Raw genomic sequence first — 72,089 nt, 5'->3', positions numbered from 1 at the left:
ACTTCTTAAAATTATATGTTTGATTAAGGATCTGCCCGAAAAGCTATGCGTGCTAGTGGCTTTACAAGAATTTAAAACTTCAAATTTCTGTACTCTCATTAACCCAATGTACCGTCTTGTGTATGTATGTATGTATGTATGTATGTATGTATGTATGTATGTGTGTATATATATATATATATATATATATATATATATATATATATATATATATATATATATATATATATATATATAAATAAATAAATATGTAAAATAGGTACTGTTAAAAGATTTGGCGGGTCGTATTCCGGGGAACATAGGATTAAGGACTTTCCCGAAACGCTATGCGTGTTAGTGGCTGTACAAGAATGTAAGAACTAATGTATATATGAAAAAAATAAACATAAATATATAAAACTTACCAATGTTTCAAGTTTTGTTAAAATCCGGATACTCGACTCGCGAGTCAAAAACAATGCGGATTCGCGCCAAAATAGAATCAGCTGATGGAGGAACATTTGTTGTTCCCGCGAAATTTTAGTAAACAGAAGGTGTTCTCTCCTACTAGCCAGCTGGTGCTCCAGAGACCTTGGTAAACTAGGAGAGTTCTCTCTGCAACACTAGGTAGCTTTATTGTGTTGCGAGGAACGGAAGAACTAGGATTATTTTGATGCCAGGAGGCAATACCAGAAAGGTATAATGTTAATGGCTCATTCCCCGTTGTGTAATTAAAGATTTGTTGCTTGATCTTTTAATCCAGTGATATTTTATCTTTGCCTATGTTAATTATGGAGCGTTTGAGCATAAATTGAATAGGCAAGTTGTACTTCTCTCAGTTTTGCTTCAGTATTTGTAAGTGACACTTCTCCAGTTATAGTTAAATGGAAGCTGGAAGTTATGACTAGAGCGGAAGTGTTAATGAACAATACATGATTCAGTCAGTTGATTTAGCGTAACAAAACCTGGTGCAGTATTGTGTTGTAACATTATTGAGGACAGGAACCTCTTTTTGAGGCCACCCTCCCCCCCCTCTAGCCAAGGGCAAGGCTGTACAAAAAATCCATAAACGTACCCATAATTTTGCCCAACCATTTGGGGTGGACGGTAGAGCGACGGTCTCGCTTCATGCAGGTCGGCGTTCAATCCCCGACCGTCCACAAGTGGTTGGGGCACCATTCCTTTCCCTCCGTCCCATCCCAAATCCTTATCCTGACCCCTTCCCAGTGCTATATAGTCATAATGGCTTGGCACGTTCCCCTGATAGTTCCCTTCCCTTACCCACAATTAAATCGGGTGTCATAGTGACATCACACACCTTACATGTGCTATATATAAAACCCAACTTTATCTATTATTTTTGTTGGGTTTGGATCGATTGCTAAGATAGGTTGTATTTAGGTTTGCTTAAAAGAGTAGAATGATATTGCTGTGCATACCTTTTGGCAGTTCTATGACCCCCACTCAGGGTGTCTTCTCATTCATTCTATCCGATTATTGGCGAGTCCCAGTGGTGCTTAACCTCGCTGGTACACCAGAATTCCATGAGATTTTTCACGTTAATATAGATCGGCTAGTCTTGAATTCATGTGTATGTCAAACATTTAAGCCAGCAGTTGTCAAGGTACAGTTAAGGCATACACGTGTTAACATTTCTGATTGTCAAAACCTAGTACTGTATTATCATGGGGTTAGACTGTATTAGTTTAGGTTAAGCTGTTAGTTTCAGTGGGGTTAGGTTAGGTTGGGTTAGATTAGGTTAGGTTAGGTTGGGTTAGATTAGGTTAGGTTAGGTTAGGTTGGGTTAGATTAGGTAAGTTTTAAAATCCATTAGTGTACCTTTTTGCATATGATGTAACTTGTATCCAAATTGTCTCTCATCGTTGGTGTTCACAACTGTCTTAGAGGGGCAGGATAAACTCCAACCCCAAAACATTCCATCCCATCTAAGAAAGACGATTTCCCCTGCTGTACCTGCTCCTAGCTGATATCTCGGCTTTAATTAAGCTTCCTTAGCTTAGCTTTGTATGAACAAGTCCATGTGAGGACAAAACTCATTCAACACTGGAAGAGGAAGTTACTGCTGAGGGAATTTTTTTTTTTTCCAGAACGTATATCACTGTTTTTAGCATTTGAGGAAGTGTGTATGTATGTGTCACAGTGTGACATACTGTGTCACAGTGTGACATACTGTGTCACAGTGTGACATACTGTGTCACAGTGTGACATACTGTGTCACAGTGTGACATACTGTGTCACAGTGTGACATACTGTGTCACAGTGTGACATACTGTGTCACAGTGTGACATACTGTGTCACAGTGTGACATACTGTGTCACAGTGTGACATACTGTGTCACAGTGTGACATACTGTGTCACAGCTTCAGTGAGTTTAAATACCTGGAAAGGTGGCACTTTTGCTTGGAGCTTCGTTATGATGGGAAATGTTTCTGTTAGGCATTTTGGAATGATTTTGTTGGGTGAATAGTAACCCTTAATATGGCTCCAATCATGTTTTTATTGTACAAATCCACAAGGGCCGTGAGGATTCAAACCTGCGTCCGAGAGCATCCCAGACACTGCCTTAATTGAAAAATTTGTTCATTGATGCATCACGCTATTGTAATTTCTGTGTGTAATGTTTTTATTGTTTTTCATAGATGGGCACAACATTACAAGAAATAATTAAGAGCAGTGAGACTTATATTGGCAAAGACGTAGAATAAAATTAGAATGATTTGGTTGGCTTTATATATTTAAAAATTTTAATAATAAAATTATTGTAGCTAAACTGGGTAATGTTTATCTAAAATTTCACTCTACAGGTTACAAAATCAGTTAGAATAAATTAACACTCAAGCTTCACACCAACCATGGAGCTGAACGTGGAAGAGTTGTTTGGGCAGCGTGAAGCAGAAAGTGACCGAGACTCTGACTCGGGAGCTGAAGATGGTGAAGAAAGTGACGATGGGGGTCGTAATAATCCAATGGAGGAAGCTGTCGAGGTTCCCGAACCTGGTAGGTAACTTGTCGCTATTAACAACATTATGTGGCTCGGTTGATTCCAAGTCCTACCTTTTGGTGTGCATGACAAAAATTGTTTACAAAACTAATGTAAAACAAAGTCACAGTTGGCATTTTGAGAACAGGAGGTAATTGCAGATAGCGATTAGAGTTATTTAAGGGTTAATGTAGCAATTTGATATGTCCTGGATGCATATTCTACTTTCCTCTTCATAGAAAGAACTGAGCATATGTTTCTAGAGTTAACTCTCACACAAAATCGGTATAGATGCTGCCTTTTTATTTTCCATACCAAGCCAGCAGCTAACTGTTGACTGTTGATCTAGGTTTACCTCCCAGTGCAAACTGTTGACTGTGGGTTTAGTTTTACTTCCCAGTGCATGCTTTTGACAGTAGGTCTGGTTTACCTTCCAGTGCATGGTGCTGACTTTAAGGGAGGTTTACCGCCTTATGCTACAGTGGAATTTCATCCAACTGGGATGGGTTTAGCGGGCCAAGGATAGTCAGTTTTTTTTTTCTCGGCACCCTCTTTATGAACAAATTCACAAGGGCCTTGATGAGGGTTCGAACCTATGTGCTGGATGTTACCAGATGCGCTCCAGTCAACTGTACCACGACGTGCAGATATTTGCTCGACCCTCTTTATGTATTCCAAACCTACCTTTTGAAGTAAGGGAAATAGAAGTTTGTCTCACTTTGAAGTTTTAATTAGCTATATTCATAATTCAACTCTCGGCCTTTGTCTGCTATCCTGTTCCCTTACTTATATATCTGATAATTTTGATCTTGTTTAAAATGTTAAAAAGCAACCCTGCATGCATTTTAGCTAATGCATAATTGATTCTCGGTCTTAACCCTCTGGTTGCATATTTGGATTTGGCAGTTCATCCATGAGAGATGTAATTTTGGGGCCTGTGAACTTTGCCTGAAGTGGTCCCAATAGTAATTTCCCCAAGGTTTGGTATAGCCAAACTTGAGGACATCACATGCAGACGATAAGTCACGATAACGTGGCTGATATGTTGACCAAGCCACATACACATACGACTTGATAATGATCCTGGACGGATTGAAACATTGTCGTTTCTTCATCTTAAGGTGTGTGGTTTTGTCATCATATCTTCAGCTACATTATTGTGATTCATCGTCTGCGTAATTGCAATGTTTACATATGACTGTATCATTTATGATTGTAATTAATGGCCAGTGCTGGCTGGTTTTGATTCTGATGTTGATCACTGGCAGCCCATTATCTTGGTCGCTTCAGAGCAATCATTGGGCCAATGATGCCCAAGCTCAGATGTGTAATTAAAATTTTTGCTCTTAAAGGCCTTCAGGCTAATTTCATGCACTTGTTTTCATCATAATAACACGTATCTCTTCCCATCCATGAGACGGTTATCTTGAGGTTATCTTGAGATGATTTTGGGGCTTTTTAGTGTCCCTGTGGCCCGGTCCTCGACCAGGCCTCCACCCCCAGGAAGCAGCCCGTGACAGCTGACTAACACCCAGGTACCTATTTTACTGCTAGGTAACAGGGGCATAGGGTGAAAGAAACTCTGCCCATTGTTTCTCGCCGGCGCCCAGGATCGAACCCGGGACCACAGGGGTCACAAGTCCAGCGTGCTGTCTGCTCGACCGACTGACCGGGACAAGGAGGCATTTGCCATAATCGTTGGCATATTAGTCGCACCTTCACTAAAGACGTACCTTTATATTGCAAGGATATTTCGTGCAAGCTTTTTCTTTTAATGTTTCATCGTACATTAATTCAAAGGGATTTTAAGGTGCAGTTACCCTATTCCAATATTTTTTGTTAGCTTTGACGTCGAGCTTAAACGTAATCTTATAACAATGTATTGTACTGCCAGCAAATGTGTTTTTGGTTGAGAGAAGTTAGTGAAGATGGAAGCCCAACTTAATCTCCTACCTCTTTATAGTTGACATCTTCTTTTGAAAATTATTTAACTCTTTATTGTAGGTCAGGAGACGGCTACCCAGCAGCAGCCTATTAAGCCTAAGAAAGTGGTGAAGAATCCTCAGCCAAAACTTGATATTCACCGGTTAGTGTCTGTGATATGCTTTTCCTGTTTCTGCATTTCTGCTTGTGTGTTATGTTTGAGGGATACAGTATAATTATTGTACCATCAATTTTTGTATTTTTAGACCTCTCAAGGGGGATACAGTATTGGGATTTTTAGGCATCTTTCTGGGGTATGCAATACTGTACTGTACTCTTGTATGGTTTTGTACCCTGTTTCTGAGCTATGCCACTTGGATGCTGCAGTGAACAGGTTCAGGATCTATCTTGAGGTTATCTTGAGATGATTTCGGGGTGTAGCATCCCCGCAGCCCGGTCCTCAACCAGGCCTCCTTTTTGTTACACATCCCCAGGAAGCAGCCTGTAGCAGCTGTCTAACTCCCAGGTACCTTTTTACTGCTAGGTGAACAGAGGCATCAGGGTGAAAGAAACTCTGCCCATTTGTTACCACCTTCACCGGGGATCGAACCCGGAAACTTAGGACTACGAATCCCGAGCGCTGTCCATTCAACTGTCAGGCCCCATAAATGATGCTTATCTCTAGTGACTACAGGGTCGACTACAGGGTCTTCTCACAAGTCGAGCCTGGCCTCGGGCCGGGCTTGGGGAGTAGAAGAACTCCCAGAACCCCATCAACCAGGTATCAACCAGATATCAGGGGAGTGAGGTGGTGCCCTGCCTACTAGCCGTTTATACGTGGTGCTCTAATTACCCCCACTGACATGACAAAAGAGATGACATAATTTAAATGATAAGTGCTCATAGGCCATTGCTCCCTGCGCCTCTCAGAGGGGAACCAGATTCTAGCTCGTGGTTCCCGGTAAGCAAAGGACTCCTCTGACTGATGACCTCTAACTAATACAGCACTATATCAGTTTAGATAGATTCAGGAAGCCTCCAGGGCTCACCCAGAAAATGGTGTTTCATTACATTCAAATTTTTTTTTTTTTTGTACTTAAGTTTAATTTTTTTTTTTAATGGAAGGCAGCATTTTTATAACTACTTTTTCTGTGTAATTTCAGGTTGGCTGGTCCAAGAGGAATTGGAATTATCCAAAAATCTTTTAAAAACGTGAAGTTCCGTGGAAAAGGTCACGAAAAAGAAGATATTGATGTTCTCTTGAAGATTCTTGAGCATTGGGCACATCGTCTCTTCCCGAAGCTTCCATTTAGAGACACTTTAGAGCAAATAGAAAAATTAGGGATGAAGAAAAATGTCCAGGTAAATGGAAGACAGTACAGTAGTTAAATTTGTTTGAAATAAATTGGTGGCATTGTAAAACGTAATATAGACTTGAATACAGTAGACAGTTATACCTGAAGTATACCTGGAGAGGGTTTTGGAAGTTCTTTTACTCCCCGAGCCTAGCCTGGGGCCAGGCTCGACTTGTGACAACTTGGTGCAATGCAACAGGCTTGGAGTGGCCTGCGGGCCCACATTTCCACTACAACCCAGATGGTCCAGTACTACTCTACAAGAAATTACCAAATGCTTCTTGCACCTTTGTTTTATCAATATTTCTAATGCTTGCTGGGAGGATATTGAACAGCCTTGGACCTCTGATTGTTTAGGCAATGCTCTCTGATTGTGCCTATTGCACCTCTGCTCTTCACTAGTTCTATTCTGTATTTCCTTCCATATCTTTCGCTCTAGTATGTTGGCATTCTACTGTGCAAATTTGAGATTTGGCCTTCCAGTATCTTCCATATATATATTATTTGACACCTCATCTATCCAGAGAGTACATTTTGAGAGCTTTAAGATGGTCCCAATAATTTAGGTGTTTTATCGTGTCGATACACGCCATATATGTTTTCTGTATTCTCTCTTATTTCAGAAATCTTTCCTGCTCTGAAAGGGAAAGTAAGTTCACTACTGAGCAATACATGAGACGGGACAGCACCAGTGATTTATGAAGTATTAGCATTGCTCTGGGATTCCTAGATTTTAACGTTCTCATAATTCATCCAATCATTTTCCAGGCTGCTGCTATATTTGCTCGGTTATGTTCACTAAATGTCAGGTTGTCAAACATCGTAATTCCCAAATTATTCACATAGTGTTTTCCTTCTATGAATAAGTCTGATTGTGTCCTGTACCCTGTATTTCATTTAAGTTCCTCGTTTCTACCATACCTAAGTCCTTGGAGCTTATCACTCTTAAAATCATGTTAGTGTATTTGCTGTTGCCCAATGCACGACTTTATTAATATCTGCTTGTAGTTTTTCAGTGTCTTCTACAGAGGACACTGTCTTCTACAGTGTCTTCTTCATCTGTAGAAAATGCTGAAAAACTACAAGCCACTATTATACTATAGAATATTTAGTAAATTGAGATCATTTTGTTTTACAAATTATTTTTTCAGGTGCTCTTAAAACGTCTTCGACTAGACATGTTTACTGAAAGTGAGCTCAATGGTGTGAGTGAAGAGACAGTAAGGCGAGGCATAGATGATGAAGAGGAGCAGCAAGAAGAACCAACAATTGATGTATTCGATGAGTTGTTGGGTAATAATGGCTTCTCTGCACCTTCCCAAACTGTTCTTCCACCATCAGAATCTATCAGTCATATACCAAGTGAACTTAACAAGGTACATTTTGTTGTTTATTTTCTTCAGAGAATGTCCAAACAGTTCTTTCAGCTGAATCAATTAGTCAAAGACCAAGTCAACTTAATGAGATATATTTAGTCATCCATTTCCTCATAAAATGATGTTATTTTCCGGGTGATACCCGGCAAACACACACCGAAACTACGACGTTGGTACAACGTTCGAACAAGTTTGAACACCTCCTAACCAGTTATAACAACCAATATAGCAAGTTGTAACAACGTTCTAATATGTCATAAACACATTAAGCCAAGATGTAACAACTTTATTACAAGTTGTAACAAGCGGAAAATAGAGACAGTTACGGCTTGTGTTTCCAGGGTAGCAGTTGTCATGTTGGAGAGTTTTGTACTCACCTCTGGGAGGGGGGTTTGTTCTTTTGGTTCTAGCAGGCTATTTCTGTATCTTCATTCTTTTCCTTTTCTGGGTAAGAATGGGATGGTTCCCTTCTGGAGGGATTCTTTGGTTATTGAGTATTGATTTCTTTGTCAAGGTGTGCATCATTTGACGTTTGATTGTGAGTGTTCATCACTACCTGCACGTGGTACAGGCTGTTTCAGGAGACGATGTTGTTTGTTGATACAGTCTCCTTGGAAGCCTGTTCAATGGCTCGTTTGTCTCGAGTCATCTGAAGTGTCATAAAATCTACCCAACCTGCAGTCTCACCTTGAGTCCATGATAATTGGAAGCTTACAGATTTGACTGCTGTATTTTCTAATGTCTCAGGCTCAGGAATCTTCGAGGCTTAACAGAGTCCTGGTGGCTCATTACCTCACCAGTGTCACCAATTCCTGTCGAGCTAGTGTTGCCTTGGGTAGGGTTTTCCCTACCCAAGGCAACCAGCATTGAATGTAATAAAACTCCTTTTTGGGGGAGTATCTCTGTTGCTTTCTGGCCCCTCCCTTTTCCTCCCAACCAGTTGTCCTCTATTACAGGTTTCCCCTCTTACCATGTGTCCTCTCTCTCTCTCTCTCTTGTCTCGATATTTTAACTAGTTTGTTAAACTGGATTTACTGGACTGTATGATATGATAGCTTTGGCTTTACAAAAAAATTAAAACATTAAACATGTAGAGAATAAGTCACAGTAACATGGCCGAAACAAGTACAGTAACTCAACTCACACATCTGAAATACTCAAAATGTTCGGTAATATGTTTATTGTTTGTGATGTGTGTGTGTATATATACAGACGACCACGGGCTTTGCGAACCCCCTTGGGGACGAGCCCTGTCGGTTACCGTGTAGGTTCGTAAATGAGGAATTTTAAATCTAGGGGGAAAATCCACAGGTTCATAGCTTAAATGCAACAGTATTTTGTTTGTGCTCAGCAATAAGAGAAGTCCTGATCCACTTTTGTTGATTATTGTTGATGGAGCATAGTTATTTACATGGAAAAGGTGGTGGTGGATGTTGGTGGTGTTGGGTTGACTGAAGTGAAGATTAATGGTGATACAGTAACCTCAGATGTTGAACAATTTGGGTCAACATGTAACGAGTTGGGTGCAGGTGAGGCAATGCCAGCTTTCTTGGAAGCCTTCTCCCCTCACTGCTGCTCTCTCTCCCACCCTCACTGCCTCTCTCCCCTACCAAGAGAATCTGCTGGTAGGTGGCTAGCTCATTAGATTGCCAGCCAGAGATAGCCTGGATGGATTTAGCAGTAAATAGCCTCAGGAATTTTCATTGCTTGATGAAATTCACATGCTTTTTCCATAAGCAGCCAGCGTGCCAATGACTTCTTCGTCACCTCACGCTTCTGTTTGTACCACTCACACACTCTCCACTTTTGCTTGACTTACTACCTTTCTATTTTGTATTACCTTTTCACTTTCACTTCTAGAGAAATAGTAAATAAAAATGATAGGTTTTGCCTTAAGAAAATAAAAAAAACAGTACTTTTGCCAATGCCATATTCAGCGCTCACAACATTTCTCGGGACTCTGCTCTCCACCTTCTTAATTATTTCAACTTTCCTCTCAAATGTCATTACTGACCTCTTTTATGTATCCCACTTGTTGATGCTTTCACTGACACAATGCGTGCATTTGGAGCTGACATGGTGCACGGATGTTACTAGATTGTGCATGTATATCCAACAAAGAATGAACACTCCAGTCTTGTGACAAATCAAAACAATGGGAGCAATGGGAGGTGAATCTGTGACATCACAGAGTAGAAGGCACTAGTGGCATCCGACACAGTCAGTGGGCAAAGTAGGCCATCTCCCACCCACCACCCCAGGCCGGCGTGAGGCCTGGTGGATGCTTACACATTTTCCGAACATTTTATGAGAATCACTGTGCTGGGAGGCCTGGTCGATGACCGGGCCGCGGGGACGCTAAGACCCGGAAGCACCTCAAGGTAAGGTGCTTCTCGAACTTGAGTAACCAAACTAACCCCAATCGTGAAATTGGAACTTTTGGATAACTTAAGTTCGCAAAGCATGTGGCTGTCTGTATACATGAACATTTTGTATTGAACGAAGTGAGAATAGCTTGAGCTACCTCATTCCTTTGTATGTATTTATACCTCAATAAATTTATTTCAATTTCAAATCTGGAAAAAAAATTAAATGAGTGGGACAACTTTTCGGCTCATCCTGGACCTCTTATGAAGTCATGGGAAGGACTTTATAAGGTTCCAAGACATTACAAAACAGCACTGCTCTCATTTAATTTCAAATGTGTATATTGGGTTATTCAACATTTCATCTGAAATCTGGCTTAATGAGTTGATTAATTTTACTGCTTAGGAGTGAAATATTTTACAATTTCAAATTTTTCAATAAAAATTTTGTTCGTGTAGTTATTAATACTGTATTAATAAAACAAATTCTTGAAATACTCTCTTATTGATTTTCTTGCAGACTCTGACAGATGAGCAGAAAGAACGACTTGAACGCAATAAAAGGCTTGCAGAGGAGAAACGATTGGCCCGATTAAAAATACAAAATGAGGAGAAGGCCAGACGAATGGCATCAGTCGTCGAGGACCGGGAGACAGAAGTGGAGTCAGAGGATATTTTTGGTAATGTGTCTCAGATTCTGTTACTCATCATCATAAATAATCATCATAAATAATCATCATAAATTATCATCATTAACACATCACGAATGATCATCAACAATTATCATAAATTACTAAATTTCATTGATGGGTGGGGATTTGCGAACTAAAAAGTTGGCTCCTAAAAATCTTTTTATTAATACTTGGTATACATTTATGAGTACAGTACCATTTGCTCACTGAAAAGGCTTCATTGTGTTGCACTAAATACCATTCATAAAAAGATGTCTCGCAGGAATAAATGTAATTTTTTTTTTTTTTTTTTTTTTTTTTTTTTTTTTTTTTAGAATTCACAGGAACTCGCATTAGTTTACTGTTTAATTCCACTAATGATGTGATGGAGGTACTTGGAATGAAGATATATATATATATATATATATATATATATATATATATATATATATATATATATATATATATATATATATATATATATATATATATATATATATATATATATATATATATATATATATATATATATATATATATATATATATATATATATATATATATATATATATATATATATATATATATATATATATATATATATATATATATATATATATATATATATATATATATATATATATATATATATATATATATATATATATATATATATATATATATATATATATATATATATATATATATATATATATATATATATATATATATATATATATATATATATATATATATATATATATATATATATATATATATATATATATATATATATATATATATATATATATATATATATATATATATATATATATATATATATACATACATACATACATACATACATACAGTATATATATATAATTTTGGCCTTACTGACTGCACTTTCAAAATCTCTATTCTGTATGGATGCTTAAAGTACTGTATTGCATAAGATTCAAGTCTTGCAGGCATATGGGACTCGCATAGAATTTCTCAGGGCTCCGCTCCAGTAAACAGATGCCATTTTGAAAAAAAAATGGTGGGCAACTTTCCTGGGTGTAAAAGCCTCGGTGCCGAGTGAGTGAGTGGGAACTCACTCTGCGAGCACTCTGCTCACTCTGCAACTGCTCACTCTGTGAGCAACCAAGGCTGGCGCATGCAGCACAAGCTAATAGCACTGCTCTTTAGGCTGTGATCACAGGATCACTTCAAAATGCCGCAATATATATGTTACTGCTATTTGTAATGATAGCCTCATAAAAGAGCCTGACTGTGGTAAAGACTGTACAGTGGTCGGATATCAGTGAACATACTGCGGTTTACGAGGTTGATAGTGCTGGGCAGGCAGCCGTAGCTCTCTGCCATTGTTTGGTCATAATGTTTCGACTTGCTTAACCATCCAGCATCATAACTCTGTAATAAGTCTTATCCATCTTGAAGAAATGTTGTGGAAGCCTCCCCCCCCCCCTTTTTTTTTAATTTTTGTTTTTAGAACTTAATTTTCTCAAGCAATTTAGAAAATTTTACCACAACTTGACAGAAAAATTGATCATTATATATTTATAAATACCGTACTATAGGCTTAGCATTTTTATGACCCTATTGTCCTCACACTTATACCTATACCAGCATGTATAAATTATAAATTAAACTTTCTGTTTTTTCCATTTATTTCTCCATTCCAATTCTCGTAACTTCTTTTTCCCCTATTTTCCACTTCCACTTTTATTTTTGAATAAATCTATTTAAATAGAGAAATCCTTAGCAACATTTGAACTCTCTTACAGATAATGTGAAGAAAGTAGTGAATGTAAATGAAGCAGACAAGCCAGGAGGTGCCAGTGATGCGTCATCAGGGGAAGATGGTCGTGACGCTGGTATAGAAGACATGGAGACACAGGAAAGTGGCGAAGACCGTATAATAAGAATGACAGAAGAGGAAACGACACCACAGTTGGCAGACACGGAGAAAGGCGAGGAAACAGCAATGCAGTTAGAAGGTACGGAGAAAGAAGTAGGGGAAGTAACACCAGAACTAGCAGACAATGAAAGAGAAGAGGATAATGCCCCATCTTCCTCAAGTAGAGTGAACCCTATAGATAGTGACAACAATGAAATTAATTCTGAAATACCTCTAATTGACTCCACAGGTGATGGTATACAACCCAAGGAAATCCTAGGGATGAGAGAGGTGTCAGAAAGTATCAATAATAGCGCAGGAGAGAGTTTAGCCAAAGAAAATGGGCAAAGAGAATTGGCAGAGGCAGACAAGGATGATGCAGGCTGTTTATTTACAGAAGATGATATGCTTGATATGTTGGATCAAGAGGAAAGCTAACAGTAAGCATTTACACACCCAAACACCTCACATAACTTTTATTATAAAATATGTTTATTTATCTTCCTGTCTATTGATTTTTTTAACCAACAGGCAAAACAAGATGCCACAATTTGAAATGTAACAAAAAATTTATGTAAAAATGAGAGTAGCTCTTGATAAACTAAATATTACACAAGAGGAATGGGCTTTAAGAGAGTGTTAAATGTGTGTAAAGAACCTCTAAGAACAAAACCTGTTCATGATAAGTGAAATAAAGATGTGGAAACTCCTCCAATATAGTTCTATTTAACCACTGATATATATACTGTATATCACATTTAAATTTTTTTTTTTAAATTTTGCCCCGAGGGGCGAGTTTATTGGGCAGCGCCACTCATCTTGTGAGTGAACATACCGCCATAGCAGAATGTACAACACTCCCCAATAGGAAGAAAACCCGCTGGGTTGTTCATCCTGTCACTTGTACCCAGACACAGCTGGGACTTGCTTAAATGTCTCAAGTGAACAGCTCCTCAAACAAGAAGATTAACATTTATCAACCCTTAAAAGCTTACGTTATCTTGCGGGTGCAAAATGGGGAAATCTTTTAAGAACAGTATCAATATTTGACAAATAGTGTTTTCCTAACTCAAACAATGTGGGGTTTATTATTCTACAGTTATTCCTAATGTCTCTCAGGTGTTCACATTCACGTAGATAGTGGTCAAGGCGGTGTCCATCACTCTCACCACAGATTCTGCAACTTCGCTGATCAACTGTTGTTTCCATTCCAAATCTCCATGGATATTTGTATCCAAGACGGATTCTCGCTATTACAGATTCTCTCCCTCGTCGTCCTCCTCTTCGGCCATACAAATTGGGATTGCCAGCTGCAACCATGTTGTACCATCGTACAGATTCACTGGTTTGTGCTTCTATCCTCCTTTCCTCAGTTACCTTGTCACGGTGATGTTGCCTGATAATACCTCTAATTTGTAGTTGAGTCTTGGGTATGAAGTATTCAATATGGTCTCCTTCAGCGCCTTCAGTAGCCAGCACATCTGCTCGTTCGTTTCCACATATTCCAACATGGGAGGGGATCCACAGAAACTTGATGACTCTTCCCTGATTGGTAAGTACTCTCACAGCTCTCTTGATTTCAGCGACTATTGCAAGATTTTCTGCCTGATTTTTACTTAGGCTTTGCAGTGCTGCTTTTGAATCGGTGCAAATCACTGCACCATTAGTGTTCCGTTCAAGAAACCTTAACGCCATAACAATGGCAGTTAGCTCTGCTTGCGTTGAAGAGGCATAGTTCTCAATACGTGCTTTTTCTTCATTTCTGCGTTGGAAGGTATTATCCTTGATTACCGTGTATGCTGCACCAGCCCTGCCATTGATAGGATTAGATGACCCGTCAGTGTAGATTTGATCTAGTTCATCTCCGGCTTCTTCATAAATGTTCTCGAGATACTTGTGCCTCATTTCTTGTGGTATCATGTTGGATTTTTTCATTGCCATTTCATTGATGATGATCTTGCATGAATCATCCTCCCAGGGAGGTAACCTCTCTACAGGCAGGAGCTCACGGGCTTGCTCAAGCAGGTGAAGCTGTTCAAGGTAGCAGACTGCTCTGTGATGCCATTTTTTGCTTCTCCTGTTTCCCCCTGAAAGTAGCACAAAGCTCAGTTTTTTCTTGGCAATATCATTGTAATGGGGATCTCTGGCTATCCTAATTGCAAGCTTAGCATTCAGCTCCTGAATTCTGCTTTTAACACTGGGAAGGGACAACTCCTCTCGTAGATTAGACGTTTTGGCAGTTCTTGGGACTCCAAGAATGATTGTCATGGCTTCATTTTGAATGCTTTCAAGCCTTTTCATATCGCTTTGGGAGTAGGTGCACAGTACTGGTGCGGCATAGTCTATGACGGAGCGCACATAGGCTGTGTACATCATTTTGAGCACGGCAATAGAGGCTCCATGTCCATTCCAGGTCATAGCTTTCAGTGCCCTGAGTCGACTTTTGCATGTTACTATGAGTTGATTGAGCTCCTCTTTCTTTCCCTTGTTAGAGCCGACAATGACGCCAAGGTACCGATAGTGGTCAACTCATTCAAGTGTTACACCATTAATTTGCAGTTTTTCATTTGCTCTCCGCTTGTGATGGGAGTATGCCTTCGTCTTGTTTGTGGAGAGAGTGAAACCGAGCTCAATACATTTCCTTCCGAGGAGTTCAATGGACTGTTCAATTTTTCCCAAGGTGGGAGCTTGTATTAGGACATCATCTGCATATCCCACTTGTTGTGTTCCTTTACATGTGCACACATTTGTGTATATCACATGTGCACACATTTTCTGTATTGATTTCCAACCATACTACTAGCGTAAAAGACCAGGTATTAAATAAGAATACATGTTGCATTACACATATACAATGTGTATAAATCCAAATATTTTGTGGATTTGAATACATTGTCATGTTCTATGACTACCCCAGCTGGGCATTATGATAGTAGAGGTCTTGCTACAGAGTTTGTCACCTCTGGAATCGCTGGGAATTGTTCTGTTTTACCTGTATTATTAATCCCAGAATTTGGACCAGGGCATTTTCTTTAGTGTACACCCTCATCATGGGTGACACTGTGTGGTGAGGGAGGGCTCATGTATGCCATCCTTGGATTGATGTGGCTGGCTTTGAGCCACTCCTACTTGTTTAGATGTTGTATAGGCTAGAGTACCTATAGGGTTTACGACTCCGTAAGGGTCATTGAACAACCTGTAGGCATCGCCGATGAGGGACTGCCCTGAGTGGATGGATATGGGTTTCTGGGCTGAGGTGACAGGGGATGAGGAAGGAAGGAAGAAGAGGTGTTTGCAAAATGCAGCAGGTCGACTACTTTGAGAAAGGGAAGTGCTACTTTGGTCAAATTCCAGTGGTTTGGCAGCTTCTATCGATAATTAGTGTATTTATGTTTCCCAGTGCAGGTCCCTTAGGCCCCATGCTCAACATAGGCCTTCCCCTCTGAATTCTTATCCCTCTCCCTTACTAGATCCATTACAGCTATTATCAACGACCTTCCCAGCTGGCCTCGATATTCTTCTGAGACTGTTGCAGATATTGCTTGGAACATTACACCTGTCTTCCACTGCTGTGCTTTCAGTCGAAGCAGGGAAAAGGTAGGTGTACCTTTTCCCCGATTCGACAGGGAAGCCAGGTACACCTGGTCAAAAGCGTAAAATGAATTGTTCCCCACTCTTTCTCCCTGAATGGTAAGAATGCCTCAGTCCTTGACCTAGTCCTCTACCCTATCGTTACTGTACAAGAGTTGGCTACTGATCTCATTCTAGAGGTTGCAGATATCCTCGCTCGGGATCCCACTGTACTTAACCAGCCCTGTTTGCTTATATCCTAGTGGAGATTCTCTCTCCACTACAAATGTAAATACCAAATGTTCTGTCCTATTTTTAAGAAAAGCCATAAGATTACAGGGAACTTGGTTCTTGATGTGGTGTCTTCCCTTCATTTCTATGGTTTCATTATTGCTGAGGCGATGTTGTTCACGAATGAGTTTGGTTCTCGAAGACAAAACCACACACCAGAAGATGAGTCGAGAACAATGTTTTGGTCCATCCTGGACCATTATAAAGTCGATTGTGTCAATCAACTTGTACCCACACAATCGACTTGATAATGGTCCAGGATGGACCGAAACATCGTCGTCTCCTCATCTTCTGGTGTGTGGTTCAGTCTTCATATCATCTGCCATGTTATTGTGACTCATTGTCTGCAGTTTGGTTCATACTTCTCGAGCATTGGCTCTGGTTCTCATCTCTCTCCTGCCTTTCTTACCTGTAAGTTTAATGTTGAATTGTGCCCATTGAACTTCCAGACACCCCTTCAACTCCACTACAATGATCTTAACACCCTTTCTGAGCTAAGTCTGTTTTTTTCCTTTGTAGATCTACGGTGGCAGGCTCGGATAGTATTTGCTCTGAGATTCTCTGCTAATCTTTGTACTGTACCCCTTATAATATATGTTGTGTATATATAACCACATTTGGGAGTTTGCTTCTGTCTCTGAGGCCTGGCTCAAGGCGATTATTTTTCCCATTAAGAATCCAGGACTGCAAAGCACCTAATATTGAGGATTTTGCCTGATTATCCTGATGAGTTGCATGTGTGAGTTTTTCAAACACGTGACTAATGTACGCATGGTGTTTTTATAACTTTAGTGTCCCGTCTTCCCACTAAATTTGGGTTTTGCATGTCAGTGCAACTGATTTCCTGGTGGATTTGTAGATCCATGTTTGTGATGACCTTTCTATGAATACCCATTCTATTTTAACTGGACAAGGTTTATGACACTAACTAGAGATATATGATTGATAATATTTAAGACCAATTGCATTCTCTTGGCCTTAAGAGACAATTTACCCCCCTTTTCCTTAACCTTCAACTCTGCATGTAAAATTTAAAACTTGCAGGGACAATGGGACACTTGCACACTGCCCAAGGGCGATAGTAAACAGCCGTCACGTTGAAAACAAATCATGGGCAGGTTGCATTGGCTGGAAGGTCTCAATTTGTAATAAGCTACCATGAGTAATGCCCGCTCCTCCAGCTTACAATGCTGCTATGTGGTGTGCACCACAGTATCGCTTACTGCTGAAGATATTAGTAAGAAACTGAAACAGACCAGGAAAGTAACATAGATGGTTTTTAAATTGATAAAGACAATGCGTTGGGCTCGGATAAGTGATAAAGACTGATACTGATGTACGAATGGCCGTTTCGACGGTGAGGGATTACAACTACCACCATGGCCCAGCTCAATATTACCACTAGGACACAGGCCATCACATGGTTCTCTACCACATGTAGTTTCCAATATGCTGTGAACATGTGGAAGGTGACTTATTTTCCGGATTTAGTGACCTTGATTCTGATACTAGTTGTAGCAGTGTTGTGGCTAGTGGTAGCATGTTTCTTGGCATTATTAGGCTGAGCTTTGCTGCGTCAACAGCTTGACTTGCAAAATGATGCCATATGATGAGGCATAGGGAAATTAAGGCAAGAATGCCTTCATGTTCAACTGTTGGTACTTGCAGAATGCATAGAAGAGCTTCATCTGTTTGTGGACATAGTTTTGTCAGAGGTAGAATACATGGTGGTGGTGCTTCCGCCAGAATCACTTGTGTATTGTGGGACGATGGCATAAACTTTGCTCACAAATTCCTTCATTTGATAAAACAGGTGTAGGCATTACACCCCTTTTCCCATATACTGGTGAAGATGTATGAAATGGAGTATTTTATGGCATGCTTTGATGAGCAGCTCGTTGAATGCATTGTTCAAGAAACAAACTACCAGTTTGTGTAGTTTGTTGAACAAACTTTGCCAGGTAGACTGTCAAAGTTTTTGAAAAAGGGCATATCACCACATTCCCATTTGCAGCATTGGAAGTACACTACTGTATTTGAAATTCACGTTTTCTTGCACTCTGTATGATGAAACATTCTGTAAAAATACATCATCCAGTACTATTGGAACAGACCCTGTTGTCTCGACACTTATTTTTGAGAAATACAATACTACATATCTCACGACAGGTACCCTTTACTTCTCACGTGTATTCAGTTGATTGCATGTTTGCCAAATAATACTGTGGAAGGTGAGGCATGTCCTCAGTAAACTGAATGGAAAGTACAAAGAACTCTATTATGACCAAATCACACACTAGAAGATGAAACGACGACATTTTGGTCCAAATGCCACAGATTTGGACTCAAATTCTTCATTCTCTGATTGTGAGATAGGAATAATCTTAGACATCGTACTATATTCCGGTACTAACATGTAGATTCCCAATGACGATCCTCACCATTTTCCCGGCAGCGTAGTAAAGGTGTTGATGGCTCCACTGCTGAACAAGGACCACATTTTATACAGTATACAATTATCTTTATTTACCAGTCCGTTGCAAATTAGGTTCCTACTTGAACACTGTGGAGTGTGCATGGTTGGCACTGTGGCATGTGTATGGTTGGCACTGTGGCATGTGTATGGTTGGCACTGAGTTGTGTGCATGGTTGGCACTGAAGTGTACATGGTTGGCACTGTGTAGTGTGCATTTAAAACTGTCAAGTGGACCAAGAAAATATATTTCTAAGCTTGTTAATCTAACCATGCTTGACAGTTACGATATATATATGGTGAAATCTGTCCATAGATCAAATATGCATGTGTTTAGCTTATCATTTTGTCTTAGTTACTAATAAAGTTCAGCAAAGACATTGTTCTAACCAGAGGCATTATCACCCCATCAATGCCCCATGCTGTTCAAAATAGACTGCCTTTCAAAGACAGCCTTTCATCTACCCACAATAGAACATATGCCACCTACTGGAAAGCGTGCAAAAGAGCAACATGAGTGCATTGTTTGGGGGAACACTAAAAGGAAGCCTTTTAGGCTTTTGGCATTTTTGTGCCTTTGGCAAAGGCACAAAATAGTAGTCATGACATGATGCAGAGAGTGCAGCACTGCCTTGTATCGTGTAAACTGCTTCAGTCACTATATCACACCCAGAACTTTATTGAGTATTTTGTAATGGAGCACAAACATGTACTATATATATACATAGTGTGAGTGATAGTGTATATAGTGATATAAGTCAAAATGCATTTGTAATTTACTGTAAATAAACCATTATGGTGTACATATTAGTGACATGCATATGTATTTTTGTGAATCGATGTTCCACATGTTTTTGTACAGCTGTGTATAAGAACTTAAAATGACAACTAGTACACAATATAACAGCAAAAACATAGTGAAAAAAGCAAGTTGAAATATAAATAGTAATATATTTGCAACAACTCCCGTAACTTGAATATCCTGTGCAACCTCTCCGATGGGCTTGCTTCAGAAACGATCATGAATTGGTGAAGTCATTGCGGGATTTCATCATTGCACAACAAGCAAAGTATGCTATTTTCTTTCCTTATGATCAGGGAACACATTTTACCAAAACATTTTAAAGCATTCTTTTATTTATTTTTATCTTGCCATGAGATACCATGCACACCATGAGATTAGTATATAAAATAGCTGCATAGTGCATAGGGGGTGAAGGCTGTGTAATATGCGTTCATAATATGAAGGCATTCCCTAAGGTAGTGTTTTAAGTGCTACTATTTTTCCTGGTTGCCCTTAACAATCTTCCTTCCTCTCCTCAGGTTTTCTTCCTATCTGCTGTTGCGGCTACAGCTCCGAACTTGTGATCGATAGGGTGTTATCCTTCGTTATCACTCGTGGCTTTAAAGTTCTCTACACCTGAAACTTGTGCTATAATGGTAAGCTTGAAAGGTTGATATTTTGACACTTGTCTGACCTAGTCATCCTGTATCATTTGCCTCCAACTTGAATACTCAAAGGCCCGTATCTTTCTCAGTCTTTTTCCATGTTTCCTTGGGAGCATGCTCCTTTATTTGTACTCTTTCCTGTTGCTGTCTAAACTAGAATATAGTTGTTCTATTTATATCTTAGCTTTGCCCCTTCACCCTTCATCAACTCGACACTTTGTGTTATATGGGGTTGCGCCTCGACTCTGTTGCCTTACATTCATCGCATATCTGTAGTTTTATATGGTAAAACCAATGTAACCTCACTACAGAATCATAGCGATCAGTTCTTTGCATAGTCCTTACAACACTTCGAATCCCACTTGTGCCATACTTTTACTATGGTCCCTCTGGTGGGCCTTGTTCCACTCTTTATTTCTTCCTGCTATGATGGCCTGTTTGTTAGATTTTCTCTTGGTACACACTTGCTATGTATCCTTGTGTATTGTTCCTACACGGAGGAAACAGGAGAAATCCCCTGTGGAGGATTTAATTTGTTAAATTTTGTAAAGCTCTGACTCACATGGAGAAAGCTTTTACCCATGCACTCTACTGTAATGAAATACATTTTCTTCGAACATGTTTGTTGGTATTTATGCATTACTTCTCTGTTTATAAATGGGCCGTCATGCTGCAGAGAGTGCGACACTGCCTTGTATCGTGTAATACTGTATGCTGACTGTATTGTTTATTCCGTAGTATTTCCTGATCGAGTGCTGCCTTTCCATGGCATTGTCACGAAGGAGCTTTATGCGATTTTGTATGCACCACGTTTCTTTAGTTTTTGTGATTCTCTCTCATAGTACCCTCATAACCGTAAGAGACTTTTTAACCCTTCCCTTCCTGTGGTGATTAAAATCTGGTACTGGCTCTTTCCCATCTTTAGCAAGTCTCCGTGGTGCAGTGGTAAGACACTCGCCTGGCGTTCCGCGAGCGCTATGTCATGGGTTCGTATCCTGGCCGGGGAGGATTTACTGGGCGCAAATCCTTAACTTTAGCCTCTGTTTAACTCAACAGTAAAGTGGGTACTTGGTTGTAACAACAATTCTTCGCGGCAGGGATCGTATTCCAGGGACCTGGCCGAAACGCTACACGTACTAGTGGCTGTACAAGAATGTAACAACTCTTGTATATATCTCAAAAATAAAGTATAAGACAGTTGAATTTTGCTGGGGTCCCCAGCCATATTGTCATTACCTCTAATGATCTTGCAAATGTTACTGCTAAGGATGCCATTGGTGTCTGTCCTGTCTCCTAAAAGCAGCTTCCTTACTCTTAAATTATACCCTGTTTTTTATCCTGCAGATTGGGGGTGATTGTTGGTCAATTGTTACGAATAACAAATTTGATTGTATGTTCCACGAGTAATCAATTCCTGTGTTCTTTCTACCACCATAATAGTAGGTGGGAAATTGCTCTGACTAGGTTGTATATTTGCCACACGTGCTTGACTCATGGGCATGTAATGGAACACAAAAAGCTGCTCTTTTTGTCTTACCTGCTTTGTAGAACGTTTTGATTTTCGAGATGATAACAGATCGTACTTTCCTGATATCCCTTTCAGTAACTTGTCCTTTAGTAACATCCTTGGTGACTTAGATGCAGTACTTTTGATGTTACTAATCTTATGTCCCTTTGTTCTTCTGTTAGCCTCTAGAGTTTTTTTTACTTCTGGGCTGCAGATAGTGCTAAATAGACTTCAAGGCTTGGTGCCTTTTGATAATGACCTGATGTGATGATGTATATTTTCTCAGTTGATTTTCTATGCATCAATGTTTGTCTGTTATTGTGGTTGACTTGCAGTTCCTTTCACAACTCTTTTTCAGAGTCCTTTAACCCGTCTCGTCCTTTGGTGGTTGAAATCCACTGCTGGCAAATTTTGTACTAAGCAAGCTACAGTACTGGTAGTTGCGACTACTCGTATAGGACTACTGTCCCATACAAGGTAGGTCCTATTTATTACTACTGTCCTACATGAGGTAGGTCCTGTTTAATACTTCTGTCCCATGTGAGGTAAGTCCTGTTTATGATCGCCTTTATTTGACCTCTTAATAAGCTGATTAAAGACAATCAAATTTTGCTGGATACCCATCCAAGTGTTATCTCAAATAAACTTGTAATTACCTAAGTGTAATTACCTAAGTGTAGTTACAGGATGAGAGCTACGCTCGTGGTGTCCCGTCTTCCCAGCACTCTTTGTCATATAACGCTTTGAAACTACTGACGGTCTTGGCCTCCACCACCTTCTCACCTAACTTGTTCCAACCGTCTACCACTCTGTTTGCGAAAGTGAATTTTCTTATATTTCTTCGGCATCTGTGTTTAGCTAGTTTAAATCTATGACCTCTTGTTTTTAAAGTTCCAGGTCTCAGGAAATCTTCTCTATCGATTTTATCAATTCCTGTTACTATTTTGCATGTAGTGATTATATCACCTCTTTTTCTTCTGTCTTCTAGTTTTGGCATATTTAATGCCTCTAACCTCTCCTCGTAGCTCTTGCCCTTCAGTTCTGGGAGCCACTTAGTAGCATGTCTTGGTATATTGGCATTATGGATGCCATTCGTGCCTATTCCATCTGCCATAGAGGATAAATATTTTCAGATTTCTACCCAGTCTTCATATCGTGATCCACAACCATTGGTATGATTTGTGGTCTGCCAATACAGATAACAAACTGCATACTTGTGAAGCGACCCATCATCATGGCCTTTCACTATTGCACCTGGATTGTACCTATGTGGTGTTCTAGGAGTTTTTCTACTTCCCAAGCCCGGCCCAAGGCCAGGCTTGACTTTTGAGAGCTTGGTCCAACAGGCTGTTTCTTGGAGAGGCCCGCAGGCCCACACATCCACTACATTTCGGTTGGTCTGGCACTTCTTGCAGAAAACTGTCCAGGTTTTTCATGAAGACTTCCACTTTAGTTCTGACAATATTTTGTATACGTTGTGAGGATACTGAACAACTGTGGGCCTCTGATGTTCTAACAATGTTCTCTGATTGTGTGTATGGCACCTCTCTTTATTGGCTCTGTTCTGTATTTCCTTCCATATCATTCACTCCAGTATGTTGTTACTTTACTGTACAAATGTGGCATCTGGGCCCCCAGTATTTTCCATATATATATTATTTGATACCTCTCTCTCATCTCCTTTCTAAAGGATACATTTTGAGAGCTTTGATATGATCCCAATAGTTTAGGTGCTGTGTCATGTTTATGCTTACTGTATGTGTTCTTTGTATTCCCTCTATTTCAGCAATCTCTCCTACTCAGAAGGGGAAAGTGAGTATTGAGCAGTACTCATGATGGGACAGCACAAGTGATTTGAATAGTATGAGCATTGTGGTGAAATCCCTAGATTTGAAGCTTCACGTATTCCATCCTATTATTTTTTGTAGCTGATGCTATATGTACTTGGTTATGCTTCTTAAACGTTAGGTTGTCAGACATCATTAGTCCCTGATCCTATACATGATGCTTTCGTAATATTGGCAGATTTTACTGTGTTTTGTAGGCTATATTTTGTTTAAGATCTTCATTTTTACCATTCCTAAGTAGCTGGAATTTATCACTGTTAAACATCATGTTATATTCTGCTGCCCAATCGAAAACCTTAATAATATCAGCTTGTAGTTTTTCAATATCTGATACAAAAAAGTAATTTTCATGCTGATTTTTTTTTGTCATCTGCAAAAGATGACACGAAGCTGTGACTTGTATTTTTGTCTTGTGATTTCGTGTTGATATGAGAAAAAGAAAAAGCTGTGGTACAAGGACTGTTCCCCGAGGTACAGAGCTTTCCATGGTGCTTGGACTCTATTTTCTTTGATTGACTGTTACACTTTGCTTTCTGTTTGACAGAAAATTGAATATCCATGCCTTACTTTACCTATTAATTCTGTTGACCTTATTTTTGGGGGTATTGGTCTATAGTCACATTTATCAAATGCTTCTGCAAAGATTGTGTATACCACAATCAAGAAACAATGGGCAGAGTTTCTTTCACCCTATGCCCCTGTTACCTAGCAATAAAATAGGTACCTGGCTGTTAGTCAGCTGTCACGGGCTGCTTCCTGGGGGTGGAGGCCTGGTCGAGGACCGGGCCGCGGGGATACTAAAGCCCCGAAATCATCTCAAGATAACCTCAAGATAACCACGTCTGCATTCTGTTTTTCTTGTAATGCATCAATGATTTAGTTAAATCACGGTAAATCACGGCCATATATGTTTTGTTTGTTCTTGCCTCGCAACACCCTAGCAACTTTGAGTTGCTTGTGGTTGATCACTAGGGTGTGAGTTGCTTATAATGATCCCTAGGGTGTGAGTTGCTTATAATGATCCCTAGGGTGTGAGTTGCTTATAATGATCCCTAGAGTGTGAGTTGCTTATAATGATCCCTAGAGTGTGAGTTGCTTATAATGATCCCTAGGGTGTGAGTTGCTTATAATGATCCCTAGGGTGTGAGTTGCTTATAATGATCCCTAGAGTGTGAGTTGCTTATAATGATCCCTAGAGTGTGAGTTGCTTATAATGATCCCTAGGGTGTGAGTTGCTTATAATGATCCCTAGGGTGTGAGTTGCTTATAATGATCCCTAGGGTGTGAGTTGCTTATAATGATCCCTAGGGTGTGAGTTGCTTATAATGATCCCTAGGGTGTGAGTTGCTTATAATGATCCCTAGGGTGTGAGTTGCTTATAATGATCCCTAGAGTGTGAGTTGCTTATAATGATCCCTAGAGTGTGAGTTGCTTATAATGATCCCTAGGGTGTGAGTTGCTTATAATGATCCCTAGGGTGTGAGTTGCTTATAATGATCCCTAGGGTGTGAGTTGTTTATAATGATCCCTAGAGTGTGAGTTGCTTATAATGATCCCTAGAGTGTGAGTTGCTTATAATGATCCCTAGGGTGTGAGTTGCTTATAATGATCCCTAGGGTGTGAGTTGCTTATAATGATCCCTAGGGTGTGAGTTGCTTATAATGATCCCTAGGGTGTGAGTTGCTTATAATGATCCCTAGGGTGTGAGTTGCTTATAATGATCCCTAGGGTGTGAGTTGTTTATAATGATCCCTAGGGTGTGAGTTGCTTATAATGATCCCTAGGGTGTGAGTTGCTTATAATGATCCGTAGAGTGTGAGTTGCTTATAATGATCCGTAGAGTGTGAGTTGCTTATAATGATCCCTAGGGTGTGAGTTGCTTATAATGATCCCTAGGGTGTGAGTTGCTTATAATGATCCCTAGGGTGTGAGTTGCTTATAATGATCCCTAGGGTGTGAGTTGCTTATAATGATCCCTAGGGTGTGAGTTGCTTATAATGATCCCTAGGGTGTGAGTTGCTTATAATGATCCGTAGAGTGTGAGTTGCTTATAATGATCCGTAGAGTGTGAGTTGCTTATAATGATCCCTAGGGTGTGAGTTGCTTATAATGATCCCTAGGGTGTGAGTTGCTTATAATGATCCGTAGAGTGTGAGTTGCTTATAATGATCCCTAGGGTGTGAGTTGCTTATAATGATCCCTAGGGTGTGAGTTGCTTATAATGATCCCTAGGGTGTGAGTTGCTTATAATGATCCCTAGAGTGTGAGTTGGTTATAATGATCCCTAGAGTGTGAGTTGCTTATAATGATCCCTAGAGTGTGAGTTGCTTATAATGATCCCTAGGGTGTGAGTTGCCTGTGGTTGATCCCAGAGATGTTCAATGACTGTGGAGGCGATGAGTCACAATAACGTGGCTGAAGTATGTTGACCAGACCACACACTAGAAATTGAAGGGACGACGACGTTTCGGTCCGTCCTGGACCATTCTCAAGTCGATTGTGATCGACTTGACTTGAATGGACCACAATCGACTTGAGAATGGTCCAGGACGGACCGAAACGTCGTCGTCCCTTCAATTTCTAGTGTGTGGTCTGGTCAACATGACTGTGGAACATTTAAGATGGACCCAGCTGCTGCTGCTGGAGGTGGAGAGTTAGCTGGAGCATACCTGGAGCGGGTTCGAGGAGTCCTTCTACTCCTCGAGCCCGACCTGAGGCCAGGCTCGACTTGAGACGTCGCGTGTTATACTGTTGAGACTCCCAGGAACCTACTAAGATATCTCGCTCTTAGATCAACCATTATTTATCCAGGTCTGGCCTCAAGCCTGGCTCGGGGAGTAGAAGAACTCTCAGGAATCTCTCCAGATATCTCTAGGACAGTCTTCCCCCTCCCCTTAAGTCGTCTCTCTTCCCCCACTCCCTTAAGTCGTGCCTACCCCTCCTTCAGTCGTTCCTACCCCTCCTTCAGTCGTTCCTACCCCTCCTTCAGTCGTTCCTACCCCTCCTTCAGTCGTTCCTACCCCCCCCCTTCAGTCGTGCCTACCCCCCCCTTCAGTCGTTCCACCCCCCCCCCCCCCTCCTTCAGTCGTTCCTACCCCCCCATCAGTCGTATCTCTCCCCCCCCTACCCTTACATGACTTACAACAGTACATTGTCAAGAAAATTAACATGTACAATCTTGCAATATATGTTGAGGAAAAGTGCTTGGGACTTGCATGATGCAATTGGGGCGAGGCTACCTAGTTCCAGGTCTTCCCACCAGAGGTCACGTGAGCACAGAGTAAACAAAGAGCAGTGGAGGAATGAGAGAAAGAGGAGGGGGGGAAGGTGCAGGGGGGGATAAGGGGGCATTGGGATGGGGGGGGGCAGCTGGCCGCACCCACAACAGCCTGGTAACTCAAAGGGCGTCGAATTCCTCAACACGCACAGAAGAATTCCCTCGAGTTTGTGTTTCTTGAAGGGGAAATTTCCATGACTTGGCCGCCACTGGAAAATTAGAAGGAGAGAGCTGGAAAATGGACGCTGGAACGTGCTTCGACTGGCAAGCGTTGCCCGGGTGCCAGTCTCTTGCCGGGGGCGTGCTGTTGGTGCTGACTGATAGTGGTGGTGATGGTGGTGACTGATAGTGGTGGTGATGGTGGTGACTGATAGTGGTGGTGACTGATAGTGGTGGTGATGGTGGTGACTGATAGTGGTGGTGACTGATAGTGGTGGTGATGGTGGTGACTGCTGGTTATAGTGAATGGTAGTGACCGGGGACAAGAAGTTGTTTAAGATTCAGTACCTAGGAACAAAATGTTGCGAGCGATCCCAGCACATCCCCGGGGATGTGATAAAGTACATACACAGTACCTACGGGCTCACCATAGCCCGTGCTACTTGGAACTATTTGTTCCAAGTGGCGAATCTTTAACAACAACGATAAAGTACAGTGTGCTACTTAAGGGTAATAAACAAATCAGAATCAAAAGCGATTTAATAAAGTCAGAATCTGATGGGGAAAATGGATTCTCTATTGAGCTAATATAATCACTCCTGATAGGCTTAAGATAATGACACTTTAGGTAATCATTCTTCCAACAGCAATATAATTAGTAATTTGACCAGACCACACACTAGAAGGTGAAGGGACGACGACGTTTCGGCCCGTCCTGGACCATTCTCAAGTCAATTGTGAGAACGACGACAATCTACTTGAGAATGGTCCAGGACGGACTGAAACGTCGTCGTCCCTTCACTTTCTAGTGTGTGGTCTGGTCAACATACTTTAGCCACGTTATTGTGACTCCTCGCCTGGATAATTAGTAATCGTATTCATGATGGAAATCTTTATATATTTACGGATGAAATAGAGCGTAGTAATGCACTAAAGTCAAAATGACGCCATATATTCGAAAAAACTTTATTATTATTATTTATACACAAAGTACATTGGGGTTATAAATTTGTACATTTTTGTAAAGCCACTATGCACGCATAGCGTTTCGGGCTAATCTAACAATTTTAAGAAGGTAATTTCTAGCAAAATTGACGGTGAAGTTTTCTTATACCTGTAATTTTTCTAAGATTAGTAGGTACATTAAGGTAAAATTTGAGGCTTATCAACATGTGCATTGTAGCATAATTTGAGAATTATTTAAAGGTACAAGACAGTAAAAAATGTGTTCAATATAATTAACATGATATCAAGTCTGGATTCATGAAGCAGTTACGCAAGTACTTACGAACGTGTACATCTTTCCTCAATCTTTGACGGCTTTGGTTACATTTATTAAACAGTTTACAAGCATGAAAACTTGCCAATCAACTGTTGTTATTGTTATAAACAGCCTCCTGGTGCTTCGGAGCTCATTAACCGTTTAATAATTGTAAACAAAGCTGCCAAAGATTGAGAAAAGATGGACAGGTTCGTAAGTGTTTGCGTAACTGCTTCGTTAATCTCGGCCGTGGACACCAGAATAGTCCGATCAGATTTTAATGCTAAATTTTCATTTTCCATTCCCACTTCTGGTGGGAGATACGTACCATATTGCTATTATGTTTCAATGTCACGGATCGGCGGCGAAGATTAAGCCACCCAAAAGGTGGTACGGGCATGAATAGCCCGTAAGTGGTGGCCCTTTTGAGCCATTACCAGTATCAAGAGCTGATACTGGAGATCTGTGGAGGTGCGGCTGCACCCTGCGTGACGGGAGATGTCTCCCGTGTCACGGATCAGCTACATCCTATTTAAGGCTCCTAGTTTAATTAGAGAAATCTATTTAATACAAGTTTAGCATCTTATGATTATTCAAAAATGTTTATGTTGCTACATTACCTTCCCGGCTTTATGGCTTCTTTTGATATTATATATTTACTGAATTAACAAGTATTTTATGAAATATATATTTCAATTCGCGCCAAATTATAATATACAATAAAATATACTCTGCAAATTAAAGAAAATGGAACGTACATTGTATTACAGAAAACCAATTGGTAGGGTATACTATACTATCGCAAACAGGATAGATATAATTACATCTTATTCTAATTCTTTGTGTCTGAACATGATTCCAGAGTATTCACACACAGTAGATTTATACCAAGCCCCCTCCCCAATCAAAGGCTGAATTACTGACCTAAACTAGGATGCAACCCCATAAGCCGATTAACTAGTACGTACTCACTGCTAGGTAAACAGCGGCATAAGCTGAAAGGAAGTGTGCCCAACCATTCTTGTCCCGGAATTCTCGATTGTCTTTTCATCGTAGATACCTAGCGAGGTTACTAGGAGAGACGCCCCCTAAAAATAGTGCCACAACCAGGTTTTAAAAGTAACCCACCTACAGTGGTCTGGGATTGGTAACTGGTGTACCAACCCGTCCTCGACTCAAGTCCATTACATCCAGCGGTCGACCCCACAGACGCATTCATAAATTTTAACATGCTGTTCATTCAAAACAAGAATTTTCTCAAATATAAATTAATATTATAATATATTAGCATATTGTGCAAATATAGGCATAGGTTAGGTTAGGTGTTTAGGTTCGGTTGGCGATTATTTGCATTTGTAGTACGTGGGTGAAGCATTTATAGCGATGTGGTTCGAACAAAACTCGTCAGTGAAGCACTTGTTCCGGAAGTGTTCGAACGAAATCAGTTGTGAGTCGTGTGTAAACCGTTTTTCATTCATAAACAGGGGGTTTGGCGGGTGGATGGAATCACTTTTGGATCTTTGTTTGGAGGACGGGCTGGGTGTACATACGGTGGTTCACATATCTCTTGCATTGTTTCAATGTCTTGTTACATTGGAGTAGCAAACCATGAATCTTTTCCTTAACCGGCGAGTTAATGATTTATTAATTAAAACTTATTACCCTAGCGACACTTCAGGTCCTTGGTGGCAAATTGTGTAGACACGAAGCATTAAGAGACCTCCTGGCTAAGGTATGCAAGAAGATTATGAGCGAGTTTAAGATTTAATATTTTACAACTTTATCATCCAGGAAAGTGGGTCATTGTCTGGCACAAATCAAGGGCTGTCTTACAGATGGCAGACTTGACATGGTTAGTTAGTTTAGTTCATTTATTATGCACCCCATACCCATCTTGTGGGCGGTAGGGGAAAGGGTTACAGAGGCACATAATGGGCTCAGGGACTGAACCCCACAATTCATTTAGCTAAGTTACAATCTTGATGAGCTAGTTACAAAATTTAGTATAAGTCGTCACATCACCAATGGGTTCGAGATCGACCTCAAGTACAGGTTCTAAATTAAGCAACTGACATATGTGGAGAGCTAGTGTCACAATTTATATGTTTGTCCTGCACACCGCCCCCCATCCAGTGGGCAGCGGTGGATAGGTTACAATCACTTAGTTACAAGCAATTTGTCTTGTCACTTTATGCCGGCGTTATAAATGTTCTTCAGTACCCTGAGACAGTCCTTGTTGCCTCTCTTGTCTGACTGGTGGCCCGAGCCTGGGGATGGATGAGAAATATAATAGTTATGACAAGATTAAAGAAATCTTTTGACAAATTAAGAATAACTTTGGCAGACCTCTTTACAGCCGTTGAAGCCCTTATGAGAAACCTGTACTTAAGATATATCGAACTATGCCATGATGATTTTAGCCGTGATATTAATAAAGTAAAACAAGCCATACTGATCCTAAAGTATGGTATACATACACAAGGTATACATACAAAGTATACCTTAAAAACAACCACCAGGTGGTATTTTTTTGTCCAAATTAAGTGAATTCCACCTAATGAAACCAATTACGTAGTTTTGTAAAAATTCTTGCCCATTTACTAAATGTTAGTCCAGCAGGATTCTTCTTGAGGTTATCTTGAGATGATTTCGGGGCTTTAGTGTCCCCGCGGCCCGGTCCTCGACCAGGCCTCCACCCCCAGGAAGCAGCCCGTGACAGCTGACTAACACCCAGGTACCTATTTACTGCTAGGTAACAGGGGCATTCAGGGTGAAAGAAACTTTGCCCATTTGTTTCTGCCTCGTGCGGGAATCGAACCCGCGCCACAGAATTACGAGTCCTGCGCGCTATCCACCAGGCTACGAGGCCCCTATCAACGAGGATAACCATATTTTATGTACAATGCACATGTATGCATGCATTTCAATACTGTATAACCATGTTAAACTAGTAAGTAAACTCAGTTTTGACGATATCACTATGAAGTCGTCCTTACCCTTGTGTTATGCTTGCTAGAAGCCTCTGACAAAAGTGCAGGATTAAGTTGGCTTGTTCCCAGAAGTATTTGAAGTCACTCGTGAGAAATGTTAGTTCTTACCAGCCCTCATTTCCATGTATCTGAAACAGGTGAAAATTATTATCTAAATTTACTAATGAGCGGGGCAAAATAAGGGCCATGTTAATATCTAACTTGCATCTTGGGTACTCAAAGTACATTACTGGTTCGCTCAATGTGATTTAGAGTTTAACCAACTAGAACATTTTACTACGCTACCAGGCATTTCACAGGATGGAGTGTCTAGTTTGCTGTGGTCTTCAAGGCTTAGAGAAGCCGGAGAGCACAGGAAACTGTGGTACCCTAGATGCAGGAAGGGCTTGGAAGAATACGGGTGCCGTTTGAAGAGCTAATGCTTTAGCTACTCAGAAGGAAGTGTCCATGTAGCACGGGCTATGGTGAGCCCGTAATCGAGTTCGGTTATTTGCGATAACCTTGTTACCGTGATATTTGGGTCAAAGTTGTAAATGGAGGTGGGGATTCCTACCCCATCGTTTCTTTTTCCGCTTCTCTTTTAGTGCACTGGTTTTAGTCTTGTTTTAACAACATTATCTTTGTGGCGGATGTAGATGCAGAATGTTCACTAATGAGTCCCATTCTTTAACGGCTTTTCTAATCATTGTAGTCGCTGTGGAATGTGCATGTAATGCAGCTGCTGTCGTTGGTTTAATGTTGAGTTTGATGGTCAGGGCTTCAGTAGCTTCACATTCCAGTAAGTAGTGCAATAGTGGCGCCTCTGCTTCTGTTCCACAGATATGACACTAACTATTGGGTTTATTACCTCCCAGCAGCACTTAACCAAGTCTGAGTTTGTGTATGGCTACTGCAATGTGTGGCTATCTTTGTCAGGCTTTAAAGACTAATACCCAGTGGCTTGTTCGTACCATATCGCAGTGGATCTTCCTTCCGCTACTTTGGCGACTTTATAGTTGGGAATATTTTGTTATTTGCTCCTTAATCCGTGAAAAACTTGGAGGTATTTGAACCTGTACAACAGGTAGAGCAGTGGCAGTTTTTGCTAGCGAGTCTGCCTTTGCATCACCATCTATGCCAATGTGACTTGGTATCCAATCTAGGGTGATTGACAGCCCTAGATTATTGGTTTTTTCCTATATGTTGGATTTATGTGAGGAGTTGTATATTATCTTTGTGCTGACTGGATAACAATGTCTGGAGCGAAGATTTAGAGTCGGTATGAATGATGACATGTAAATTATTCTCAATTGTTTAGTTTATTGCCTCCTTCAGGGCATATAATTTTGTCTACAATGTTGAGCACCCACTATTCATGCTCCAGTAAGCTTCATGGTTGGTAGTGTAAACTGCTGCCCCAGCACAACCTTTTTCTTGATCAACTGATCCGTCTGTGAAGATGTGAGTCGTTGTGGGTCTTGAGATGGTTTCCATTTGTTGTTCTATGACTGTTTTGAGCCTCTGCGGGTCACATGCTGATTTTTTAAATGGTAATCCTTCAATGATTATCTTTAGACTAATCTTTCCATGGAGGAGGCTACCGAAAGTGTTGATATGGTCTATCTTCCCCTTTTGACTTAAAAAAAAACACTTTCTTTAGAATATTTACCAGAGTATCCGTCCATGCACTTACCCTATATTGAAGGTTTCTTTGAAGTAGTGTGTATGCCGTCTTCAACAGTCTTGTGGTGATTCAAACAAGTTTTGCCGTCATGGTGTCCATCCCTTTGTTTGATCGTTTCCTAATGCTAATAAGTTGGTTTCTTTTCTTAGATTCGACGCGTCCGTATGGGTGCTCCCAGCGTTGTTCTGAGAGCATTTTCAGACTTAGTTTCTCCCATTGTTGAAGAGCTAACTGGGAATAGTTTGAAACGAGTTAGTGTCTTTCAAGAACGGTAGAGACGCCAAGGAAATTTATGCAAGAAGCATTAATGCTACACCTTTGTAGAAACCGGCTGCTTCAAACTCTTAGTAAACTTACACTGAAGCAAAAGCTTAACTGTCTAATGTTGACCAGACCACACACTAGAAATTGAAGGGACGACGACGTTTCGGTCCGTCCTGGACCATTCTCAAGTCGATTGTGACTTGAGACAATCGACTTGAGAATGGTCCAGGACGGACCGAAACGTCGTCGTCCCTTCAATTTCTAGTGTGTGGTCTGGTCAACATACTTCAGCCACGTTATTGTGACTCATCGCCTTAACCGTCTAAATTTAACACAAGTGTTAACATTGTCCTCCCATGTGTAACAACCTGTCCTCTTAAGAACGTCGCTTTTGGCCGTTTGTCCGTATAGCCGAATTTGGACGTGATTTGAAAATGAAAAAAAAACGAAAATAAATTTTGGATTTTTTTTCCAACAACATTAAGTTAAGGGTCCTCTGATAGGTTAGGTGGGCAGGAAATTCTCATAAAGTTTCAAAACGTTATGAAAAACGTGAATTGAAAGTCATCTATTCTAACCTTACAGAGTCGGCCGGACGACTCAAACAGAAAACGGAACAGTACGTCACTTTTGTGAGTCGATTTCATTTCAAATTACGTCCAAATTTGAGATATATACAAGAGTTGTTACATTCTTGTACAGCCACTAGTACGCGTAGCGTTTCGGGCAAGTCCTTAATCCTATGGTCCCTGGAATACGATCCCCTGCCGCGAAGAATCGTTTTTTCATCCAAGTACACATTTTACTGTTGCGTTAAACAGAGGCTACAGTTAAGGAATTGCGCCCAGTAAATCCTCCCCGGCCAGGATACGAACCCATGACATAGCGCTCGCGGAACGCCAGGCGAGTGTCTTACCACTACACCACGGAGACTGCTATTTGGCCATAGCGCCACGCATACGAGCGAAAAGTGACGTTATTTTTAAGAGGACGGGTTGATCATTAGCGTGCGTGGCTACACTGTACATTACCAAACAAAAAGATTTTTGAACTGCTAAAGAAATCTACTTTGGGGGAAGTGTCCGGAGACTAGCATCTGACTTTAGGTGCTAGTGTCAAGTTTGACCGCCTTGTGTAGACCCTGGGGGAGGGGGGGAGGCCGTCGACAATTGCGTTACTATGAACCGGTAGTTAACTATCGTTTAGGTGCAATGGCAGGAACGAATTAGTCCGTTAACTAATAAACTAGAGAATTAGTTACACAACTACAATAGATCATGAACGATAGAAATTTACTGAAATGCCGTTCTATTTTAAGGTAATTTTACGATTAATCTCTACGACAGGAAGTTTTATAATTACCGTTGATGGTAAAAACACCAGGGATGGATATACTATCATACTATCATCTCTCCATATACTATCCATATATCATCCATATACTATCATCTCTCCATGTTTAGGAAATTTCACTAGTTACTCAATATTAGAATTACATCTTTAGCCTGCTGAATGCGAGTCATGTTATTAAAAAGTTTTAAATTTAGTTTTAAAGCCATAGTAACTATTGTACACCAACATTAATATTTAACCGAATCTGTAAGGTTGAAGGCCAGACGTTAAGGGCTAGCCTCTCACATTATACTAATAGGGTAGAGGAGAGTCAATGGCGAGTTTGAGTCAGCTATTGTACCCCACGCAGCATTATGCCCACATAACCCAATCTTCGAGTGAAGGAAAACCTGAAATAGTTCCTCCACCCCTAAGGGTGGCTTAATGGCTTAAGGGGCCTCGTAGCCTGGTGGATAGCGCGCAGGACTCTTAATTCTGTGGAGCGGATTCGATTCCCGCACGAGGCAGAAACAAATGGGCAAAGTTTCTTTCACCCTGAACGCCCCTGTTACCTAGCAGTAAAATAGGTACCTGGGTGTTAGTCAGCTGTAAGGCTGCTTCCTGGGGGTGGAGGCCTGGTCGAGGACCGGGCCGCGGGGACACTAAAGCCCCGAAATCATCTCAAGATAACCCCCCCCTCCCATATACTTTACTAGTTCCAGTACAAGGAACGAAGGGGAGAATGGCCCCCCCTCCCTTTCCTCTTGCTGGGAGGGGGCCGCAACAAGAGAAAAGGGAAGAGATTCTCCACATACAGATAAACGTCAAGAGACGAAGCAGGAACTGTATACCAAAAGTGAGGTAAAAACCACTGAAATGTTTTGCGTCTCATCCTCCCTTTTATACCCAGTAGCCAACCAAACCCGGCCGCTGATTGGTGGACATTCACCCTAAAACTCACCCCATTGGTTAACATTTTGCGCGTCTGAAGTGTCAGTTAACAATGGCCAACAACCACTCCTTCACTTCCCCATATACGAACGAGTCTCTAATGAACCAATAATGATCCCCAACTTCAATTTTTGAAGTTGTTAATTTCAAAACCTAATTCACAAACCAAATACAACATTCTATTGTAAATGTTGCAACAGAACAACAGGTATAACAGAGCAACATTTGCAATAGAATCGGCAGTGAAGTAGTAATCGTCTGTCAGTCAACAACTGTTAATGCCCGCTCGACAGCTACAATATACAATATATGCAATAACAGACTAAGAAACACAACAAGCCAAACTTCCTGACACAACATTGGATGATGTTAAATATTTGCTTTCAATTGACTTAATAAGATATTGCTCGTTGACGACAAATTGGGTGATTTTACCTTATTGAAGAGTGAACATTTATGCTTTATAATAACTATTAACGTCCAGGATGACATTGTTCAGAATATTACTCGGTACAAGTGGCGTCCTCGACGATCACCACGTGACGCCGGACGGGTCCTCGGCGCTCCTCTCGTCCTTAGAACAAGAATTCCCGTCACCTTCCTCGCTCCTCCTGTCTCCGTCTCCCCAAGGTACTGCTCGAGCGTCTGGAGTATAAGTCTCAAGCCGAGTCTTGCAAGATCTCAGGCGGTTCCTAGCTCCTTCCTACACGCTCTCTATAACCCCAACCTCTTCAGTTCTGCCTGTTAGAGCTGTTTACCTTGAGATTTATAAGCTTATAACCGTCTTATCGTCACCATCTCAGACGACCACAGCCAGACAGTAAGAACGACCTCAGACGACCATAGCCAGACAGGACGACCTCAGACGACCACAGCCAGACAGTAAGGACGACAACTATAAGACCGTCTCGGGGTACTAACTAACATCTACAACGACGGAATAACATAACACGACATTGCCTCTCACCACGACAAGTCCGTCACGTGCCACTATAGAGCCTCTGATGTTGATGTCTCTCGTCAGTCTTGTCTCTCAAGTCTTCCTACTTGGGAACCTGTACACTGAACATTGCTGCCTTCAACAGTGTCAGTGTGTCCTCAGGATGGGTATGGGGCCACTACCACCTGTAGGGTGGGTATTGGATCCACTACCGCTAACCTGTGTGCGGTAGTGGATCCCATACCAAGCCTTTGGATAGTAGTGGACTCCATATCCATCCTAGAGGTGGTACCTGACCCCTTACCCATCCTGTGGATGGTTGTGAACCTAATACCCATCCTGTGGGCGGTAGTGGACCCCGTACCCATCCTGTGGGACGGTAGTGGACCACATACCCATCCAACAGGTGATAGTGGATCTCATACCTATCCTTTTGGATGGCAGTGGACGACATACATCATGTGACTTGTTGTAGACCCTATATCCATCCTGTTTGCAGTAGTCTACCCGATAAATATTCAACGTCACATCGTTTTCTGTTGACGTTCCTACAATCCATTCTCTTTGTTCTTAAAAGCATACACTATTGTATATAATGTTTGGCTCACGAACCATTATTATATGTAATAATTTATAGAGTGCTTATTATAATTTACTGAGAAAGCGCCAAGATTTCTCCTAAGTGCTACCCTTTAACAGGATGCACTGTAGAATAGTGGTTTAAATCATGGGTTAAAACATTAGTTGACAGAATGGAGAGAATTTTGTTTAAACTATTTTAGTAAAGTAATAATTCATCCGTCAACAGCTATTCACTACAAACTTAATTATTAAACCTTAAAATCATCCAAAATACTAAAATAAGGAGCCATACATGGTAGCTAATGTATACCATAGGTGAATTATAAATGTTAATTAATAATTTTAATATATTTATTCAGGTAATGATACATATATTGAAAATGAGTTACAAACAATGTCGGATTTATAGATGAGAGCTAGTACATACAATGCCTGAAGCCACTAATACGCATAGCATTTCAGGCTAAAATATGGAAGCACAGAGTGCATGTGGTAGTACAGAGTGCATGTGCTGGTAGTATATTGGACCCATTACCCATTATGTGGGTGTTATGGGGCCCTATTCCCATCCCGTGCGGGGTAGTGGATAATCCATACCTCATCCTTTGGGCGGTAGGGTAGTGTACCCTATTATATTCGTTTTCTGTAATACATAATGTACGATCCATTTTCTTTAATTTGCATAGAGCATAGCTTATCGTATATATTATAATTTGGCGCCAATTGGAATATTTAGATAATAACTCATAGAATAATTATTATAATTTACTGATAATTACCAAAATTTCTCATAACTAAATTACGAGCTTTCAATAGGATGTAGCTGTTCCGTGATATTCGAACTGGATGTAAAATATTACCCAAATTTTTCCTACGGAAACGTGTGTAAGGAATCATTCAGAACCTTGAATACCACGTATGTCAGACCAATACTGGAATATGCAGGTCCAGCCTCGAGTCCACATGTTGTCAAACACAAAACGAAGTTCGAAAAGGTTTAGAGGTATGTCACCAGGCTAGTCCACGAGCCGAGAGGTATGAACTACGAGGAAATATTGCTGGAACTCAACCTCACTACACGAAGACGGAAGAGTTAGGGGAGACATTATCACTACCTATAAAATTCTCAGAGGAATTGATAGGATAGATAAAAATTAACTATTTAGCACGGGTGGAACACAAACAAGGGGACACAGGTGGAAACTGAGTACCCAAATGAGCCATAGGGACGTTAGAAAGAACTTTTTCAGTGTCAGAGTAGTTGACAAATGGAATGCATTAGGCAGTGATGTGATGGAGGCTGACTCCATACACAGTTTCAAGTGTAGATATGATAGATCCCAATAGGCTCAGGAACCTGTACACCAGTTGATTGACAGTTGAGAGGCGGGACCAACGAGCCAGAGCTCAATCCACATAATCACAACTAGGCGAGTACACCCGAAGTGGGAACGGAAAATTACAATTATCGTTCAAATCTGATCAAACTATTCTGGTGACTACGGCGATGGGACGGGTACTATTGGACGGGTACTATTGGACGGGTGCTATGGGACTTGGACTATGGGACGTGAGGAAGGGTTGGTGCCTGGTAATAGCTCATAAATGTGAATCTACCACAGGGAAACTGTGAACATTTGCAACATAGAAACTATAAGCATTATGTGGCATAAGTACTTTAATATCCTGAGGACAAGTTTGGGACTTCAGGTTACAGCCTGTCTTCACGCCAGGCTCGTTAAAGCGGCAACCGTCCCCAAAAAAGACATTCATTCATTTGAACGTTAAGTTCTCGTAAGTTCACAATATTGTATAATTAAGTTCTGTGTATAGTCAGGTGTTCAGGTTCTGTTGGCAATTATTTGTATCTAATACATAAGTGAAGCATTTACAAGGTTGCAATTCTAACAGAGGTTGCCAGCGAAGCACTTCCAGAAATATTCGAACGTCAGGTTTACACTATTCGAACGTCAGGTTTACACTATTCGAACGTCAGGTTTACACTATTCGAACGTCAGGTTTACACTATTCGAGCGTCAGGTTTACACTATTCGAGCGTCAGGTTTACACTATTCGAACGTCAGGTTTACACTATTCGAACGTCAGGTTTACACTATTCGAACGTCAGGTTTACACTATTCGAACGTCAGGTTTACACTATTCGAACGTCAGGTTTACACTATTCGAACGTCAGGTTTACACTATTCGAACGTCAGGTTTACAATATTCGAACGTCAGGTTTACAATATTCGAACGTCAGGTTTACAATATTCGAACGTCAGGTTTACACTATTCGAACGTCAGGTTTACACTATTCGAACGTCAGGTTTACAATATTCGAACGTCAGGTTTACACTATTCGAACGTCAGGTTTACACTATTCGAACGTCAGGTTTACACTATTCGAACGTCAGGTTTACATAACTATACACAGAATTTTACTATATAATAATATTAACATATGAAAACAAACCTATTTTTTATACACTATGTTAACTGATGAATGCATCTTAGGGGTGAAGATGGCCGCCGCTTTAACGAATCTGGCATGAGGACAGGTTGTATTTAGCATATCATAGCCCATGGGTTAAGGCGCTCATATAGGGTGACCTAGAACACTGGTTCGATCCCACTGTCGTGCTCCAAAGATTTCCTTGTATTACAGTTATTCACAAAAGTATATGACTGCAAGTCCCTGAGATGAATGAGAGCAGGAGGTGGCGAGCAGAACCCCTTAGTGAAGAGTATAAGGCAGGAGTATAGGGACGCTCCCCTCAGAAAAGGGGGGCATGGGGATCTAGGAAGCGTCTAAGGAGCGGAGGTGAAGTGGGTAGAGTCATAGTGGGGCGACGGGGACTGGCTTGCCACCTGGGCATGGACTCGTTCTCCTGGTACCCGCCTATGGTGAGTTGATTAACGTCGATCATCCCAAGTCGACGAGGTGTAGGGAGTCTGGCGCCAATTTCCCCGCGTGGCGGCGCTGCCATACGTGTAACATTGAAGCCTCCGCCTGCCACCATCCTTCTGGGCCGAGTTCTCTCCGGGGAGGATGATGTTGGGTTGTGATGAGTCTGTGGCATCGGTTGATGGTGGGTAGGGGGCTTTTTGGGCACGGGGTGATTGCTAGTTGGGGATTTTGGGTTGTGGTGGGCAGTTTTATTACGACGTTGGGCTCGGGCTCGACTTGGGGAACGACTCTTTGTTTTCCTCTTGTGGCGTTTCTTGCGCGGTCGTGTCAAGCGTCGGAAGTCGTAGTACCTGTAGGAGAGTTTGATGTCTCTGTGCTGGAATGGCTGTTGGAGGTCCTGCCACATGAGGGTCGTCGGGCGAACGTGGTGGCTGACTACATGTAATGGCGGACGGTGGCGGCTGCCACGAGACGTCCGCAACGTCGGTAATGAAGCGGTCAGCGACGGAAGATCGGGTAGACTCCGCGTGTCGTCGTCAGAGCGGGTCGGGTGGCTGTTGTCCTGCTCTGGAAACAGTGTCATGTATGTCGTCCTGGGATGACGTGTTTTACGGCTCGTTCGTCGTTTATCTCGTCCATTAAGAGTCCTGGAATTGTCGTCTCTGGCACGACTCACAGGCAGGCGGGCCGGCCTATCCGTACGGTCATGCGCATAGCGCCTTGCGTACCCGAGATCCTCCTCATCTGCTGACGCAGCCTTCTGCTTGATTCTGACCATCAGGCCACTTGTGTCACTGAGCTCTTCACTGTCGCTACTCACAGAGGAGGCATCGTCAGTGCTGCCACTGGCAGCAGTGTCCGTTCCTGCTGCCTCGCTGCCCACGGGGTCCTTAACACCAGTGGGTTTGGGCAGTGCCCGTGGGCCCCTTTCCCTGCTGCCTGGTGACCATTTGCTTCTGACTGATCCCTGCGGAGTCCGCACCTGCAAGGAAGACGTGATTACAACAGCCATTCCTGCATCGGGGCAAGTTTCACGAAGCAGTTACGCAAGCACTTACGAACCTGGGGCAAGAGTCACGAAGCAGTTACGTAAGCACTTACGAACCTGGGGCAAGAGTCACGAAGCAGTTACTCAAGCACTTACGAACCTGGGGCCAGTTTCACGAAGCAGTTACGCAAGCACTTACGAACCTGGGGCCAGTTTCACGAAGCAGTTACGCAAGCACTTACGAACCTGGGGCAAGAGTCACGAAGCAGTTACGTAAGCACTTACGAACCTGGGGCCAGTTTCACGAAGCAGTTACGCAAGCACTTACGAACCTGGGGCCAGTTTCACGAAGCAGTTACGCAGGCACTTACGAACCTGTACGTCTTTTCTCAATCTTTGGCGGCTTTGTTTACAATTATTAAACAATTAATGAGCTCCGAAGCACCAGAAGCCTGTTTATAACAATAACAACAGTTGATTGGCAAGTTTTCATGCTTGTAAACTGTTTAATAAATGTAACCAAAGCCGCCAAAGATTGAGGAAAGATGTACACGTTCGTAAGTGCTTGCGTAACTGCTTCGTGAATCTGGCCCCTGACGCCTCAGGTATTCTCCTCAAGATGCTTGTAGCTTTCACACTACTAATTCTTCTATCTACCCACGCGTAATAAATCAATCTTTGCTCTATTTCACACCTTTTTCTTTACTTTCACGCACACCTATTTACGAATCTATGCTCAGAAAAAATATTTTTGACAGAAAAATCTCTTTTGCGAACACCCATCAAATTTTTTTTGAGATATATAGAAGAGTTGTTACATTGTTGTAGAGCCACTAGTACGCGTAGCGTTTGGGGCAGGTCCCTGGAATACGATCCCCGCCGCGAAGAATCGTTGTTACAACCAAGTACACATTTTACTGTTGAGTTAAACAGAGGCTACAGTTAAGGATTTGCGCCCAGTAAATCCTCCCCGGCCAGGATACGAACCCATGACATAGCGCTCGCGGAACGCCAGGCGAGTGTCTTACCACTACACCACGGAGACTGTTCAAAATAATAATCCCATTCTCGATCCCATGGACCACAATCGAGTTGAGAATGGTCCAGGACGGACCGAAACGTCGTCGTCCCTTCACCTTCTAGTGTGTGGTCTGGTCAACATACTTCAGCCACGTTATTGTGACTCATCGCCTGCAATACCATTCTCATTTACACGCATTTAATAACATGTTTAGTAATATTATATGTCTAGCGTAGTGAAGCCGAAGATCACTGTTCATAGAGCATTCCTCTTGAGGTGTAAACATCCCACGCCCAGCGCTGCAAGCCGTTCTCGCACTTTCTTTAAGTCAATATTGACTTATTAAATAAGTGCATATGTGACATACTAATTTATTGTGAATATTTTAGTTTTCCTTGAAAAGCTTCATAGAAAACACCGACCTTACCTAACCTTGTTAGTATGTTATGACAAGCATCTTATTGCTTCGTAATTGCAATTATTACTTAACTTATTATAGGTATAGGTTACGTAATAATTGTAATTACGAAGCAATAAGATGCTTATCTTAACATACTAAGAAGGTTAGGTAAGGTCGGTGTTTTCTATGAAGCTTTTTAAGGTAAACTAAAATATTCACAATAAATTAGTATGTCACATATGCACGTATTTAATAAGTCAATATTGACTATAAGAAAGTGCGAGAACGGGAACAAGACAGCGCTGCTGTCTTGACGTCACATAAAAATACATATTTCCTTTATCTTTCACTTTCTTGTAGCTGTTATTCCGTCTACTTAATATTCATGACGCAAACCTTGCTGCCAGTGTTGGGTGTTGGGCGCGGGAAAATACAAACCCATTCTCAGTTGCTTCTTATCTTCCCTGGAGCTTCAAGACATCAGCCAACGATGGTATTTCATTCTTGTGCGGCCTGTCTCAGCTTATTCCAACTTCCTTGGGAAATTTCCTTTGGCAACTCCGTCTGGTGATGTACATGGGTCTGTGTGGGGCAGCAGCTCGGGTGTTAGACTAACACTGGTTGTGTATATATAAATAAATGGAATTTAGATATAAATATTATACAAATCCGGGCTTCGGATGCAGGCGAGGAGTCACAATAACGTGGCTGAAGTATGTTGATCAGACGACACACTAGAAGGTGAAGGGACGACGACGTTTCGGTCCGTCCTGGACCATTCTCAAGTCGATTGTGAATCGACAAGAATCTTCACAATCGACTTGAGAATGGCTTATCAACAGGTGCATTGTAGCATAATGAGAATTTAAAAGGTACAAGGCAGTAAAAAATGTGTTCAATATAATTAACATGATAACAAGTCTGGATTCACGAAGCAGTTACACAAGTACTTACGAACGTGTACATATCTTTCCTCAATCTTTGACGGCTTTGGTTACATTTATTAAACAGTTTACAAGCATGAAAACTTGTCAATCAACTGTTGTTATTGTTATAAACAGCCTCCTGGTGCTTCGGAGCTCATTAACTGTTTAATAATTGTAAACAAAGCCGCCAAAGATTGAGAAAAGATGTATAGGTTCGTAAGTGCTTGCGTAACTGCTTCGTGAATCTGGTCCCGGGCTCGTAAGTGCTTGCGTAACTGCTTCGTGAATCTGGCCCCAGGTTCGTAAGTGCTTGCGTAACTGCTTCGTGAATCTGGCCCCAGGTATCGTAAGTGCTTGCGTAACTGCTTCGTGAATCTGGCCCCAGGTTCGTAAGTGCTTGCGCAACTGCTTTGTGAATCTGGCCCCAGACTGCTCGCAGGAAGAAGCGTCAGACAGAATGGTGATATGCACTGTATAGACAGAAAACTGGTATGAATACACACATGAAAGACAGGTGTGGTGTCTGAAGTTTACACACCTGCTGGACGCCCAGATGAAGGCGGGAGTGTCTGGTGTGTAGAGGGGGGCTGGCGGGACCCTTACCCCTGGGAAGATCGTGGAGGGGCTGGGCTGAGGGCTGAGTGTAGGGAATCAGCCCCAAAAACTGGTAGTAGTCCAACACCGCCATGACGATATTGCGACCTGTTCGCAGATCTGATCAAAGGTTAAGGAAGACACATACAACTGCTTTTGCTAATTCTGACACGCGGTGGAAGAGCGTGTCAGACATGTGTTGATTCTGTATATATATATATACATACATAGAAATATTGTATGATGCTGTTATATGCACAAATATATCAGTTATACAGATATGCAGGCGAGGAGTCACAATAACGTGGCTGAAGTAGGTTGACCAGACCACACACTATAAGGTGAAGGGGCGACGACGTTTCGGTCCGTCCTGGACCATTCTCAAGTCAATTGTCCCGCATTCGACTTGAGAATGGTCCAGGACGGACCGAAACGTCGTCGTCCCTTCACCTTCTAGTGTGTGGTCTAGTCAACTGTTATACAGCTATATAACATATCACAATACACCCAGAGGGAAATAATACAACCTATGATCATCAGAGAGAAACAGACATGTTGCTTGGAAACGGGAATGAATCGAGAATTAATATTAGATAACTTTAACCATGCTAAGTAAACTAGGATCACCATGGGTAGTATAGAGACATGGATATCAAAGCTACTAGAGACAGCAAAGAGGAATTTCCCGAACCAACATGTGAATGTGGCCATAAGAATCGAAGTTATAAGCCGTCCTGATTAACAGAGATTTCCAGAGTTAAACATTTGGAAAGCAAAATTTGCAGCCTTCTTTTAAGTAAGAAATCACAGAGGTTTTGAACTTTGAGGAAGACATCGAAAATACACATCCAAAACTTCTCATACGTATCACACAGATATCACACTAACGTGATGCATCAAATGAACAAAGTCCACAAGGGCCGACAGTGGATAAGGCAGTGTCTGTGATGCTCCCAGACGCAGGTTCGAATCCTCGTCACGGCCCTTGTGGATTTGTTCATCTCATACCTGAGACCAGTCCAAGAGAATGCCGCCACGTCGAAGAGCCAATAGCTAAAAAATATACAAGAAATCCTGAGAAGGTTATCTTGAGATGATGATTTGATGAGGTACAGAGATTTGCGCGAGGCTTGTCCCAGAACTATAATGATGGATATGAAAAATGGATAACGTGGGATGGGATACGAAGAATGGATGAGACAATGAATTAAAAAAATAGTTTTCGAAATGGCTGTTCAAATACGTTTATCGATATGATAAAATACATCTCAAAGGGATAGAGTAGCTTAGGTTATTTCTACCCTTTGGGTGAGAGAGGAGCCGGTCGGCCGAGCGGACAGCACGCTGGACTTGTGATCCTGTGGTCCTGGGTTCGATCCCAGGCGGCGGCGAGAAACAATGGGCAGAGTTTCTTTCATCCTATGCCCCTGTTACCTAGCAGTAAAATAGGTACCTGGGTGTTAGTCAGCTGTCACGGGCTGCTTCCTGGGGGTGGAGGCCTGGTCGAGGACCGGGCCGCGGGAACACTAAAAAGCCCCGAAATCATCTCAAGATAATCTCAAGATAACCTCAAGAGAGAGGAGGGAATGTTTACAAACTATAAGAATGAAACTAGAGGGTATGGCTACACAGATGAACGAGAAATATAAAGATAAACGAGATAAACGTTTAAACGAAGATAAACGAAGATAAACGAGAAAATAAATCTCAAGTATTAGAATAATGAATTACCTAGGTGGTGGTTTGCAGGAAAAAAAAGAAATTAGCTACACAATGTTAAAACTAAATACGATTAGAAGATGGAAGAGAGACGACAATGTTTACAGTCTCTTCCCAAAGAGAAAAACCAGTTAGCAAAATGTTAAATAGAGCTGTAATCAATCGGAATAAGGATCGATTTACGCATGTATGATGAGCTCAATTTGAACCCTTGATAAAATTAAATCAATATACTTAATATACGAGAACTGGCTCTTGTTACCATAGGATATGTTGGTTACTAATGTTACTGAATATCTACGTCTGAGGTAAAATATTCGTCAATGTTCGAGACATTACTTAGACAAGTTAATGTAGAAAGTGTTGGACCCTAATTGTCTGCAGTGGTCAATACACTGCAGACAATTAGGGCTTAATTGTCTTAGTAATTTAGGGCCTAATTGCAGACAATTAGGCCCCGCTAGTGTCAATTAGGGCCTAAATTACACCGCAAACACAATGGCTCTTGCGAACCGCCCTAAGCAACAGTCTGTTGAACCAAGTTATCAAACGTCAAACCATAGATTGGGCGTGGGAAGTAGAAGAACCCCCTATAACCAACACTCCTGGGGCCAGATTCACGAAGCAGTTACCCAAGCACTTACGAACCTGTCCATCTTTTCTCAATCTGTGGCGGCTTTGTTTACAATTATTAAACAGTTAATGAGCTCCGAAGCACCAGGAGGCTGTTTATAACAATACCAACAGTTGATTGGCAAGTTTTCATGCTTGTAAACTGTTTAATAAATGTAACCAAAGTCGTCAAAGATTGAGGAAAAATGTACACGTTCGTAAGTACTTACGTAACTGCTTTGTGAATCTGGCCCCAGGTTCGCAAGTACTTGCGTAACAGCTTTGTGAATCTGGCCTCAGGTTCGTAAGTACTTGCGTAACAGCTTTGTGAATCTGGCCCCAGGTTCGTAAGTACTTGCGTAACAGCTTTGTGAATCTGGCCACAGGTTCGTAAGTACTTACGTAACAGCTTTGTGAATCTGGCCCCAGGTTCGTAAGTACTTGCGTAACAGCTTTGTGAATCTGGCCACAGGTTCGTAAGTACTTGCGTAACTGCTTTGTGAATCTGGCCACAGGTTCGTAAGTACTTGCGTAACTGCTTTGTGAATCTGGCCCCAGGTTCGTAAGTACTTGCGTAACTGCTTTGTGAATCTGGCCCCAGGTTCGTAAGTACTTGCGTAACTGCTTTGTGAATCTGGCCACAGGTTCGTAAGTACTTGCGTAACTGCTTTGTGAATCTGGCCACAGGTTCGTAAGTACTTGCGTAACTGCTTTGTGAATCTGGCCACAGGTTCGTAAGTACTTGCGTAACTGCTTTGTGAATCTGGCCACAGGTTCGTAAGTACTTGCGTAACTGCTTTGTGAATCTGGCCCCAGGTTCGTAAGTACTTGCGTAATTGCTTTATGAATCTGGCCACAGGTTCGTAAGTACTTGCGTAACTGCTTTGTGAATCTGGCCACAGGTTCGTAAGTACTTGCGTAACTGCTTTGTGAATCTGGCCACAGGTTCGTAAGTACTTGCGTAACTGCTTTGTGAATCTGGCCCCAGGTTCGTAAGTACTTGCGTAACTGCTTTGTGAATCTGGCCACAGGTTCGTAAGTACTTGCGTAACTGCTTTGTGAATCTGGCCCTGTAGGCAAGATAACCGTCAGATAATCTATGTATGGGGAAGGATACAGAGCTCCTCGGTGTATGGGATAATGTGTCCTCGCTGGTTCCTGTAGCCGTAGATAGAGGTGTGGATGGAGTACACATTGGCCGAGTCCTTCAAGTTGTTACACAACCACCTATTGAGACATTTAGAAGATTAATTTTTTTGTGTTTTGAAATATCTACAAGAGTTGTTACATTCTCGTACAGCCACTAGGACGCGTAGCGTTTCGGGCAGGTCCCTGGAATAATGACAGATCTAGGAAACATATCTAATAACAGATCTAATAACAGATCTAGGAAACAGATCTAGGAAACATATCTAGGAAACATATCTAATAACAGATCTAGGAAACAGATCTAGGAACTTATCTAGGAAACATATCTAGGAAACAGATCTAATAACATATCTAGGAAAAACGAGGACTCTGTATATATGGGTTAGTATGAAAATCTCTATAAGAACAATGTTACATTGTGGGTCTTATCAGAAACATTGTGGGTTTTATCAGAAACATTGTGGGTCCTAAATCCCACCTATTGAGACATGAGGGTCACATTTAGAGGTCACAGTCGTTGCGATTAATAACAGATCTAGAAGAACTAGGACCCAGTTCACATGGGTTAGTATGAAAATCTTAACAGAGTGTCAAAAAACCCTGTACAGCCAGAGATACGAACAAAGCCACTTCTCGTACACACAGAAAATGAATACACCGAGAGACCCACAATTAATAAAAGGGGGAACTTGTGGCTGCAAAAGATAGAATTCCAAATTCATTCAACATGTGGAGATTATCAAGCCATGGCGCACCAGGCTAAGCCAGGGAGCACCAGGCTATGCCAGAGCGCACTAGACTAAGCCAGGGCGCATCAGGCTAAGCCAGGGCGCACCAGACAAAGCTACAGCGCACTAGAATACACTAAACTACACCACACTAAATCAAAGCAAGATTCAGACCACATAACATACCCCCAGTATGCTACACTACACAACTTTGCACACACCACAATACAATACACATCCTCACACTACACCCTGTACACAACATACACATCCCAGTACCACACTACACCCCAGTACACATCACTACACCCCAGTACACTACACTACACATCACCTGCGTGCGGAGTGAGCCTTGGCGGGGTCCTTGTTGTAGATAGTGTTGCCGTGACTGTAATCTTCACAGGAGTGACTTAACATCTTAGGAAATACAATGTGTCTCTCGTGCCTGAAGGAAGGAGGAATCCCAGTTACTCATCACCAGGTTCTACTCATCAGGGTGGTCGTTGGTGTATACCAGTATACAGTGTCTACTCTACAACTCTACCCTCTACTCCTTACCTGTAGACATCATCGTATGAGTTTCCGTAGACGAAGGTGCCCAGGAGAGAGGAGTGAGCGTGGAGGTCCAGGACCAAGTCCAGCTCACACCACTGTAAGGGAGAGACGCATGTTACAAACATCCCATCATCCCAAAACATCTCGAAGTCCTGTGGTCAAATAGAACACGCAATAACATTACGTACTCACGCAGTAACATTACGTACACACGCAGTAACATTACGTACACACGCAGTAACATTACGTACACACGTAGTAACATTACGTACACACGCAGTAACATTACGTACACACGTAGTAACATTACGTACACACGCAGTAACATTACGTAGACACGCAGTAACATTACGTACTCACGCAGTAACATTACGTACACACGCAATAACATTACGTACACACGCAATAACATTACGTACTCACGCAGTAACATTACGTACACACGCAGTAACATTACGTACTCACGCAATAACATTACGTACACACGCAGTAACATTACGTACACACGGAGTAACACCACGTACACGCGACCTTTCCCACACAGCGGGAGAGAATCGGTAATAGCAACAATTCGTCTTGGATACAAATACCCATGGAGATTTGAGATGGAAACAACAGCTGAGCAGCGGAGCTGTAGAATCTGTGATGAGAGTGACGGACACCGCCCTGACCACTACCTGAGAGAATATGAATATCTAAGACATTAAAAAAATATGTAGCCTAATACACCCCCACATTGAGCTAGGAAAATACCATTTGTTTTGTTCTTAAAAAGATTTTTCCTATTTTGCACCCGCAAGATAATCTAAACTTTAGGGGTTGACAAATGCTAATTTTTGTTTGATTAACTGTCTAAAGTGAACAGGTTAACAAGTCCCAGCTGTGTCTCGATACAAGTGACAGGATGAACAACCCAGCGGGTTTTCTTCCTATTGGGGAGTGTTGTACATGCTGCTATGGCGGTGTGTTCAGTCACAGGATGAGTGGTGCTGCCCAATACTGTCACTATGGCGGTGTGTCCACTCACAGGATGAGTGACGCTGCCCAATACTGTCTTTATGGTGGTGTGTCCACTCACAGGATGAGTGTCGCTGCCCAATACTGTCACTATGGCGGTGTGTCCACTCACAGGATGAGTGACGCTGCCCAATACTGTCACTATGGCGGTGTGTCCACTCACAAGATGAGTGGCGCTGCCCAATACTGTCACAATGGCGGTGTGTCCACTCACAGGATGAGTGACGCTGTCCAATAAACTCGGCCCTCGGGGCAAAATAAAAAAAAATATTTTAAAAGAACCTCATAGTGCTACCGAGCTCATAAACCGTTTAATAATTGTAAACAAAGCCGCTGTGTTATAGGAAAGACGTACAGGTTTCGACAATGAACCGTGAGTTGGCCTTGGGTGTCGAGCCTCCCTACTCTGAATCCAGTCCTGCACCTCTTTCTGTGGGACACATTCTCCTCTTGACCCAAAATACCTCGTAAATGCATTCTGGGAAGCTTCAAACTATCTAATCAACTGAACCACCTAAAATTCCTCCTCATGCCATACCTTGAAGTTATCTTGATATGATTTCGGGGCTTAGCATCCCCACGGCCCGGTCCTCAACCAGGCTATTGTAACATTCCTGGTCAGTTCGAGATTTTTTAAGGATTTGTCCAGAGGAACTACCAGTGAGGGTGGAACCACAGTGGTAGAACCACAGTGGTAGAACCATCGAAGAGGGGAACCACAGCACACCACCCTCCCCTTTCCAGCGTCTCCCCTCCCCTAGGGCTCACCACCCTCCCCTTCCTCTCCCCTCACAGTTGTAAAAACAAAGGGGAATGAAGCAGATGGGAACTGATGTGAAAATACCAAAGCTCTCAACATTCTGAAAATCCGCTGGTAGAAACCGTCATACCTAGTTACCAGGGATCAAATAGGGGAAAAGGGGGGATAGACGAGGGGAGAAAAGAGGGGAAATGTAAGGAAAGTGAGAGAAGAGAGAGAGCAGGCTTTCTAAGCCATGTTTGGAGGCATAGGTTGTGTCTATACGGCAGGAAGGTCAAGCTCCGTCAAAGCTTGACCTTACAGCCCATGCCACTGTCAACACGCGGCTCTCACCGGCTAGAACAACAATAGTGGATGAAATTGCTCCGCCCAATTACACAGTCTCTAGAGATTTCAATTAGGTTACGAGAGCCCAAACGCAATTCTTCGCAGACCAAGAGAAAACGCATGTCCACAGAAAACGGATATCCAAAGAAAACGAGCAACACCCGCCCAGGGAGAGCGGGCGAACGAGCCAGAATATATGATAAGTTTTCGTCCCGATTTGCATAGGTATTGGGCCTTTTGTCTAAACTAATGGCGGAGCGAAGACCGTGCCGACACAACGCAACACTGCCAAATATTAGCGGCACCACACTGTTCCCCCCTTCCCCTCCTCACCCCCCTTTTCTCACCCCCTCGGACGAGGGGCAGAGGAAGGAAGCGGTCAAAGGGAAAAGGGATTTGGGCGGGAAGAGAGAGAGAGAGAGGGGGAGAGAGAGAGAATGAGAGAGAGAGAGAGAATGAGAGAGAGAGAGAGAGAGAGAGAGAGAGAGAGAGAGAGAGAGAGAGAGAGAGAGAGAGAATGAGAGAGAGAGAATGAGAGAGAGAGAATGAGAGAGAGAGAGAGAATGAGAGAGAGAGAGAGAGAGAGAGAATGAGAGAGAGAGAAAGAATGATAGAGAGAGAGAGAGAGAGAGAGAGAGAGAGAGAGAGAGAGAGAGAGAGAGAGAGAGAGAGAGAGAATGAGAGAGAGAGAATGAGAGAGAGAGAATGAGAGAGAGAGAATGAGAGAGAGAGAAAGAGAGAATGAGAGAGAGAGAATGAGAGAGAGAGAATGAGAGAGAGAGAATGAGAGAGAGAGAAAGAATGATAGAGAGAAAGAATGATAGAGAGAGAATGAGAATGAAAAGAGGAATTAGACATTGGGTGCCAATGGATAGGAACAGCAGGTGGATAGTCAACTAGAAGGTGAAGGGACGACGACGTTTCGGTCCGTCCTGGACCATTGTCACAATCGACTTGAGAATGGTCCATGACGGACCGAAACGTCGTCGTCCCTTCACCTTCTAGTGTGTGGTCTGGTCAACATACTTCAGCCCCGTTATTGTGACTCCTCGCCTGCAGGTGGATAGTGAAGATCATGGGGGTACTGGGGCTAGAGGGCAGTCGACTAAGGCAGCGTCTGGGATCATCCCTAACGTAGGTTCGAGCCCTCATCACGGCTCTTGGGCACCAAATCCTTTGTGGGCCTTGCTACAGGCAACTGGCTGCCGGCTGCTACAAGCAACAGCCTGACCAATCAAGTTTTTACTCGAAAAAGGCCGACGCTTAGCGCGTAGCACGACTCTAAATCGACATAAATTTCAGGTAAATGCAGGTAAACGGTGTAGATAGACCAGGAGGAACTTGGTGTAAATGTAAATGTGTAAATGATCCCCCCCCACTAGTGTCAGTGACCCCCCACTACGTCAAGAAACTGTCGTATTAGAGTGCCCTATCCTAACCTACCATAGGACTCACAAACAGAAAACGGGTCAGTATGAACGAGAACAGGTTGTTAGTTTAGGGGGAAGTGATGGGGTTATCACCCCCCATCACCCTTGAATCCCCTCCACCATCACCCAACTTCCCCCTCCCCCATCACCTGACTCCCCCCCTCTCCCCCAATCACTTGTTTTAAGTGAACAAATCTACAAGGGCCGTGACGAGGATTCGAACCTGCGTCCAAGAGCACTTGTTTTAAGAACCAGTCCTTAAAACAAGAACAATTTCTAGTGAACCACCACCACTGCACAGATGGTGGTGGGGCCTGTGGCTGAGTGGACAGCGCTCTGTACTCCTAATGCTAGGGGGTCTGGGTTCGATGCCCGGTGGAAACAAAATGTGCAGAGTTTCTTCCCCTACAGGAAGACTTCTATAGGAGCTTCTTCCTCCTCTTCTTCTTCTACAGGAGCTACAGTAGAGAAGATGGCTGTAACCTGGACGACAATATCACGTCTCTGTGACCTGGAAATAAGCCTCCAGACGAGGCCCACCCCCAAACTCCTCCTTTCCCCTCCCTCTAAAATATATATACACCTTTCCCACCACATCATCCTCCCTCCCACACACACTCTGACATCCGTAACCCCTTTTCCATCCCAGATATACCCTCCCTACCCTACCCTTCCTCCCTTTTCTAGCAGTACATCACCTTAACCCCTTCCTCTCTCTCTCTCTCTCTCTCTCTCTCTCTCTCTCTCTCTCTCTCTCTCTCTCTCTCTCTCTCTCTCTGAAAAGTACCATCCCTTTCCAGCAGAATTCCTCACAGGGATAGGGAAGGGACTAGAGATGAGGGGCCCGGGAGATGAGGAATAGAATAGAATAGAAGGAATAGATGAGGGATGAGAATAGGCGTACAGCCTCGCGGCTGGCGACGAAGGCTGACTCAATTTCACAGGAGTGGAATTGCATTCCTGAGGTCTCATAAGTGAGGAGGGGAGCCCCGCCCCCTCATTGTCACTGGGGTTGGGAAGGGGGGGGGAGGGGGTAATGAACTTTTCTCCTACCCTCCTCCACCTTTGCATCAATCACCACAACTTATACATCGCGTCACAACTCCTACATCACAAGCTCAACCAACATACAACTTAATACATTCGTGGAGGAGGAGGAAGAGATGGAATAGGAGAAGGAAGAGGTGGAAAGGGAGGAGGAAGAGTAGGAAGAATGAAAGAACGACGACAGAATGAAAGCAGATCTATGCAGAGATCTACTGAGCCTACATAGTTATGTAGCATACATTGTTACATGGAATATGTACACACACACACACACACAGACACACACACACACACACACAGACACACACACACACACACACACACACACACACACACACACACATACACAAAGTACTGGTAGCTGTACATACAGGGATGCTAGATAGATTACAAATAAAAGCATCGCGTGCAAGAAAGAGCGCGGAGAACCAACCACAAATTATTGCAATGTCAGAAACGATATTAACGAGCATTAATCCTGAAAAAAAAATCAAAATTCTCCATCAGTTAATATGGAAGGAGAGCATCTATTTCTCCACCTCGTCTATCCCCCATCAGTATTTTTCATATATTGATCATATCCTCTATTCCTTCTCTAGGGTTGTGAGATTTAGGATACAGCATTCAATGCTTAACACATACCCCCAGTCCAAGTATTAGGAATTAAAGGAAGGAAAAGAGAGGAAGGAGGAGGAAGATATCCAGGTGTCGGAGGTATAGGAGGAAATGGAAGGAGGAAGAGAAGGAGAAGAAGAAGGAAGAGTGTGGTGACCCCTGATCATCTGGAAGTCGCCAGTCAGGGACAGGCGTCTTGGGCACCCAACATGGCAATGGCAAGGGTCATATTGACTCTTGTGAATGGGCGACGTAAGGGCGATAATACGCGCCAAGGGGCGGAGAACATTGTCTCTCTCTTGTCCTTGGAAGATTCACTTTTCATCAGTGAATCCCAGATGGCAAACTTTCTCACAAGAGGGAGATAATTGTTCGTTTTTGTTCCTTGACGCCACCCCGCGCCACCCCGCGCCACCCCACGCCACCCCGCGCCACCCCACGCCCATTATTTCAAGAGCGAGAGAGAGAGAGAGAGAGAGAGATGTAGGAGCCTACATTCAGCAACCAGAGAGAGATGAAGGACCTTCAGGAGCCACACACGAAGGAGTCTACCACCTTCAGGAACCCAAAACAAGAGGAGGACCTTACCTGCGCTTGGTCCAGCTCCTGAAGGAGGGTCTTGGCAGCATAAACGGTTGGGTGCCCCCACTCACTAGCCTCGCCCCATGACCGGTTCAAGTCGAATCCCATCAGAGTCGACCTGTTGTGAGGGGAAAGATCATCAGAGTCGATCTTCAGCAAGGGAAAGATCATCAGAGTCGATCTTCAGCAAGGGAAAGATCATCACAGGTTGTTAAGTCAACTCTTCACGAGCAAAACAAATTATATGAACTAAATAGGTAATTAACCAATCAACAGGACATAATTAGACATGAGAAAGGGGCAACTAGAAACTTGATGAAGGAGGGAGAATGGAAGATACTAAAGACATGGTCAAATTCAATCACGAAACCTCTATATCTTTCAGTCTTCACGAGGGGGCATTATTATCCTTTATTAAACAGTTTACCAGTTTACTGATAAACTTCGTACCGACCCAGGAACACAGAGTGTTTAGTAAATGCAAAGAAAACCGTCATGATTGAGGGAAGATGTACAGGTTTCGCAAATGGCTACATAAATGCTTGATGATTCCTGGAAACGGGAACAGCTTAAGAATAATGACCTGGAAAATACATAACAATTCTTGAGAAAACGTCAAAAGTCCTGACGATTAAAGAATACCTGCAATTAAGTCTTACTGGTATTGTGTTTTACTAATATTGTCCACAAAGAATATATTATCTGTGTGGAGAGTTGTGGTAAACAAATTCTGGTATTGTCCATACACCTGTGTGTGGACAATATTGGTAAACAAACACACCTGTGTGTGGACAATATTGGTAAACACACACACCTGTGTGTGGACAATATTGTTAAACACACACACCTGTGTGTGGACAATATTGGTAAAAAAGCGGGTGGCTTATAGGCTTTCACCTGTATTTACCTAGGTAGACACCTACGCATCTCTCACCTGTAGTTACCTAGGTAGACACCTACGCGTCTCTCACCTGTAGTTACCTAGGTAGACACCTACGCATCTCTCACCTGTATCTACGTAGGTAGACACCTACGTGTCCCTCACCTGTAGTTACCTAGGTAGACACCTACGCATCTCTCACCTGTAGTTACCTAGGTAGACACCTACGCATCTCTCACCTGTAGTTACCTAGGTAGACACCTACGCATCTCTCACCTGTAGTTACCTAGGTAGACACCTACGCATCTCTCACCTGTAGTTACCTAGGTAGACACCTATGCATCTCTCACCTGTAGTTACCTAGGTATACACCTACGCATCTCTCACCTGTAGTTACCTAGGTATACACCTACGCATCTCTCACCTGTAGTTACCTAGGTAGACACCATCAGGGTTCATCATGGGGATGATCTTGAAGACAACGTGTTCGAGCAGGGTGTTGGCTTCACTCGAACCACTGACCAGAAGTTCCACCATTCCTGAGGAGACAATACCGTGTGTTGAACGATTGCTGGTCAATCCGTTCTTGCACTTTCGTATAGTCAATATTGACTTATTAAATACGTGCATATGTGACATACTAATTTATTGTGAATATTTTAGTTTACCTTGAAAAGCTTCATAGAAAACACCGACCTCACCTAACGTTCTTAGTATGTTAAGATAAGCATCTTATTGCTTCGTAATTACAATTATTACTTAACCTATTATAGGTTATTATTGGTCATTGGTCAAATGGTCATTGGTTAAGTAATAATTGTAATGTGCCCAGCCCGTCCTCCAAAAGACTCAAAGCCCATTCCATCCACCCGCCAACCCCCCGCTGTTTACAAATGAAAAACGGTTTATACACGACTCTCAACTGCTGATATTCGAACACTTCCGGAACAAGTGCTTCACTGACGACTTGTGTTCGAACAAGAAACGCTGTAAATGCTTCACCCACGTAGTACAAATACAAATAATCGCCAACAGAACCTAACCTAACCTAACCTATGTCTATATATGCAAAATATGCTAATATATTATAATAATAATTTATATTTGAGAAAAATCCCGTTTTGAATGAACAGCATGTTAAAATTTTTGAATGCGTCTGTGGGGTCGACCGCTGGATGGAATGGACTTGAGTCGAGGACGGGTTGGATAAACAGCCCGTCCTTATCAACAATAGCTAAAATACGTTTTTTTTTATTTGGATAGAAAACGGAACCTAAACACCGAACTATACATAGAATTTTATTGTATAATAATATTGATTGTTTACGAGAATAAAGTAATTTTCAATACACAATATTTGAAAATTGATGATTGTAACTTTGAGAACGGGCGCTCCTCTAAGAGCCTGGGCTGAGTAACTATGATTAAAATGATTAAAAAGTAAGGTACTAAAAATACAAATAAAAGACAAGGGAACACTAATGCCTAACCTAACCATACACACGATTCTTATAAATATACAAAATTTATATATATCTGATAAATTGTTGATTTTCAGTATACAAACTGGTTAAATTTGATGAATGTGTATGTTGGTTTGGCCATCGCTCGGGCAGGTGTTTAAAGCCGTATCTACTGGCGGGTGTTTTTCTGGCCTTGCACTCCTGCTGCTGTCTTCTCCAATTGTGCCGGATCGCTTTTCCTTTTCCTTATGTTTCGTTTTTCTCCCCCCTCTTCTCCTATCTGCTTGTCGTTTCCTGCCGACCTTTTGCTTGTTTTGGATTATTTCTTTGGACTTCTTCTATTTTGACGCCCGGGTGCTTGAGGAGGCATACTCTTGCACCCGTAGAACTGTAGTACCCGACGTCTCGAGCGAGGGGAACCTTTTATTGTCAATCCCCCTTTCGTCGCTGAACCCGATCTCGACGGACTGACGGTTCTTAAGGTGGCGTTTGTGGGGCGTATACTCACGACGCACCCCTAGGGGGCCCCGGCGTGATCAGCGATAGCTTCCTGTTGGGTGTCCTGCCTCTAATTGTGGCTCCATGGTGGGTATGGGGGCACATTCGTGGATGAATTTGTCACTTTTCGTCTCTATGTCGTTGAATGTTTCCGTTGTACCCTCTCAGGCTCGTGGGGTGGGCGACCAAGCCCCCGAGTCGGCCTGTATTGGAAGACCAGGCTCTGTAGCTCCCGCTGCGTTGGGCCCCGACCTTGCTCCTCCTTTGACCGTCCTGACTTCTTCCCCCAGCTCCCCTCCCTCCTCTGAGGTTGGGTCGAGCCTCCAGCCCCCGGTGGTGACCACTTCGTCCCCTGGTGTGGCTAAGTCTTTCGTTGTGACTACTGCGCCTTTTGACCCCTCTCTCTCTAGGGGTTCTCAACGCCGTTCGCGCCCCAACCGCACTCGCTCGATTCCTTCCCGTGCTGATGCGTATCAGGCCTTGTTTGGTCCTGCTTCATGGGCCAAATACTTTGATCTCCTCCCTCTTGATTCTGCGCCTTTTGACGATTTCTCCCTCCATCGGCATCTTGTAGATTCCGTGGATGCGTGTGTTACTTTCAACCCCACTCGTCTCGGTACACGTGTCGTTGCTGCTCCTTCTCAGGATGCGGCTTCCCGCTTGGCTGCCTTATCTTGCCTTGGCGAGATCCCTGTTCGGGTCTCCAAGAACGTTCAGATGAATTCCAGTGTTGGCACTATTCTCCTCCCTCCCCATGTTGCAACCGGTGTTCGGAATCTGCAGGATTGCCACGATGATATTCGGCATATCCTTGATGCCCAAGGCCATTCTGTCCTCCAGGTTGACTCGTTTACTCGTCCCCCTCGTGGTCGTCGACGTCAACCCCTTCGCGTTGTGAAGATCACCTTTGATGGTAGGACCCTTCCATCCTCTGTCATTCTTGCTGGTGCTAGGTGCTCTGTCCAGGAGTATATTCCTTCTCCTCGACTTTGTAATAAGTGCTGGAGGTTTGGGCATGGTGCCCTCCGCTGCTCTGGGACTGTCTCTCTCTGTCCTTTGTGTGGGAGTGAAGGTCACTCTAAGTCGGAGTGCACTTCTCCCCAAGCTCGCTGCCTCAACTGCGGTGAGGCCCATCCTACGTTCTCCCGTGCCTGTGTCCATTACAAGCTTGAGGCGGCCGTCCTTAACCTGAAGCACCGGGAGCGTTTGTCTTTTCCTGAGGCGAGGCGCCAGGTTCGCCGGCTCCCGCCTTATACTAACATCTCTTATGCTCGCGTGTTGCGCTCTTCCTCTCCTCGTCCTTCCCCCCTTCCTCAGACTCTCAACCGTTTCCGGGCCTTGGACCCTGATACGCCCACTGCCCCCTCCTCTGTTCCTTTGAGTTCTTTCCCGAGGGGTCCCCCTCCTGGTCCTCTGTCTGGGGTTCCCCTTCTTTCCACCCGGTCTGTCATGTCTCCTGTGTCTTCTTCCTCGTCCCCCTCCGATCCTCCTTCCCATCCTCTTCCTCCATCTCTCGGCTCTCCCCGCCGCCTGTCGGTGCAGGCGGATGTCCATCGCTCTCCTAACGGCCGTCGTGTGTGCTCTCGTTCGGCTTCCCCTGTTGAGACGCTGGAATCCGTTGCCCGGTACGTAGTTGCTGGGACACCTGTCTCTTTAAGTCAGAAGCGTAAGCCTGGCTCCTCTCCTTCCTCTTCCCCGGCGGGTAAGAAGGCTTCGCTTTCTTCCTTAGCTCCTACTTCTGGCTCTGTTGCTCCTTCCCCTCCCGTTTCAGTGGTTGCACCCCCTGTTCCTGCTATGGAGGTTTCTTTGGCCCCTGCTTCCCTTTCGGTTGCTGCTCTTGCTGGGGTGCGCTCCCCTCTTTCTACTCCCCCTCTTCCTACTGCTGTCCTTGACCGCTCCTCTCCGTTGTCTCCTCCTCTTCCTCCTCCTCCTCCGGACCCCGCCCGCCCACCTCTGATCTGTTCTCCCGTTTCCTTCCCTCCGTCTTTGCTCAGTTTACCCATGCCCCCTAACCCTGACTTTGCTGACCCTGATCCCGACCCTGATATTCTTTAACGTGCTCTGTCGCTCTTTCGCCTTTGTTTCTTCCTTGTTCTCTGTTTTTGTCCTTTCTCTTCCCGTCGTTGTCCATTCTTCAATGGAACATTCGAGGTTATTACGCCAATTTCCTCGAACTCCAACTTCTGATTTCGCGGTTTTCGCCCCTTTGTGTCTGTCTCCAGGAGCCAATGCTTGGTGCTCGTCCTGGTCGTTTTCGTGGCTATTCCTTTCTCTCCCCCCCCCCAGCCATTGCTGGGGCTTCTAATTCTTCTGCTCTCTTGATTCGTGCGGATGTTCCCTTTGTTCCTTTACTTTTTCCTTCGCCTCTCCATTGTTCTGCTGCTCGTATCTTTGTGGGGAAATGGTACACAGTTTGTTCCATTTATCTCCCCCCGAGTGTCCCGCTCTCTCTTCCTGATTTGAAACACCTCCTAGACTCCTTGCCGGAGCCTGTGCTCCTGCTGGGTGACTTCAATTGTCGTCATTCTCTTTGGGGTGACGTTCTGACGAATACCCGGGGTCGCCTCCTTGAGCCGTTTCTCCTATCTTCTTCCCTGTCTCTTCTGAATTCTGGTGAGCCCACTCATTTGGACTCTCGGACTCGCACCCTTTCTTGTCTTGATCTTTCTCTCTGCTCTTCTTCTCTTTACTTAGATTTCACGTGGCAGGTTCTTGATGACCTCCATGGAAGTGATCATTTCCCCATCCTTGTTTCCTTTTTCTCTTTTCGCCCTTCCCTCTCTTTCCCTAGGTGGCAGTTTGCTAAGGCAGACTGGACCCTATTTACCCTCAGTGCTGCTCTCTCTGACCTCTCCCTTCTGCCTCTCTCGCGCTCTCCTCCTTTTTCATGACACTGTCTTCAACGCTGCCCTCCGCTCTATTCCTCGCTCTTCCTCTCGGGGTCCGCGGAAGTGCGTTCCCTGGTGGAATGCGGACTGTGCTCGGGCTGTCCGCTGTAAGCGTGCAGCCTGGAAGAGGCACCGCCGTAGGCAGACGACCGATTCTTTTCTTTTCTTTCGGAAAGCGAGTGCGGTGGCCCGTAGGGCCATCCGTACGGCTAAACGTGAATGTTGGGCATCTTATGTCTCAACACTTACGTCCGAAACCCCTCTGGCCCAGATCTGGAAGCGTATCCGCAAGATAGCGGGTAAGTTCGTTCCCGATGTTTCACCGGTCCTTCACCTCCATGATACTCTTGTGGCAGACCCGTTGCAGGTCGCTTCCGAACTGGGTTCCCACTTTTCTTCTGTTAGCTCTGGTCTTCATCTTCCCCAATCTTTCCTTCTTCGTAAACCTGTCCTTGAGTCTCGTCCTTTAGATTTCTGCACTCATCTTCAGCTTCCCTATAATGATCCCTTCTCTCTCTCTGAACTTCGTTCTGCTCTGGCCCTCTGCGGTTCTACGGCGGCGGGCTCCGATGGTATTCATTATGAGATGCTTCGCCATCTCCCTCCGAGCACGTCTCAGTATTTACTGAGTCTGTATAATCGGATCTGGGAGTCGTCGTCAGTCCCTGAGGACTGGCTCGATGCCGTTGTCCTCCCTGTTCGCAAACCGGGGTCTCTGGGTACTTCCCCTAAGGACTTTCGCCCTATTGCTCTCACAAGTTGTGTCTGCAAACTTTTTGAACGTATGGTTAACGTTCGTCTGATGTGGTTCCTGGAACACCATCACCTCCTCTCCCCTTCTCAATTTGGTTTCCGCAAGTGCCGCAGCACGACAGATGTCCTGGTGAACTTGGAGGTCTATATTCGTACTGCTTTTGCTGCGAAGACCTCCGTTGTTGCCGTCCTTTTTGACCTGGAAAAGGCTTACGACACCACTTGGCGTTATCATATCCTATCTCAACTTCATTCTTTTGGCCTTCGTGGTCATCTCCCTCTCTTTCTCCGCAGCTTCCTCTCTCGTCGTTCCTTTCGGGTGCGCCTTGGTACCGCTCTCTCTCCCTCTTTTCAGCAATACGAAGGTGTGCCCCAGGGTAGTGTTCTGAGCACTACTCTTTTTCTGGTTGCCCTCAATGGTCTTCTTTCCTCTCTTCCTTCTGGTGTCTTCTCCGCTCTCTATGTCGATGATCTTACCCTTTGTTGTCAGGGTGATGATTCGCCTCTCCTTCAACGCCGGCTTCAACTTGCAATTGATGCCGTGTCGTCTTGGGCCACTGATCATGGCTTCAAGTTCTCTACTTCTAAGACTTGTGCCATGACATTTACGCGGAAACGGGTTGTTCTTCGTCCCTCTTTGTCACTTTATGGTCATCCCCTTGAATACAAAGATTCCGCGAAGCTTTTGGGGTTATTCCTTGACACTCGTTTGTCTTGGTCTCCCCATATCTCTTACCTCCGTGTTGAGTGCTCTAAGGCCCTTACCCTCCTTCGGGTCTTGTCCCATACTTCTTGGGGGGCAGATAGGCGCACTCTCCTTGCTTTACATTCTTCTCTCGTCCTGTCTAAGCTCGATTATGGTTGCCCTGCTTACTCGTCTGCTTCTCCTTCTACTCTTCGCCGTCTTGATGCTTTGCACCATACTGGGTTGCGCCTCAGTTCTGGTGCCTTTCGTTCGACTCCCGTCCTTAGCTTGTATGTTGACACTGGCTTCCTGTCTCTCCAGGACCGCCGTGATCGCTACTGTCTTCGCTATCTTGCGCGGTCCTTGCAACATCGTTCCTCTCGCCTCTGTCGTGCTTTAACTTTTACCCCTCCTGCGGTTCCTGTTCCTCTTCACCACCTCCCTCTTTCTGTCCGGTTATCTCGCCTGCAGGATTCTCTTTCCGTTCGTATTTCTGATGTTTCTCCTCGTGTTGTTCCTTCTTTGCCCCCGTGGAGGGTCCCTCTTCCGCGGTTTTGTACTTCCTTGACCCGTATCACTAAAGCTTTTACCCCTCCTACGGTTCTAAAACGCCTTTTCCTCGAGCACTTTTCTTCTCACTCCCGCTCCGTTTCTGTCTTCACCGATGGGTCTAAGTCAGCGGACGGTGTTGGCTACTCTGTTGTTTTTCCTGATCGCACTTATATGTGTCGCTTGCCTCCGGAGACTAGCATCTTTACAGCGGAACTTTATGCTATTCTCTATGCTCTTCGTCTCCTACTTTCTCGTTGTCAGTCTTCCTTTGTAGTTGTTGTTGACTCTCGTAGTGCCCTCATGGCTCTCGGGTCCTTTAATCCAGTTCATCCAGTGGTTGTCGAGATCCAGCATTGGCTGTTTCTCGTTCATAGTAAATTTAAGTCGGTTGAGTTTTGTTGGGTTCCCAGCCATATTGGTGTGTCTTTAAATGAGCGTGCGGATGCTGCCGCCAAGGAAGCTGTCCGCTCTTGTCCCATCTCTCGTAAGGGCATTCCGTATTCCGACTTTTACCCGGTTATCCATTCCTCAGTCCTTACCCGTTGGCAGGCTTCTTGGTTGTCTGTTACTGGTAACAAGCTACGTACTCTTAAATGTTGTGTTTCCTCGTGGCAGTCCTCCTTCCACCGTAACCGGCGGTGGGAAACAGCTCTGGCGAGGTTGCGTATTGGCCATACTCGCTTAACCCATGGTCACTTGATGGAGCGCCGCCCTGCTCCTTATTGTCCTAGTTGCATTGTCCCTCTTACGGTCGTGCATGTCCTTCTTGAATGTCCTGACTTCCAGGACGAGCGTATGTTTTGCTTTCCGACCGCCCCTCGCGGTCACCTGTCCCTCGATAGAATTCTTGGTGACTCGGATACTTTTGATATCGTTCGCCTTATGCGTTTTTGTTCTCGTATTGGCATCCTTGGTGATATTTAGCGCCCTCTGATTATTTTGCGTATTTGATGGTGCTACATAGCCTTCCCGGTTTGGTGCCTTCTTTTGATAATTACTTACTTACTTACTGGCGGGTGTTTAAAGCCGTATCTACTGGCGGGTGTTTAAAGCCGTGTCTGCTGGCGGGTGTTTACATCCATGTCAGCTGGCGGGTGTTTAAAACCATGTCAGCTGGCAGGTGTTTACAGCCGTATCAGCTGGCGGGTGTTTAAAGCCGTGTCAGGTGCCGGGTGTTTACAGCCGTGTCAGCTGGCAGGTGTTTACAGCCGTGTCAGCCGAGGCCGTCACCGTGACACGACCATAGCTACCCGAGCGGGAAATGGGACGTAAAATGGTCATTGGAAAAGGTTAATGAAATGATACCGAGTCAATGTATCGAGGGAGTTGTAAATGAAACGGAATAAATTGTTAAGTGGAGTCCGCTTGTTGGTGTGGTGTTGTGTTGTTGGTGGTGTGTGGTGGGTGTGTGGTGGCGTGTGGTGGTGTGTGGGGGGCGTGTGGTGGTGTGTGGTGGTGTGTGTGGGGGCGTGTGGTGTTGCGTTGTTGGTGGTGTGTGGTGGTGTGTGTGGGGGGCGTGTGGTGTTGTGTTGTTGGTGGTGTGTGGTGGTGTGTGGAGGCGTGTTGAGCTGTATAGAGGCGTGTAGAGCTGTATAGAGGCGTATAGAAGCGTGTGGAGGCGTGTAGAGCTGTATAGAGGCGTATAGAAGCGTGTGGAGGCGTGTAGAGCTGTATAGAGGCGTGTGGAGGCCTGTACAGCTGTATAGAGGCGTGTAGAGCTGTATAGAGGCGTGTAGAGCTGTATAGAGGCGTGTAGAGGCGTGAGAGACATGGGTAAAGACTGAACCTAAATAACACAACGAGATCGGTTACAGTCACAAACCACGAGAGAAAACAAAGAAAATAATTAGGTGAAACTAAACAAAACTGAAAAAATCATTCCAATTAGTTTTTTCATTTACATTATCTGCAAATACTGACAAAATTAAATAAAAAATTTTGAGGTGTTATTATGAAATTATACATTTGTTACTAGTTTTCTGATGATGTAGAATATACATCGTAACGTTGATCATTTAATGTCTTTGAACGTCATTTTATGCGTTCATAACGTCATAACGCAAACGTCAAAATCCTGAACGGACAAATAAAGGGGTGCTATGTATCATAGGGATCTTCTATGTGTAGCTCGTTAGGTTAAGCTAGTTTATCATCGAGCGTTTTAGAACACTATTTTCTGTACGTTGTGACGACTCGAGAGGACGGAATGGCCAGCTACCCAAGCCGGGACGTCTCTCTGTCTCTGTCTCTGTCTGTCTCTCTTTCTGTCTCTCACCCTGGACGATGAAAGAAGCTGGGGACTCTCCCCCGTGGACGCGAGCCATCACCACTACCACTCGCCTGGGGACACGGCCGCCTCCTGCAGGAGGAGAGAGGTGGTTACTGCCGGAGGTGAAAAGAATTTGGGAGCGTGAGAGAGATGGGGGGGATGTGGGGAGAGAGAGAGTCCTTAGAACACTATAGCAGTGATCTACTATTGCTTAGAACACCAGATTCACTCACTCAGAACACACTAGAGACCCACCTAGCGGAATAGGCACCGGTTCGTCGTCCTCTTCGTCGTCGCGGAGGGAGGTAGTAGGAAGGACCTTCGTGGAGGCTTCGACGGCCGCCCCGCGAGCCTCCGCCATAGCCTGCACGGGTCCCTTGTAGTTGTGGGGGCTGGTGATAGTCAATACATCACATCGGCGTTTCATCTGTCAACACAAAGACTCTTATAAGTCACTATAACCCCACATGGGTCAATAGCCTTAGTCGCGGTGTCATAGCGATTGCTTAGGATACCCTCCCTTCGTATTTCATAATATTGGTGATAGTGTCGACTCGTATAGTTCCCGCTGAATGGCGACAGAATAGTGATTTGTTTATCTAAATATTCGTGATCGTCTGAGAGCATATTACGGGGTTCAGTAATTTTTTACATGTAAACAGGTAAAATAAACCTTTCTCGTAAACACAAATTATTCTCAAGTTTAAACTTTAATATAATAGAAATCGTTGGTTTAAAATATAACAAGTTTATGCTAAAAACGTTTATTTTTTAAGAATTTGGTTTTCTGTAAACTGAATTCGTGGGAACACTTAAATAGTTTTGAAATCCGTATATTTCAATAGTATATCGTTCAATAATTACAAATCCATATTATCATCAATAATACATCGTATTAATGTAAGCCAACAAAACAAAACCTTAACCTAACCATGAACAGAGTAGATAATAGCACAAATTGTGTAGTCATTCCCAATGTGGAACGTCGCTCTAGCGTCCACGTGGGGTGGACGCTAGAGCGACGGTTTCGCTTCATGCAGGTCGTAGTTCAATTCCCTACTGTCCAAGTGGTTGGGGCACCATTTCTTCCCCCGGTCCCATCCCAAATCCTTATCCTGACCCCCCCCCTTCCCAGTGCTATATAGTCGTACTAGCTTGGCACTTTCCCCTGTTAATTATCTCTCTCTTATCCCAATCCATTCCCATGAGCGGATCTCCTCCCCCGAGGAAAGGTTGCGCCAGTACACTATAACCTTCACGTACCACAGTATAAGCGAGGGTGTGTCTCCAGTAGCAGGTGAGGCGTTTGGCGTCGTGTAGCTGGAGGAAAGCCTGGAGGCGGGCGTAGGAGTAGGGAAAGGTGAGGGCAAACTGATAGACGTCCTGCTCCACGTCGAAACACATGGCGAAACTGAGGATGTTGTGGCCTCTGTGCTGCTCTGATTGGTAGTAGTACACGCTCTCTGCCGGCATCCTCACCCTGTGGTTGGTAGGGTCCCACCAAACACACACCCAAACTACGACGTTAGTACAACGTTCGAACAACTTTTAACACCTCCTAACCAGTTATAACATCACCCTGTGGTTGGTAGGGTCCCACCAAACACACACCCAAACTACGACGTTAGTACAACGTTCGAACAACTTTTAACACCACCTAACCAGTTATAACAGCCAATATAGCAAGTTGCAACAACGTTCTAATACGTCATAAACACGTTAAGCCAAGATGTAACAACTTTATTACAAGTTGTAACAAGCGGAAAATAGAGACAGTTTCGGTTTGTGTTTCCAGGGGTGATGCTTAGGTAGGGTGAAACGCTAGTGAACAAATCCACAAGGGCCGTGACGAGGATTCGAACCTGCGTCCGGGAGCATCCCAGACACTGCCTTAATCGACTGAGCTAGTAAGTTCAGTAGAACTTCGGTTTCAACCCTTTTAACCCTGTCGTAGCTCAGTCGATTCAGGCAGTGTCTGGGATGCTCCCGGACGCAGGTTCGAATCCTCGTCACGGCCCTTGTGGATTTGTTCATTTGATGCATCACGTTAGTGTGATCTCTGTGTGTGAAACACTAGTGTGTATCACAGATAACTTACAACTTATTCATCTTATCCCGTAAGAACGTAAACATTGGTGCCGAATAACATCAAAATACACATACAATAACATATAATCATAACAATATTCACTATTATTTTACAGTCAGGTCTCGAGTTGATACAAAAAACTCACAAGCATAAAATAGAATCTGTGGGAGGAAGTCAATATTCTCCCCGTTACCGGGAAGAGGACAATCTCTCCCAGGCACGAGAGGCAGCAGATCGAGTCTCACTTGCCCTAAACAATCATGGATTCTCGCAGTAAGACACTGAACCAGTCTCAAGGAGCCATGAAATTGGGTGAGCCAATTGGTAACTGTACTTACCTATCAGTGCCTACGGGAGAGTGAGGTCTAGCTCTTCATGTCCCGCCTACTAGCCTGCTGCGTTTCAACTTAACTACTCTGTCTTTCAAAATCATTGTCGAGTGAGGCCTTAAAGTTGTGGATGGAGGCGACTTCCATCACTTCTTCTTTTAGATCATTCCACTTCTTAACGACTGGTAATGAGTACTTTCTTACGTCCCTTCGGCTCATTTGCATTTTTCAGCTTCCATCTGTGACCTCGTGCCCTGCTTTTTCTCAATCTGAAGATGCTATCCTTGTCCACCATATCTATTCCCCTAAATATCTTGTATGTTGTGATCATATCCACTCTGATCCTATCCTCTAGGGATTGTGAGATTAAGTCCCATTAGCCTATGTTCGTAACTTAGCCCACTAAGCTGTGGCATCAACCTTGTTGCAAACCTGTGTATTACATGGGAGATTTCTCCTAAGCCCTATGGGAAAAAATGCACACTCGTAAGCCTAGCAGACAGCTTCATCACCAAGGACTTATACAGCCTCTCTAACCTTTCTTCGTTTTGGCGGAACAACACTCGCATCCAAAAAAATGCTTCCAATACCCAAAAGCTGCTGAGTTAATCCCCCAAATGGTTGAGGCCGAAGCAGGCAATGCCTGGCACTAGGTACTCACCACCTGCGGCGGGTATATACTCACCACCCGAGATGGTACATACTCATCGCTTGGGACGGGTATACTCACCACCTGGGACGGGATGTGGAGCGGACGAGCGGGGTGAGGCCCTCACAGAAGAGATTGCGAGACTTGTGAAGGTTGACCAAGTTGAAGATGGAACGCTATTAACAAGATTAACAGATTAGTTTCAATAATTAAATAATTGGTTTCAATAATTAAATAATTAGTTACAATAATTAAATAATTAGCTTCAATAATTCAATAATTAGTTTCAATAATTAAATAATTAGTTTCAATAATTCAAGAATTAGTTTCAATACTAATACTTAGCTTCAGTAATTAAATAATTAGTTTAATACTTAAAGAATTAGTTTCAATAATTAAACAATTAGTTTCAAGAATTAAATAAATAGTTTCAATAATTAAATAGTTTCAAATAAACAATTAGTTTTAATAATTAAATAGTTTCAATAATTAAATAATTATTTTCAATAATTAAATAATTAGTTTCAATAAATAATTAATTTCACTAATTAATTTCATGTCATTCAAAAATTGTCAAGGGCTCTAAGATAATTTTAAGAGTGATATGACCTCCCACCATCTCAGATTTGATCCACAGATGGATGAAATTGGATCCAATTTGTGGATCAAAGAGATGGATTTGCAGCAAGTTTTCACAGAAGCCAACATGAATATTGGCTTCTATAGAAGTCATAGACTTCTATAGAAGGCAATATACACCACTTGAATGGCTATAAGACTCATTTTTACAACACTTTACTAAACTGTATTAAATTTGTATTAACAGTTTAGCTATTTAGTAAATTTTAATTTTCTAAGTAACCTTGTGTTAAGAAGCATTTTATTGACACTTTTACTATCACTTTCATGTCAAAATTATCGCCTATCAAATTTTGTAAAAAAAATTATAATAATCACTTCTCTTGAACAAATCCACAGGAGCCGTGATGTAGGCTCGAACCTATGTGCTGGTTCAAATTGAACTATGAGGCTGGAATTGTGTGAAACCTCTAGTTAGGCTTCAGTGGAAGCCTCAGGAATCCTAATGGGTACAGTAGAACTTCAGGTTGCAATTCCTTTCACCATGTCCTGGTGCAGTTGACTAGAGCGCGTCTTGGAACACCCCGTGCATAGGTTCGAATCCCTGATCAAGGCTCTTGTGGATTAGTTCATTAATATATCACGATAATGTGATATCTCTGTGAACTTATCTTGAACATGTTCTCATAATGAACAGGAACATATGATCAGTAACAGCCTCGCTCCCTGCAGCGCCGAGGTTCGATCCCCCAATGATTCACGAGGTTATGTATTGAAATTTCATTCCGTCTTCATATCCCGAGTCTCGTATCCCAGCTCCTTGAGCTGATACCAGAGTTGTATGCATACAAATTCACTATAGCTTGTGTATAGTGAAGCTACATGTATACTGTATAGTGAGTATGTATGCATACAGTTTGTAGAGTGTGTGTGGGGGGGGGGGTGTAGGGTGTATGTGCCTGTGGGAAGTAGGTTTGTTTCGAGGGTGCGAGTGATATTACAAGAATATAACAAATCCACAAGGGCCGTGACAATGATTCGAACTTATGTCAGAGAGCATCCCAGACGCTGCCTTAATCGACTGAGCTACAACAGGCAGCGTCTGGGATGCTCTCGGACGCAGGTTCGAATCCTTGTCACGGCCCTTGTGGATTTGTTCATTTGATGCATCACGCAATTGTGATTTCTGTGTGTACAAGAATACACTTTCAAACTCTCCTGTACCACAGTGTACCTGTGTATCGTGAGATGTACCTATCCCCTCCCTTATACTCTATCCTCCTCCACCGATAGCCCGTCCATTCCCCCTATCCCCTACCCCTCGTTTTCCACCCCATCACTCATCTCTCCTTTACACCCCATCCATTGACCCTACTCCCCTTCCTCTACCCTTAACCCTATCCCTTCCTCACACCCATCCAGGCCTCCACCAACAGCCCGTCCATTCCCCCTATCCCCTACCCCTCGTTTTCCACCCCATCACTCATCTCTCCTTTACACCCCATCCATTGACCTTGCTCCCCTTCCTCTACCCTTAACCCTATCCCTTCCTCACACCCATCCAGGCCTCCACCAACAATTCCAATTTACCAGTACATTAACTTTTTCTCTCACTGGGGCTGTCTGTGGAGCCAATTTTTAATTTTCTTTTTCATCTCACGGCTCAAAAGTCGTGGAGGAGTAACTGTGTGTGTTCACTCACTCTTCGACAACCGGTTTCATCATCTTCTATGGCGAATATGTAATTTAACCAGACCACATACTAGAAGGTGAAGGGACGACGACGTTTCGGTCCGTCCTGGAGCGAAACAACATACTTTAGCCACGTTATTGTGACTCATCGCCTGCATGTAATTTGTCTGTGTAATGTGATCTGATTTTTCTCTAAATCTATGCCATCTGTGTAGGTTTCTAACGTCAGAGATCAATCCCACACGTCTGGAGGTATGGGAGGTCGCCACGTTTCGGTCCATTGTGGTCCAGGAGGGTTGAAAACGTTGCCATTTCCGATTTGTTGTTTAAGATTCGCTACCTGGAACAAAAAGTTGCAAGTAGCACGGGCTATGGCGAGCCCGTAGTGGACTTTTCGATGTTCTCAAGATGGGTAGGTTGTGAAGGCTGAGGTGTTTGTTGTTCTGGATTGAGCCGTTGATTCTCTCTGTTGGTAATGTTAAACTTTTGGGCAATCACAAGTTCCCTTTCTCGAGTCCTAGAAGTCGAGATGTACCCAATCGTTACTCCCCTAACACAAGAATGTAGGTATTGGTAATGCAACCCACCGTAAGGCCATGTTCATTCCATCCAGCGGTCGACCCTAAAGACGCATTCAGCAATTATAACTTGTTTGTCCACTCAAAATAGGAAGTTTTTCAAAGTTATTTTATTTTACCCTATTTTGTCTATTTAAGCGTAGGTTGTGTTAGGAATTTTGGTTCCTATGGCAACTATTTAGCATTTCTGAAACCTGGGTCATATTTTTGATGCTAAAAGTACCCGATTTGTTGTCATTTTTTTACCAGTGACCTTTTTTGACGTTTCTACATGTTAGCCAGAAGGGTGGGGGCCTGACAGCTGAGTGGACAGCGTTCGTGTTTCGTAGTCCTGAGGTTCCGGGTTCGATCCCCGGTGCAGGCGGAAACAAATGGACAGAGTTTTTTTGCATCCTCATTGCTGCCCATATTCACGTAGCAGTAAATAGGTACCTGGGAGTTAGACAGCTACTACGGGCTGCTGGTTCCTGGGGGATGTGTAACAAAAAGGAGGCCTGGTCGAGGACCGGGCCGCGGGGACGCTAAGCCCAGAAACCATCTCAAGATAACCCTCATGCTAGGCAGTAAGTTACATGCTAGGTTGCATGTTAAGCAATATTATTGCATGTGTTGAAGTGCCGACCTCCTTCTGTTAAGTACATCGCGTGAGTGAAAACATTACAGTCTGGAGGTGGTAGTAAGATTGGGCTCTGATTGGTTGGTCTAACTACGGGTACGTTATTAAGGCCTTAGTTCTGATTGGTCGAGGAGGAAGTACGGTTGCCTCAAATACAAAATTAATATAAAACTGTTGAAGAAGGGATACCTACACTGACAGGTGTAAACCACTTCTGTCTACCATAAACTGAGTTTACTCTGAACTTTAACTTAACCCAGAATTAAAGTATAGCAAGCTCATCAATCTGGTAATTTGACACTAGAGTTAGTTTAGTTCATTTATTATGCACCCCATACCCATCTTGTGGGTGGTAGGGGAAATGGTTACAGAGGCACATAATGGGCTCAGGGACTGAACCCTACAAATCATTTAGGTAAGCAAGTTTGACACTAGAGATCTCTATATAGACACTTAAGGCTTACCTGACCCCCCCCTCACACACACCTTCGTGCGTAGTTCATAGTAATTAGTGTTTAAACTAGTCTTTCAATAGCCTTGTAGTGATGCTATCAGCTCGGCTCTGTTATGTACGCGTGCGCGAACGCGTATTTTTTTGTTCAATTTCACAATTATCATTCTTTACACAAATTAAGAGACCCTTATAACAATCAACTCGTGCACTCAACACACGCACTCAACACACGCACTTACAGAGTGACGAGGAAGTCAATACCTTACTTCTCTTCCCCCCCCCCCCCCCTTACACCAGGCTCTCCAATTACGCCATCTAATGACCGAACTACCCCCTTGGGTGTGACCCTTGACGAGGTAAACCCATCACCCCCTCCCCCCTTCTTCCCCCTGAAACGCTATACATGCGTGTCTAGTGGATTTACAACCATGTAAAAAACATCCATACTATGTACTCTCATAAACTCCAAATGTACTTTCTTGTGTATAAATCAGTCTATCAAATAGAAACAATAGCCTCCCATTTTCCCTTAGCGCTATAGAAAACGGGAATGTCACATGCCAGCGGGGACTAATTGAAAGGAGGCTTTCGTGGATTTGTCTTTGTT

General features: G+C 43.2%; 3 protein-coding genes and 1 long non-coding RNA gene across 6 annotated transcripts in view; 1 reads left to right on the top strand and 3 right to left on the bottom strand.

The window, feature by feature from the left end:
* Positions 1-466: 466 nt before the first annotated feature.
* On the top strand, positions 467-13,284 carry LOC123747161 (TIMELESS-interacting protein). 3 transcript variants are annotated; one of them, XM_045729192.2, is made up of 8 exons: positions 478-676; positions 2,805-2,997; positions 4,985-5,066; positions 6,067-6,265; positions 7,410-7,634; positions 10,521-10,680; positions 12,462-12,674; positions 12,825-13,284. In XM_045729192.2, exons 2-8 carry the CDS (start codon positions 2,853-2,855, stop codon positions 13,010-13,012), a joined length of 1,212 nt encoding a protein of 403 aa, XP_045585148.2. In that variant the 5' UTR covers positions 478-676; positions 2,805-2,852; the 3' UTR covers positions 13,013-13,284. The 3 variants fall into 3 exon arrangements, with proteins under 3 accessions (XP_045585145.2, XP_045585148.2, XP_045585147.2); XM_045729189.2 differs by having other exon boundaries at positions 467-676; positions 12,462-13,284; XM_045729191.2 differs by having other exon boundaries at positions 517-574; positions 12,462-13,284.
* Positions 13,285-30,205: 16,921 nt separating this feature from the next.
* LOC138357324 (uncharacterized) lies at positions 30,206-33,256 on the bottom strand. The gene is made up of 3 exons (XR_011224922.1): positions 33,071-33,256; positions 31,405-31,526; positions 30,206-30,675 (listed from the first exon to the last, which is right to left on the bottom strand). It is a non-coding gene; the product is annotated as an uncharacterized lncRNA (long non-coding RNA).
* A 4,225-nt stretch (positions 33,257-37,481) lies between these two features.
* Positions 37,482-48,620, bottom strand: LOC138357272 (serine/arginine repetitive matrix protein 1-like). The gene is made up of 4 exons (XM_069313924.1): positions 48,510-48,620; positions 47,416-47,525; positions 43,912-44,087; positions 37,482-41,020 (listed from the first exon to the last, which is right to left on the bottom strand). The coding sequence occupies exons 1-4, from the start codon at positions 48,590-48,592 to the stop codon at positions 39,905-39,907; spliced, it is 1,485 nt and encodes a 494-aa protein (XP_069170025.1). The 5' UTR covers positions 48,593-48,620; the 3' UTR covers positions 37,482-39,904.
* Positions 48,621-64,178: 15,558 nt separating this feature from the next.
* Positions 64,179-72,089, bottom strand: part of LOC138349647 (cytosolic carboxypeptidase 6-like) — an 11,989-nt gene continuing 4,078 nt past the window's right edge. The window contains exons 3-6 of the mRNA XM_069313994.1: positions 67,645-67,739; positions 65,760-65,976; positions 64,752-64,923; positions 64,179-64,586 (exon numbers count right to left, since the gene is read on the bottom strand). Coding sequence (XP_069170095.1) covers positions 64,369-64,586; positions 64,752-64,923; positions 65,760-65,976; positions 67,645-67,739 — 702 coding nt within the window. The 3' untranslated portion in view covers positions 64,179-64,368. The remainder of the gene's footprint in view (positions 64,587-64,751; positions 64,924-65,759; positions 65,977-67,644; positions 67,740-72,089) is intronic.

Source organism: Procambarus clarkii, chromosome 77, assembly GCF_040958095.1.
Source record: "Procambarus clarkii isolate CNS0578487 chromosome 77, FALCON_Pclarkii_2.0, whole genome shotgun sequence".
Classification (NCBI taxonomy): Eukaryota; Metazoa; Arthropoda; class Malacostraca; order Decapoda; family Cambaridae; genus Procambarus; species Procambarus clarkii.
Note: the sequence above shows the minus strand (reverse complement) of the source record. Positions and strands in the feature narration are given on the sequence as shown.

What these genes read in the sequence shown, in the direction of transcription:
- LOC123747161 (XM_045729189.2), top strand. Translation starts at nt 2,853, where the DNA reads ATGGAGCTGAACGTGGAAGAGTTGTTTGGGCAGCGTGAAGCAGAAAGT. An exon ending in TGTCGAGGTTCCCGAACCTG is followed by an intron (nt 2,998 to 4,984) that starts GTAGGTAACTTG and finishes TCTTTATTGTAG; the next exon opens with GTCAGGAGACGGCTACCCAG. An exon ending in TACCAAGTGAACTTAACAAG is followed by an intron (nt 7,635 to 10,520) that starts GTACATTTTGTT and finishes ATTTTCTTGCAG; the next exon opens with ACTCTGACAGATGAGCAGAA.
- LOC138357272 (XM_069313924.1), bottom strand. Translation starts at nt 48,592, where the DNA reads ATGTTAAGTCACTCCTGTGAAGATTACAGTCACGGCAACACTATCTAC. An exon ending in AAGGCTCACTCCGCACGCAG is followed by an intron (nt 47,526 to 48,509) that starts GTGATGTGTAGT and finishes ATGTCTCAATAG; the next exon opens with GTGGTTGTGTAACAACTTGA. An exon ending in TTCATCTGGGCGTCCAGCAG is followed by an intron (nt 41,021 to 43,911) that starts GTGTGTAAACTT and finishes TCTTCCTTGCAG; the next exon opens with GTGCGGACTCCGCAGGGATC.